General features: G+C 52.9%; 1 long non-coding RNA gene across 1 annotated transcript; it reads right to left on the reverse strand.

Annotated features, from left to right (window-relative positions):
* Nucleotides 1-14,996: 14,996 nt before the first annotated feature.
* Nucleotides 14,997-60,383, reverse strand: LOC101732803. The gene is made up of 3 exons (XR_004223295.1): nt 60,283-60,383; nt 54,170-54,336; nt 14,997-15,302 (listed from the first exon to the last, which is right to left on the reverse strand). It is a non-coding gene; the product is annotated as an uncharacterized LOC101732803 (long non-coding RNA).
* Nucleotides 60,384-72,089: the final 11,706 nt, after the last annotated feature.

Below are 72,089 nucleotides of genomic sequence, written 5' to 3' on the forward strand. Positions count from 1 at the left end.
TACAGGTCTGGAACCAGTCACATGCAGACAGGCCCCAACCTGTGATGCCCCAAACCCTGGTTTATAAGAGCCCTGCCATGGGGGAGAGTAAAGGGTAACTTGGAGTTTAAACTAAAACATAACCCCAATGAGGGTTCCCATCCTACACCCCATAGCTGTTATGCCGACAATATAAAACACTGGGGATCCATTTATTACAATATTACCTGTCAAACGAGTCCAGTATAATATAATTTCTCTATTGTGTTCCCATAAGGAGTTAAAGGGAAACTAAACCCTGCTGCACAGCGCGGCTCAACCAAACGTTAGCTGTTCTCAATATAAGTAAAAGTCCTGCAGTAGCCTTCAGTGTTATCTGTAGGTACCCCCCAACAGGTTACAACTCTGAGGGTGACACCAACTTCTGCAATAAGTTATTAAACCTGTCACAGAATGAACTGAACTTTCTCTTACACAGAGGCAAGCAGATTCCCCAAGGCAGCAACACGAGAGGAAGATTGGCCCGCCGGGACACCGTACAGAGCAGTGGCAATCGGACTCCCCATAGCAGCAACACGAGAGGAAGATTGGCCCGCCGGGACACCGTACAGAGCAGTGGCAGTCGGACTCCCCAAGGCAGCAACACGAGAGGAAGATTGGCCCGCCGGGACACCATACAGAGCAGTGGCAATCGGACTCCCCAAGGCAGCAACACGAGAGGAAGATTGGCCCGCCGGGACACCGTACAGAGCAGTGGCAATCGGACTCCCCAAGGCAGCAACACGAGAGGAAGATTGGCCCGCCGGGACACCGTACAGAGCAGTGGCAATCGGACTCCCCAAGGCAGCAACACGAGAGGAAGATTGGCCCGCCGGGACACCGTACAGAGCAGTGGCAGTCGGACTCCCCATAGCAGCAACACGAGAGGAAGATTGGCCCGCCGGGACACCGTACAGAGCAGTGGCAATCGGACTCCCCAAGGCAGCAACACGAGAGGAAGATTGGCCCGCCGGGACACCGTACAGAGCAGTGGCAATCGGACTCCCCAAGGCAGCAACACGAGAGGAAGATTGGCCCGCCGGGACACCGTACAGAGCAGTGGCAATCGGACTCCCCAAGGCAGCAACACGAGAGGAAGATTGGCCCGCCGGGACACCGTACAGAGCAGTGGCAGTCGGACTCCCCATAGCAGCAACACGAGAGGAAGATTGGCCCGCCGGGACACCGTACAGAGCAGTGGCAATCGGACTCCCCATAGCAGCAACACGAGAGGAAGATTGGCCCGCCGGGACACCGTACAGAGCAGAGACTGCACCACGTGGGATGCACCAGAAGAAACACAGCGAGACCTCCTATCAGCAGCGATTCAGACACCGTACAGAGCGAGTGCGAGTACTCGAATCCCCAGCATAGGCAGCGGTTTTTCAGCCGGGATTGAGGCCAGTGGGCCGGAGGGGGGCACAGAGACCCAGGAGGAAGGTGCAGCAGGAGGCACAAACGAAGGAGCAGCCACAGAGCGGAATCAAACCGGACGCCTATACAGACAGTTTTACAGACCGTGACTGAGTCTGGGGTAACTGATGGAACACCTGTTTCACCAATAAAGGGTAAATCCAGGCTAGTATTTAGTAGAGCATGTGTTACATGCGATCCCCCTTTCCCAGGATGGGCCTCCGCTAAGTGGGAGATGGCCTATAGGAGCTATTTTGGGGCTGAGGATGTTGTTGAACTACAACTCATTGATGCTGTATGGTGTAGAGCAGTGCTGTCCAACTGGCGGCCCGCGGGCCGCATGCGGCCCGCGACCCCCCTCTGTGTGGCCCCCCACCTGTCTGGCTGCTTTGATAGTTTACTCTTGTGTAAGCTTTAAATGGTATCAGTACTGTGATTAACTGCCCCCCCTGCATGGTTCTCACCTCAGATTCAGGCTGTAATCAGGCTGTATTGTTTAAATATGTAATCCCCTGTGTTGTTCACACCTTTTAATCTCTGCATTGTTCACCCCCTGCAGTGTTCACACCTCAGGCTCAGGCTGTAATCACCCCCATTGTTCCCCTGTTCCCACCTCAGGAGCAGTAGAAACCCACAACTAATCCCTGCACACTACAAAAAGAACATATACTGACATAGACATACTGAGGTAGTCCTTAAATAAATTTTTTTTTAATATATAGTTATTGTGCAGACTGTAGGAGCCATGCCAGCATTGTGTCACTGTAGGCTGCCTGTGTGCTATACACACAGGCATCATAGGGCAAGCAGAGTATGGCACACACAGGCAGGGTAGGGAAGGCAGAGTATGGCACACACAGGCCAAGTATGGCACAAACCAGCCAAGAATGGCAAACACAGTGAAAGTATGGCACACGCAGGCAGGGTAGGGAAGGCAGAGTATGGCACACACAGGCCAAGTATGGCACAAACCAGCCAAGAATGGCAAACACAGGGAAAGTATGGCACACAGGCAGGGTAGGGAAGGCAGAGTATGGCACACACAGGCAGGGCAGGGAAGGCAGAGTATGGCACACACAGGCAGGGTAGGGAAGGCAGAGTATGGCAGGTTTTTGCTGTACTACAACCATTAATATGGGTATGGTCATGTGATAACATGGGTGTGGTTTTAAGTGGGTGTGGTTTCAAAAATGGGAGTGGTCAAAACTGGCTTCCATTATCGGCCCTCCACCACGTAGGTCGGAAAAATTGCGGCCCTCGGTACAACAGAAGTTGGACAGCACTGGTGTAGAGGTAGTAATTAGGACGCCAGAAGGTTCTTTGCTGAATAACTGTAGAATGTTTATTGTCACAGACAAGGTTGAAGCAGTACTTGAGGTAGATAACACAGCAGTTAGTAGCAGTTGTAGTTATGCAAGGCAGAGTAGCACCACAGTGGAGGTAGATAAGGAGCTAGCAGCAGTCCTAAGGATGATCACCCTTTACTGGACTGGATCCCTACAGCCAACGGTGGATCAGGGGTAGATACTGCCTGATACCTGTGTCTGAACTGCGGTCCCTACAGCAAGGCAAACAGAGCCGGGGTATTGCTAAACCCTTAACTTTCTCCTATGGTGGAGCGAATACTGCTCTTGCTAGATAGCCCTGACTATCTCACACTGTCTAGAGCGTGCTATTACAGGATCTATCCTACCACTAACTTCTCCTCATTCACGGGGCCCTGTCCCCGACTTTCACTAGAGCACCAAGGGGCTACTCTAGGGCAGGTGGCTTTACTGGGGCCTATTCTGATCCCAGGCTCAATGGAGATGTTCCCTGAGAGTCAGAAGGCAGCCAAAGAGGAAGCCACCCCTCCTTGCTAGCCACTTTATCAGTCTGCAAGGGGAGTGGTCATCCTAACTAAACCAATAAGGCATAAGGTATACTGAACTAGATACATGGGACTTTGCCCAGTAACAGTGATAGAAATAGGCAGTAGGGAATTAAAGCCATAGGAACTCTAATACCTATGGGTCCCTACACTGACTTATGCATTAATCTATCTGATTATACTCTAACTCTGAGCCCAATATCATTCATAGGGGCTTGGGGTTTATTCCAACCCGTACTCCAAACTTCTTTTCTTGGAAAATAGACTTATTCTAATTCTTGTCTAGGCTAAAACTTATAATGTGTTACCCTGATGAAAAGAAACTGGCTACTAGCCAAGCCCTAAGTATTAAATTGAACCCCCAAAGTAGCTTTGTACCGGATGTTACACATGAAACTCTGTCTGTCTGTGTTGTTACACATGAGGCTGAGAATCTGTGGGGAAAGTTCAATCACAAAGGGTTAAACACAATCTCACAACTTGGAACGTTACAGACACTTACAGATCCCACGTGGGACATAAAGAGGAAAATTGATTTCTGTGTCAATTCTGCATTTGAATGAGGCACAATTAACAAAAAGACAATGGAATTTGTAACCGTTACCCACCCACGGGTACCTGTACCTTCTGCCCACCGGGCACCCGAGTGTGTCAGGGGTTGGCTCAATCCTGCAGCCACTCATATACCCCGATGCTTGTGTGACACCACTGACTTGGGACAAACCTCCCCGGATTGGCTCCTGTGTAGATGTACAGTTATTATATACATCAATGCCACATGATACTTAATACTAACACCTCACACCCTATGATATTCTTCCTCATGGAACTACTATTCTTTGTCCTAAATTACATCTACTCCCACTTTGGGAAGGGTTTCTCTGTACAGATACAGGGCACGGCTATGGGCAGGAACCTGGCACCCAGCTATGCCAATATCTTCATGGATTATCTGGAACGTAAACTCCAGAATCCAATGTATGGAGAACTCACCCACTGCTACTCCAGGTATGTGGCTGATATCTTCATAATCAGGCCAAGCAGAACCGCAGGAATTCCTCACACTTATTAACTCCAAGCACGGGTAAATGCCCTCCGTGCATGCCCCCAAACCAACTGCAGCGTAAATAGACCCCCCATACTTGTCTCACTAATGGCGGGGAACTCACCTAAACAGAAGAAGAGGGTTAAGAGCACCGCAGCGCCGAATTCTGGAGGAGAGAAAGCAGTACGCGCTGTGCAACAGAAATCCAAAATGGCCGACGAGACGTCACAAAGCCACGCGCAAGTAACAGAAAGCTTCTCTGATTAAAGTCACACACCATAAATTACAAACATATGGCTACAGAGGTAGCGAATTTAATAAACCCCACTATTGAAAATTCAATTGAATTGGCTGTTAAAAGGCTACAGTCAGAAATAAATAAAGTATCAGAGCAACTTTCCTCACAAAATGCTGCAATGTCAGAAATGGAGGAAAGGATTTCTTCTCTGGAAGCCAATTCTCCTTCAGTTAATTCAAAAATACAAGTCTTGGAAAAAAAATCTCTGACTTAGAAAATAAAACGGAAGACCTGGAGAATAGGCCCAGGAGGAATAATCTGCGCTGTGTAGGCATACCCGAGCATTATACACAGGATTCTCTCATTATATTAATATCACAATGGCTCCCTAAATCTCTGGGGCTACAGAATGGCATTATATCCCTACAAATAGAAAGAGCTCACAGAGTGGGGCCTGGGAAGGATTTGCCGCATCAGAAACCCAGAACAGTTCTGGTAAAATTCCTGGACTATTCGGATAAAACTCTAATAATCCAGACATATAAGAAATCCAGAAACCTTTTCTTAGAAAAAGATAAAATATTATTGTTTCAAGATTTCTCTGCTACTCTCTCAAAGAAGCGGCAAAACTGTACAAATGTCTGTCAAATGCTGTTTCACCATGAGGTAAAGTTGCATCGCTATTTCCCGCCATTTTAAAAATGTTCCTGGATGTGGGGGGGGGGGGGGGTGCATTCATTTGAGGGTTATAAAGAAGCTGAGAGATTTGTATATGATTTTACTTCACATTTGGGTAAATCCTCTTCTCATGGGACAAAGTCACAAAGTCACACCTCAGGAGCTCACTCCTCTCACTGCCAGAAAAGTCTCTCCATTTATAAAAAGGGACGGAAAGTTTCCTAATTCTCAACCCAGGTCCAGATCTCCTATTGGCACAAATATCGCCTCACTGGATCACCCATTGATGGAAACCTAACCTCTGCTAAGCTAGGAGACAACATTCATTTCCCTTACTGCATGTACTATACAGAGCTATTATATATACCCCTGGGGGGTACGGAGCAGGGTCTCACTGGTTAGATTCTTTATAAAGAGTTTATTTGGCTTCTAATCCCCTTAAGGAAAAAAGCGAAGTCGTGTGAATTAAGTTATTTACTTAAATTCTCATTCTTGGTTATTTACACTTCATTTGTTATATACTATGTAATGATGTCCTGTCATTATAGCTTTTTCCTAATGGTGTTATCTAATTTACTTTTCCTATTTAATTGTTTATGTTATTACAATCCTATTGTTATTACAGATTACCATCTATTTAAGGCTAGTCTAATGTGTCTTTGGTTATGTTTACTGCATTTCTTATCTATGGATAACATCAAAATTATTTCATGGAATGTGAATGGAATTAATTCACCAACTAAACGCAAAAGAATTTTACTCCAAGCACTAGTGATGGGCGAAAAGTTTCGCCAGGCATGGAATTTCCGCGTTTCGCCATTGGCGGATTGTTTTGCGAAACGGATGAAAAATTTCGCCGCGGGAAAATTCACCACACATCCAAAAATTGTCGCCGGCGTCAAAAAAGAATAGTCACGGGCGACAAAATAATAGCCGTGTGCGATGAAACAATAGCCGCGCGACAAAATAATAGCCGCGTGCGACGAAACAATAGCCGCGTGATGAAACAATAGCTGCGGGCGACAAAATAATAGCCGCGTGCGCCGAAACAATAGCCGTGCGACAAAACAATAGCCGCAGGCGATGAAACAATAGCCGCGCGCGACAATTTTTTTTGTCGCACGACATTTTCGCCGTTTCGCGAATTTTTCACCATTTTGCGGATCTTTTGAAAGATTCGCGAATTTTTCGGCGAAGCGAAACGGAACAGATTCGCTCATCACTACCAAGCACGACTCAATGAGATTTACAGCAGAACACAGTAAGGTTCCATACACTCGATGTGCCAGTGTTTAACAAGGAAGGCTGTATTGTGACTGACCCATTCTCTAACCCACAGAAAGGAATAATATCCTGAGGCCAGACAGCTTCCGCACCCCAAACACCATAAGGGGGTACCCAAGGTACTTACACAGCGCTAATAAACTTTATAAATGAATGGGGAAAGGTTATGATGATGTTGTTCAGACTGAGAGATGATGTGCAGAAAATTGACAGAAACAGCTTACAAAAAAACTGTTTGTTGGCCCAGTGGGACCAAGAATCCCCTTTGTCAGTCAATATGGCCCATTTACGACTGGAAAAATTGGTTTTACACCATTGGTCCATTTTACACAAGGATCCAACACTGGGCAGACTCTGTAAATCACCCCCATTGTTCTCCTATAAGAGGGGCAGTAACCTGGCAGGTACATTGGTTAAACCAGACCTACAGGGCACGGAAAAACTTGCTTCTTTGGCCCCCAAACACCTTCCCTGCTTAGGTTGTAGCAACTGCAACTCTATCATCAAGGCTGACTCCATAACGCACCCCTATAAGGGACAATAAATACCTATTGGGGGGTACCACTCATGTAATTGGGGATCAGTGGTATATGCATTCAAATGCCCATGTGGAAATGTACATTGGCCAGACTGTTCGGCCCGTTAAAACAAGGATACGGGAACATATTGCATCAAACATTTTTATTTACACAAACACAGGCCGGCCCCATTACGCTGACTGGTGTTAGAGGGTGTGAGTGTTCCCAAGAGAGGGGGAGACACAACACGCTGCTATTGCAATGCCAAGCAAAATGGGGCCATGTTCTTGGAACCTTAGAGCCAATGGGAATGAATGAAGCTCTGAGCTTTAAAGGAGAAGGAAAGCCAAAGTCACTTGGGGTGCCAAAATGTTAGGCACCCCCAAGTGACTTTAATCGCCTACCTTGTACCCCGGGCTGGGGCTGTTCTCTCTGAACAGGGGCACCAGCCCGGGGTAAAAGGTCGGCTATTGAATTCAAGTGACTTTGACTTTCCTTCTCCTTTAAATGTTTCCTGTAACCGTGCCTTTCCATTTGCACAATATAAAGCTATGGATACTGGCTTATTGGTAGTGATGGGCGAAAAGTTTCGCCAGGCATGGATTCGCGGCAAATTTCCGTGTTTCACCATTGGCGGATTGTTTCGCGAAACGGATGAAAAATTTCGCCGCGGGAAAATTCGCCGCACGTCCAAAAATTGTTGCCGGCGTCAAAAAAGAATAGCCGCGTGACGAAACAATAGCCGTGCGACAAAATAATAGCTGCGTGCGACGAAACAATAGCCGCGTGCGACGAAACAATAGCCGCGGGCGACGAAACAATAGCCGCGTGCAATGAAACAATAACCATGCAACAAAATAATAGCCGCGTGCGACGAAACAATAGCCGCGTGCGACGAAACAATAGCCGCGTGCAATGAAACAATAGCCGCGTGCGACGAAACAATAGCCGCGGGCGACGGAACAATAGCCGCGTGCAATGAAACAATAGCCGTGCGACAAAATAATAGCCGTGCGACAAAATAATAGCCGCGTGCGACGAAACAATAGCCGCGTGCGACGAAACAATAGCCGCGGGCGACGAAACAATAGCCGCGTGCAATGAAACAATAGCCATGCGACAAAATAATAGCCGCGTGCAACGAAACAATAGCTGCGGGCGACGAAACAATAGCCGCGTGCAATGAAACAATAGCCATGCGACAAAATAATAGCCGCGTGCGACGAAACAATAGCCGCGGGCGACGAAACAATAGCCGCGTGCAATGAAACAATAGCCATGCGACAAAATAATAGCCGCGTGCGACGAAACAATAGCCGCGGGCGACGAAACAATAGCCGCGGGCGACGAAACAATAGCCGCGTGCAATGAAACAATAGCCGTGCGACAAAATAATAGCCGCGTGCGACGAAACAATAGCCGCGGGCGACGAAACAATAGCCGCGGGCGACGAAACAATAGCCGCGTGCAATGAAACAATAGCCGTGCGACAAAATAATAGCCGCGTGCGACGAAACAATAGCCGCGGGCAACGAAACAATAGCCGCGTGACAAAACAATAGCCGCGGGCGACAATTTTTTTTTGTCGCACGACATTTTCGCCGTTTCGAGAATTTTTCGCCGTTTCGCGGATCTTTTGAAAGATTCGCGAATTTTTCGGCGAAGCGAAACGGAACAGCTCATCACTACTTATTGGAACAACTGTCCCATATTATTGTCTGGTAGGAAATGATTTTCCTGATGTATTATACTTATAATGAACTACTGATTTAAACCAATAAAATTCAATGGATGAAATCTGATTGGCTTTTAGTGGCCCAACCCACTTTTCCTAAGTTTGGGGACTGTCGATTGTGGGACTGACAGCATTTTACACTTCACCATTGAAAGTAAATAGGTGAAATGTGATTGGCTGTTGGTGGCTCCGCCCACTTTTTCTAACCTTCAATACATAGTTACCCATTGACTGAGCAAAGTCAGCATCGACTGCAAAGTTTGGGAACCCTGAGATAAATAGGGTGAGAAAGGCAGCATTTTAACTTTCCCCATTAAAATCAATAAAATAAATCTGATTGGCTGTCTGTGGCTCCACCCACTTTTTTCAAACCTTGAATTGTTGTCACCCAGTGACTGACTCTGGAAAGTTTGGGGACCCTGGCATAAATAGTATAAGGGTGGCAGCATTTTAAATAAAAAAAATCAATTGATATAATCTGATTGGCTGTTGTGGATGCACCCACTTTTTCAAACCTAAAACTGCTGCCCCCTAGTGACCAACTGTGAAGAGTTTGGGGCCCCTGGGGTTAATACTGTGAGACTGGCAGCAGGTTGGATTCCCCTATTATCAGGTTGAATCTCATTGGCTGTTCGTACCTCCACCAACTTTTGGGCATCCAACAAATATCATATTTTCATTCGAGGTGACCCCATGATTATGTTATTATAGTTTGGGGGTGTAGCCTCAAAGCTGTAAGATTGTCAGCAGTTTGATAATCTTCCCTGTCAAAGTCAATGGGAAAATTGGGGGGTTCGGCACCACAAAAGACGGAGGGCGGGATCCCTCCCACAGGCACAGGCACCCTGCTCTGCTATAGGGCGAGGAAGTGTGGGGAGTCTGGGTGCTGTACCCCTAAACCTGTAGGGGGAGGAGTGTTTAGATACACACAGGCACCCAGCTCCACTTTAGGGCGAGGAAGTGTGGGGAGTCTGGGTGTTATACCCCTAAACCTGTAGGGGGAGGAGCGTTTAGATACACACAGGCACCCTGCTCCGCTATAGGGCGAGGAAGTGTGGGGAGTCTGGGTGTTGTACCCCTAAACCTGTAGGGGGAGGAGCGTTTAGATACACACAGGCACCCTGCTCCGCTATAGGGCGAGGAAGTGTGGGGAGTCTGGGTGTTGTACCCCTAAACCTGTAGGGGGAGGAGCGTTTAGATACACACAGGCACCCTGCTCCGCTATAGGGCGAGGAAGTGTGGGGAGTCTGGGTGTTGTACCCCTAAACCTGTAGGGGGAGGAGCGTTTAGATACACACAGGCACCCTGCTCCGCTATAGGGCGAGGAAGTGTGGGGAGTCTGGGTGTTGTACCCCTAAACCTGTAGGGGGAGGAGCATTTAGATACACATGGGCACCCTGCTCCGCTATAGGGCGAGGAAGTGTGGGGAGTCTGAGTGTTGTACCCCTAAACCTGTAGGGGGAGGAGCATTTAGATACACATGGGCACCCTGCTCCGCTATAGGGAGAGGAAGTGTGGGGAGTCTGAGTGTTGTACCCCTAAACCTGTAGGGGGAGGAGCATTTAGATACACATGGGCACCCTGCTCCGCTATAGGGCGAGGAAGTGTGGGGAGTCTGAGTGTTGTACCCCTAAACCTGTAGGGGGAGGAGCATTTAGATACACATGGGCACCCTGCTCCGCTATAGGGTGAGGAAGTGTGGGGAGTCTGGGTGTTGTACCCCTAAACCTGTAGGGGGAGGAGCATTTAGATACACACAGGCACCCTGCTCCGCTATAGGGCGAGGAAGTGTGGGGAGTCTGGGTGTTGTACCCCTAAACCTGTAGGGGGAGGAGCATTTAGATACACACAGGCACCCTGCTCCGCTATAGGGCGAGGAAGTGTGGGGAGTCTGGGTGTTGTACCCCTAAACCTGTAGGGGGAGGAGCGTTTAGATACACACAGGCACTCTGCTCCGCTATAGGGTGAGGAAGTGTGGAAGTCTGAGTGTTGTACCCCTAAACCTGTAGGGGGAGGAGCGTTTAGATACACACAGGCACCCTGCTCCGCTATAGGGTGAGGAAGTGTGGGGAGTCTGGGTGTTGTACCCCTAAACCTGTAGGGGGAGGAGCATTTAGATACACACAGGCACCCTGCTCCGCTATAGGGCGAGGAAGTGTGGGGAGTCTGGGTGTTGTACCCCTAAACCTGTAGGGGGAGGAGCATTTAGATACACACAGGCACCCTGCTCCGCTATAGGGCGAGGAAGTGTGGGGAGTCTGGGTGTTGTACCCCTAAACCTGTAGGGGGAGGAGCGTTTAGATACACACAGGCACCCTGCTCCGCTATAGGGCGAGGAAGTGTGGGGAGTCTGGGTGCTGTACCCCTAAACCTGTAGGGGGAGGAGCGTTTAGATACACACAGCATCCTGCTCCGCTATAGGGCGAGGAAGTGTGGGGAGTTTGGGTGCTGTACCCCTAAACCTGTAGGGGGAGGAGCATTTAGATACACATGGGCACCCAGCTCCGCTATAGGGCGAGGAAGTGTGGGGAGTCTGGGTGCTGTACCCCTAAACCTGTAGGGGGAGGAGTGTTTAGATACACACAGGCACCCTGCTCTGCTATAGGGCGAGGAAGTGTGGGGAGTCTGGGTGTTGTACCCCTAAACCTGTAGGGGGATCCCTTAGATACACACAGGCACCCTGCTCCGCTATAGGGCGAGGAAGTGTGGGGAGTCTGGGTGCTGTACCCCTAAACCTGTAGGGGGAGCGTTTAGATACACACAGGCACCCTGCTCCGCTATAGGGCGAGGAAGTGTGGGGAGTCTGGGTGTTGTACCCCTAAACCTGTAGGGGGAGGAGCATTTAGATACACACAGGCACCCTGCTCCGCTATAGGGCGAGGAAGTGTGGGGAGTCTGGGTGTTGTACCCCTAAACCTGTAGGGGGAGGAGCTTTTAGACAATGGGGGGCACTAAGAATAAGGAGAATCGGAAGAATCAGCTGAAGTGGAGGAACTGGGGGGTCAAACCAACATAATATAAAGTGACAATAACAAATAATTCAAAACCAATAACAAATAAAAAGCAAGACCAACTGAAAGGTGCTAAGAAGGGGAAAAGCTGTAACTTACTGACAGTTAGGGGCCCATTTACTAAAATCTGATTATTGGGGGAATAAAACACGATATGGTAAAAATTCAGAGTAACAGCGATAATTCCTAATGTTCTAAAATGTCACGAAAATCCTTTAATCCTTTTAAGAAAATATCGCAATTGTGTCCCGAAAGCCACAATATTTTCGTGCCGAAAAGTTCGTTATTCCATGAAAACCTTTCAGGCTTTGATTCCTCCCATAGGCCCCAATGGGACTCGCCGGATCCGCCGAAAAGATATTCCCGAGGGAAGTGCAACCAAAGGGTTAACCAATTATTTGTGTTTGGGGGAAACATATAAACACCAACCGTATGTGAATAAATACGCACTGTGCTACGTTTATAAATGGCCCCCACTGTGTCATGTTTGTTCTTTTATTATTTATTTCCACTTATAGGGGCTCATTCACCCAAATAACAAAAATATGTCAGATACAAAGGCCATTTCTCTTTATTTCCCCCAGATATGTTACTTGCTTCTGATTCTCACCCAGGCACCCCTCCCTACCCTGAATGCAGCATGAAGGGGCTCAGTGAAGGAGGCAGTGAAGGTGTGTAAGCGCCTGATTGGCTCACTCAGCTCATAAAAGGACAGGCGTCCGGCCTCATAGTCCAATGAGATCCTGATTCTCCTGCAGGAAGGGACGTGGGGTAAATATGTCCATTTCCTGTCATGTATCACTGAATATCTGTTATTATTCCCTCTGTACAAACACCAGGACTTGTTATTATTCCCAATATCAGACTGCCCCCCTCCCCTCTCTATACTGGGATAGGCCGCCCCTACCCCCCACCTCCCTGATTCACTGCCCTCCACTTCCCAGTAATGTCGTCCTGAGGGGAAACTCCTGCTGCTTAAAGCCTGAGTCGCCCACTGAAATCTCTCTGGGGATTGTGGGTAATGTAGTTCTGTTAGAGAGCGGGAAGCAGATTTCCTGTCCCCTGATACAGATACAAGATTATGAGCCGTGTTTATATCCAGTACCAGGTCTGTAGCCTCCTGCCCATAGATCAGTCTCCTTATACCCAGCACAGTGTCAGCCAATCCAGGGGCCATTATCCCATCTGCCTCTCTGCCCTCATTATCTGCCCCCTCAGCCCCACACAGTGCAGCTCCATCTGATCCCTGTGCCAGTAAGGAACCCAATGTACCAGCCAAGTTGCACAGCTCCTCCATCTGCCCGGCCAACTCTTCCCTCTCTGTCTCCCCCTTGTGGATTATATGAGACACAGCAGCCTCCTCCTGCATCCGGGTCTCTGGGTCCAACTTCTCTCTGCCTGGGGTCAGATCCTCACTGTCTCTTATCTGTCTGTCTGTCTCTCTCTCTAGTGTCAGAACTTGAGCTCCCTTTTCTCTCTCTCTAATGATTCTCACCCAGGCACCCTCCCACCGTACCCAGAATGCAGCATGAAGGGGCTCAGTGAAGGAGGCAGTGAAGGTGTGTAAGCGCCTGATTGGCTCACTCAGCTCATAAAAGGACAGGCGTCCGGCCTCATAGTCCAATGAGATCCTGATTCTCCTGCAGGAAGGGACGTGGGGTAAATCTGTCCATTCACTGTCATGTCTCACTGAATATCTGTTATTATCCCATCTGTCCAAACACCAGGACTTGTTATTCTCCCCAATACCAGACTGATTCCCTCCCCTCTCTATACTGGGATAGGCCGCCCCTACCCCCCAGTTCCCTGATTCATTGACCTCCACTTCCCAGTAATGTCGCCCTGAGGGGAAACTCCTGCTGCTTAAAGCCTGAGCATAATGCTGAAATCTCTCTGGGGATTGTGGGTAATGTAGTTCTGTTAGAGAGCGGGAAGCAGATTTCCTGTCCCCTGATACAGATACACGATTATTAGCTGTGTTTATATCCAGTACCAGGTCTGTAGCCTCCTGCCCATAGATCAGTCTCCTTATACCCAGCACAGTATCAGCCAATCCAGGGGCCATTATCCCATCTGCCTCTCTGCCCTCATTATCTGCCCCCTCAGCCCCACACAGTGCAGCTCCATCTGATCCCTGTGCCAGTAAGGAACCCAATGTACCAGCCAAGTTGCACAGCTCCTCCATGTCAGAGATCTGCCCGGCCAACTCTTCCCTCTCTGTCTCCCCCTTGTGGATTATATGAGACACAGCAGCCTCCTCCTGCATCCGGGTCTCTGGGTCCAACTTCTCTCTGCCTGGGGTCAGATCCTCACTGTCTCTTATCTGTCTGTCTGTCTCTCTCTCTAGTGTCAGTACTTCAGCTCCCTTTTCTCTCTCTCTAATGATTCTCACCCAGGCACCCTCCCACCCTACCCAGAATGCAGCATGAAGGGGCTCAGTGAAGGAGGCAGTGAAGGTGTGTAAGCGCCTGATTGGCTCACTCAGCTCATAAAAGGACAGGCGTCCGGCCTCATAGTCCAATGAGATCCTGATTCTCCTGCAGGAAGGGGCGTGGGGTAACTCTGTCCATTTACTGTCATGTTCCACTATATATCTGTTATTATTCCCTCTGTACAAACCCCAGGACTTGTTATTCTCCCCAATACCAGACTGCCCCCCTCCCCTCTCTATACTGGGATAGGCCGCCCCTACCCCCCAGTTCCCTGATTCACTGACCTCCACTTCCCAGTAATGTCGCCCTGAGGGGAAACTCCTGCTGCTTAAAGCCTGGGGATAAAGCTGAAATCTCACTGGGGATTGTGGGTAATGTAGTTCTGTTAGTGAGTAGGAAGCAGATTTCCTGTCCCCTGATACAGATACACGATTATGAGCCGTGTTTATATCCAGTACCAGGTCTGTAGCCTCCTGCCCATAGATCAGTCTCCTTATACCCAGCACAGTATCAGCCAATCCAGGGGCCATTATCCCATCTGCCTCTCTGCCCTCATTATCTGCCCCCTCAGCCCCACACAGTGCAGCTCCATCTGATCCCTGTGCCAGTAAGGAACCCAATGTACCAGCCAAGTTGCACAGCTCCTCCATGTCAGGGATCCTCAGACCCAGTTGGACCCTTTCCCACAGCTGCTGGATCTGATCTTGTGGATCTTCTCTCCTTCCCTCCTTCTCCCTCTGGGCTTCTCTGTCCATCTTCCCTTTCAGGTGCAGCTCCTCAGTCTCTGTGTTTGGGTCGGTTCTGCTTCTGGATCAGTTTCTGGCCCCACTCCCCCCTGTATAACTCCCTATAGTTTAGGTGGGACAGTCCAAGTCCTTGGCCAAACAGGGGTGGAGTTACCTAGAAGTGGGTGGGGGCCCATGTATGGGTGTGGGGTTAGGGGGGCCTTTAATCCTGTGTTTGTGGCCCATTCCCTCTGTGCCTCTGGGACGGGTCAGTACAGAACATTTCTCTGCTTTTCTCCTCCCCAGGCTCCTCATTCAGCAGTTCCACGTGGCACCTACAGGGGGAGTTACAAACACATGAGAATTGACACCATATTTGCTGATGGAATAGAACCAACCCCACAGATTTAGGTAGGTGCCCCTGTTGCACAATTTATTTATGAAGAAGCAGAATAAAATTTACAGTTAAAGGTCCCACCAATATAAAATGCATTTCCCTGATTTTACAGTTTTCCGGATATTACAATATTTTTAATGGGTGCCACCTGTCCCAGGGTATTTATTAGCAATAATAACCCCCAATCCCTGCAGCCATTTCTGTGCCCAATCATTTCTGGGCATGAGGGTTGCTAGGGTTACGCCCAGTACTGCTCATTTATAGCAGCTTTAGCTGAGTATTTCCCAGGAATAATCCCTATATTTAATGTCTGTCCCTGAGATATTGGTGTAATCTCTATTTAGGCTCAATAACTGCCTTCCCAGACTGGTACCAGTAGAATATGGGTCACACTGGATTCTCTCACCCAGAATGGGCCTTTGCTAAGTGGAAGGGGAAGGTGAGGGGGTTGTGCAACTACATCTCTCTTGCTGCTGTACAGAAAAATAAAGACAGAGGGCGCCAGAGGTCCTTCAAACAATACAACAAAAAGAGTTTATTGAACCCCCACAGGGTTACTTACAGCACAGATCTCAGAGGCAACATCACATGTAGGGGGCAATACAGATTGGCACCCCCCTGAGGGCAGACTTGGCAGGAATCTCACTCTGTGACACCCATAGTGGCCTGGATCCCCTCAAGGAACTCTCTATCCCTGCCCACTGGGATCCCTACACTACAGGCAATATGGCCTGGGGGAGATACCTCCAATCTGCCCTCCTATGTTGGAGCTCAGAACTGCTCTTTCTATCCCAACCCTAACTGCCTTACACCCCTAGAGTAGTATTGGTACGGGGGCCCAAACCTACCTGCCTTACACCCCTAGAGTGGTACTGGTACGGGGGCCCAACCCTAACTGTCTTGCCCCCCTAGAGTGGTACTGGTACGGGGGCCCAACCCTAACTGCCTTACACCCCTAGAGTGGTACTGGTACGGGGGCCCAACCCTAACTGTCTTACACCCCTAGAGTGGTACAGGTATAGGGGCCCAACCCTAACTGCCTTACACCCCTAGAGTGGTATTGGTACGGGGGCCCAACCCTAACTGCCTTACACCCCTAGAGTGGTACTGGTACGGGGGCCCAACCCTAACTGCCTTACACCCCTAGAGTGGTACTGGTACGGGGGCCCAACCCTAACTGCCTTACACCCCTAGAGTGGTACTGGTACAGGGGCCCAACCCTAACTGCCTTACACCCCTAGAATGGTACTTGTACGGGGGCCCAACCCTAACTGCCTTACACCCCTAGAGTGGTACTGGTACAGGGGCCCAACCCTAACTGCCTTACAACCCTAGAGTGGTACTGGTACGGGGGCCCAACCCTAACTGCCTTACACCTCTAGAGTGGTACTGGTACAGGGGCCCAACCCTAACTGCCTTACACCCCTAGAATGGTACTGGTACGGGGGCCCAACCCTAACTGCCTTACAACCCTAGAGTGGTACTGGTACGGGGGCCCATCCCTAACTGCCTTACACCCCTAGAGTGGTACTGGTACGGGGGCCCAACCCTAACTGCCTTACATCCCTAGAGCGGTACTGGTACGGGGGCCCAACCCTAACTGCCTTACATCCCTAGAGCGGTACTGGTACGGGGGCCCAACCCTAACTGCCTTACATCCCTAGAGTGGTACTGGTACGGGGGCCCAACCCTAACTGCCTTACACCCCTAGAGCGGTACTGGTACGGGGGCCCAACCCTAACTGCCTTACACCCCTAGAGTGGTACTGGTACGGGGGCCCAAACCTAACTGCCTTACACCCCTAGAGTGGTACTGGTACGGGGGTCTGACCCTAACTGCCTTACACCCCTACAGTGGTACTGGTACGGGGGTCCGACCCTAACTGCCTTACACCCCTAGAGTGGTACTGGTACGGGGGTCTGACCCTAACTGCCTTACACCCCTAGAGTGGTACTGGTACAGGGCCCAACCCTAACTGCCTTACACCCCTAGAGTGGTACTGGTACGGGGGTCTGACCCTAACTGCCTTACACCCCTACAGTGGTACTGGTACGGGGGTCCGACCCTAACTGCCTTACACCCCTAGAGTGGTACTGGTACGGGGGTCTGACCCTAACTGACTTACACTCCTAGAGTGGTACTGGTACGGGGGTCCGACCCTAACTGCCTTACACCCCTAGAGTGGTACTGGTACGGGGGTCCGACCCTAACTGCCTTACACCCCTAGAGTGGTACTGGTACGGGGGCCAAACCCTAACTGCCTTACACCCCTAGAGCGGTACTGGTACGGGGGCCCAACCCTAACTGCCTTACACCCCTAGAGCGGTACTGGTACGGGGCTCAACCCTAACTGCCTTACACCCCTAGAGCGGTACTGGTACGGGGGCTCAACCCTAACTGCCTTACACCCCTAGAGTGGTACTGGTACGGGGACCCAACCCTAACTGCCTTACACCCCTAGAGCGGTACTGGTACGGGGGCCCAACCCTAACTGCCTTACACCCCTAGAGCGGTACTGGTACGGGGGCTAGGCCCTAACTGCCTTACACCCCTAGAGCGGTACTGGTACGGGGGCCCAACCCTAACTGCCTTACACCCCTAGAGTGGTACTGGTACGGGGGCCCAACCCTAACTGCCTTACACCCCTAGAGTGGTACTGGTACGGGGGCCCAACCCTAACTGCCTTACACCCCTACAGTGGTACTGGTACGGGGGCCCAACCCTAACTGCCTTATACCCATAGAGTGGTACTGGTACGGGGGCCCAACCCTAACTGCCTTATACCCCTAGAGTGGTACTGGTACAGGGGCCCAACCCTAACTGCCTTACACCCCTAGAGTGGTACTGGTACGGGGGCCCAACCCTAACTGACTTACACCCCTAGAGTGGTACTGGTACAGGGGCCCAACCCTAACTGCCTTACACCCCTAGAGTGGTACTGGTACGGGGGCCCAACCCTAACTGCCTTACACCCCTAGAGTGGTACTGGTACGGGGGCCCAACCCTAACTGACTTACACCCCTAGAGTGGTACTGGTACGGGGGCCCAACCCTAACTGTCTTGCACCCCTAGAGCGGTACTGGTACAGGCCCAACCCTAACTGCCTTACACCCCTAGAGTGGTACTGGTACAGGCCCAACCCTAACTGCCTTACACCCCTAGAGTGGTACTGGTACGGGGGCCCAACCCTAACTGCCTTACATCCCTAGAGTGGTACTGGTACAGGGCCAAACCCTAACTGCCTTGCACCCCTAGAGTGGTACTGGTACGGGAGTCTGACCCTTACTGCCTTACACCCCTAGAGTGGTACTGGTATGGGGGCCCAACCCTAACTGCCTTACACCCCTAGAGTGGTACTGGTACGGGGCCCAACCCTAACTGCCTTACACCCCTAGAGTGGTACTGGTACGGGGGCCCAATCCTAACTGCCTTAGACCCCTAGAGTGGTACTGGTACGGGGGCCCAACCCTAACTGCCTTACACCCCTAGAGTGGTACTGGTACGGGGGCCCAACCCTAACTGCCTTACACCCCTAGAGTGGTACTGGTATGGGGGCCCAACCCTAACTGCCTTAGACCCCTAGAGTGGTACTGGTACGGGGGCCCAATCCTAACTGCCTTATACCCCTAGAGTGGTACTGGTACAGGGGCCCAACCCTAACTGCCTTCTGCCCCTAGAGTGGTACTGGTACAGGGGCCCAACCCTAACTGTCTTACACCCCTAGAGCGGTACTGGTACGGGGACCCAACCCTAACTGCCTTACACCCCTAGAGTGGTACTGGTACGGGGGCCCAACCCTAACTGCCTTACACCCCTAGAGTGGTACTGGTACGGGGGCCCAACCCTAACTGTCTTACACCCCTAGAGTGGTACTGGTACAGGGCCCAACCCTAACTGCCTTACACCCCTAGAGCGGTACTGGTAAGGGGGCCGAACCCTAACTGCCTTACACCCCTAGAGTGGTACTGGTACGGGGGCCCAACCCTAACTGCCTTACACCCCTAGAGCGGTACTGGTACGGGGCCCAACCCTAACTGCCTTACACCCCTAGAGTGGTACTGGTACGGGGGCCCAACCCTAACTGCCTTACACCCCTAGAGCGGTACTGGTACGGGGACCCAACCCTAACTGCCTTACACCCCTAGAGCGGTACTGGTACGGGGGCCCAACCCTAACTGCCTTACACCCCTAGAGTGGTACTGGTACGGGGGCCCAACCCTAACTGCCTTCTGCCCCTAGAGTGGTACTGGTACGGGGGCCCAACCCTAACTGCCTTACACCCCTAGAGTGGTACTGGTACGGGGGCCCAACCCTAACTGCCTTACACCCCTAGAGTTGTACTGGTACGGGGGCCCAACCCTAACTGCCTTACACCCCTAGAGTGGTACTGGTACAGGGGCCCAACCCTAACTGCCTTACACCCCTAGGAGGCGGTACTGGTACGGGGGCCCAACCCTAACTGCCTTACACCCCTAGAGTGGTACTGGTACGGGGGCCCAACCCTAACTGCCTTCTGCCCCTAGAGTGGTACTGGTACGGGGGCCCAACCCTAACTGCCTTACACCCCTAGAGTGGTACTGGTACGGGGGCCCAACCCCTAACTGCCTTACACCCCTAGAGTGGTACTGGTACGGGGGCCCAACCCTAACTGCCTTACACCCCTAGAGTGGTACTGGTACGGGGGCCCAACCCTAACTGCCTTACACCCCTAGAGCGGTACTGGTACGGGGGCCCAACCCTAACTGCTACACCCCTAGAGTGGTACTGGTACGGGGGCCAACCCTAACTGCCTACACCCCTAGAGTGGTACTGGTACGGGGGCCCAACCCTAACTGCCTTACACCCCTAGAGCGGTACTGGTACGGGGGCCCAACCCTAACTGCCTTACACCCTGGTACGGGGGCCCAACCCTAACTGCCTTACACCCCTAGAGTGGTACTGGTACGGGGCCCAACCCTTACTGCCTTACACCCCTAGAGCAGTACTGGTACGGGGGCCCAACCCTAACTGCCTTACACCCCTAGAGCGGTACTGGTACAGGGCCCAACCCTAACTGCCTTACACCCCTAGAGTGGTACTGGGGCCCAACCCTAACTGCCTTACACCCCTAGAGTGGTACTGGGGCCCAACCCTAACTGCCTTACACCCTAGAGCGGTACTGGTACAGGGCCCAACCCTAACTGCCTTACACCCCTAGAGTGGGTACTGGTACGGGGGCCCAACCCTAACTGCCTTACACCCCTAGAGCGGTACTGGTACAGGCCCAACCCTAACTGCCTTACACCCCTAGAGTGGTACTGGTACGGGGGCCCGACCCTAACTGCCTTACACCCCTAGAGCGGTACTGGTACAGGCCCAACCCTAACTGCCTTACACCCCTAGAGTGGTACTGGTACAGGCCCAACCCTAACTGCCTTACACCCCTAGAGTGGTACTGGTACGGGGGCCCGACCCTAACTGCCTTACACCCCTAGAGTGGTACTGGTACGGGGGCCCAACCCTAACTGCCTTACACCCCTAGAGCGGTACTGGTACAGGCCCAACCCTAACTGCCTTACACCCCTAGAGTGGTACTGGTACGGGGGCCCGACCCTAACTGCCTTACACCCCTAGAGCGGTACTGGTACAGGCCCAACCCTAACTGCCTTACACCCCTAGAGTGGTACTGGTACAGGCCCAACCCTAACTGCCTTACACCCCTAGAGTGGTACTGGTACGGGGGCCCGACCCTAACTGCCTTACACCCCTAGAGTGGTATTGGTACGGGGGCCCAACCCTAACTGCCTTACACCCCTAGAGTGGTACTGGTACGGGGGCCCAACCCTAACTGCCTTACATCCCTAGAGTGGTACTGGTACAGGGCCAAACCCTAACTGCCTTGCACCCCTAGAGTGGTACTGGTACGGGAGTCTGACCCTTACTGCCTTACACCCCTAGAGTGGTACTGGTATGGGGGCCCAACCCTAACTGCCTTAGACCCCTAGAGCGGTACTGGTACGGGGCCCAATCCTAACTGCCTTAGACCCCTAGAGTGGTACTGGTACGGGGGCCCAACCCTAACTGCCTTACACCCCTAGAGTGGTACTGGTACGGGGGCCCAACCCTAACTGCCTTAAACCCCTAGAGTGGTACTGGTACAGGGGCCCAACCCTAACTGCCTTCTGCCCCTAGAGTGGTACTGGTACGGGGGCCAAACCCTAACTGCCTTACACCCCTAGAGTGGTACTGGTACGGGGGCCCAACCCTAACTGCCTTACACCCCTAGAGTGGTACTGGTATGGGGGCCCAACCCTAACTGCCTTAGACCCCTAGAGCGGTACTGGTACGGGGGCCCAATCCTAACTGCCTTATACCCCTAGAGTGGTACTGGTACAGGGCCCCAACCCTAACTGCCTTCTGCCCCTAGAGTGGTACTGGTACAGGGGCCCAACCCTAACTGTCTTACACCCCTAGAGCGGTACTGGTACGGGGACCCAACCCTAACTGCCTTACACCCCTAGAGTGGTACTGGTACGGGGGCCCAACCCTAACTGCCTTACACCCCTAGAGTGGTACTGGTACGGGGGCCCAACCCTAACTGTCTTACACCCCTAGAGTGGTACTGGTACAGGGCCCAACCCTAACTGCCTTACACCCCTAGAGCGGTACTGGTAAGGGGGCCGAACCCTAACTGCCTTACACCCCTAGAGTGGTACTGGTACGGGGGCCCAACCCTAACTGCCTTACACCCCTAGAGCGGTACTGGTACGGGGCCCAACCCTAACTGCCTTACACCCCTAGAGTGGTACTGGTACGGGGGCCCAACCCTAACTGCCTTACACCCTAGAGCGGTACTGGTACGGGGACCCAACCCTAACTGCCTTACACCCCTAGAGCGGTACTGGTACGGGGGCCCAACCCTAACTGCCTTACACCCCTAGAGTGGTACTGGTACGGGGGCCCAACCCTAACTGCCTTCTGCCCCTAGAGTGGTACTGGTACGGGGGCCCAACCCTAACTGCCTTACACCCCTAGAGTGGTACTGGTACGGGGGCCCAACCCTAACTGCCTTACACCCCTAGAGTTGTACTGGTACGGGGGCCCAACCCTAACTGCCTTACACCCCTAGAGTGGTACTGGTACAGGGGCCCAACCCTAACTGCCTTACACCCCTAGAGCGGTACTGGTACGGGGGCCCAACCCTAACTGCCTTACACCCCTAGAGTGGTACTGGTACGGGGGCCCAACCCTAACTGCCTTCTGCCCCTAGAGTGGTACTGGTACGGGGGCCCAACCCTAACTGCCTTACACCCCTAGAGTGGTACTGGTACGGGGGCCCAACCCTAACTGCCTTACACCCCTAGAGTGGTACTGGTACGGGGGCCCAACCCTAACTGCCTTACACCCCTAGAGTGGTACTGGTACGGGGGCCCACCCTAACTGCCTTACACCCCTAGAGCGGTACTGGTACGGGGGCCCAACCTAACTGCCTTACACCCTAGAGTGGTACTGGTACGGGGGCCCAACCCTAACTGCCTTACACCCCTAGAGTGGTACTGGTACGGGGGCCCAACCCTAACTGCCTTACACCCCTAGAGCGGTACTGGTACGGGGGCCCAACCCTAACTGCCTTACACCCCTAGAGCGGTACTGGTACGGGGGCCCAACCCTAACTGCTTACACCCTAGAGTGGTACTGGTACGGGGGCCCAACCCTTACTGCCTTACACCCCTAGAGCAGTACTGGTACGGGGGCCCAACCCTAACTGCCTTACACCCCTAGAGCGGTACTGGTACAGGGCCCAACCCTAACTGCCTTACACCCCTAGAGTGGTACTGGGGCCCAACCCTAACTGCCTTACACCCCTAGAGTGGTACTGGGGCCCAACCCTAACTGCCTTACACCCCTAGAGCGGTACTGGTACGGGGGCCCAACCCTAACTGCCTTACACCCCTAGAGCGGTACTGGTACAGGGCCCAACCCTAACTGCCTTACACCCCTAGAGTGGTACTGGTACGGGGGCCCAACCCTAACTGCCTTAAACCCCTAGAGTGGTACTGGTACGGGGGCCCAACCCTAACTGCCTTACACCCCTAGAGTGGTACTGGTATGGGGGCCCAACCCTAACTGCCTTACACCCCTAGAGTGGTACTGGTACGGGGGCCCAACCCTAACTGCCTTACACCCCTAGAGCGGTACTGGTACGGGGGCCCAACCCTAACTGCCTTACACCCCTAGAGCGGTACTGGTACGGGGGCCCAACCCTAACTGCCTTATACCCTAGAGTGGTACTGGTACGGGGGCCCAACCCTAACTGCCTTACACCCCTAGAGTGGTACTGGTACGGGGGCCCAACCCTAACTGCCTTATACCCCTAGAGTGGTACTGGTACAGGGGCCCAACCCTAACTGCCTTACACCCCTAGAGTGGTACTGGTACGGGGGCTAGGCCCTAACTGCCTTACACCCCTAGAGTGGTACTGGTACGGGGGCTAGGCCCTAACTGTCTTACACCCCTAGAGCGGTACTGGTACGGGGGCCCAACCCTAACTGCCTTACACCCCTAGAGTGGTACTGGTACGGGGGCCCAACCCTAACTGCCTTATACCCCTAGAGTGGTACTGGTATGGGGGGTCCGACCCTAACTGCCTTACACCCCTAGAGTGGTACTGGTACGGGGGCCCAACCCTAACTGCCTTACACCCCTAGAGTTGTACTGGTACGGGGGCCCAACCCTAACTGCCTTACACCCCTAGAGTGGTACTGGTACAGGGGCCCAACCCTAACTGCCTTACACCCCTACAGCGGTACTGGTACGGGGGCCCAACCCTAACTGCCTTACACCCCTAGAGTGGTACTGGTACGGGGGCCCAACCCTAACTGCCTTCTGCCCCTAGAGTGGTACTGGTATGGGGGCCCAACCCTAACTGCCTTACACCCCTAGAGTGGTACTGGTACGGGGGCCCAACCCTAACTGCCTTACACCCCTAGAGTGGTACTGGTACGGGGGCCCAACCCTAACTGCCTTACACCCCTAGAGTGGTACTGGTACGGGGGCCCAACCCTAACTGCCTTACACCCCTAGAGCGGTACTGGTACGGGGGCCAAACCCTAACTGCCTTACACCCCTAGAGTGGTACTGGTACGGGGGCCCAACCCTAACTGCCTTACACCCCTAGAGCAGTACTGGTACGGGGGCCCAACCCTAACTGCCTTACACCCTAGAGTGGTACTGGTACGGGGGCCCAACCCTAACTGCCTTACACCCTAGAGTGGTACTGGTACGGGGGCCCAACCCTAACTGCCTTACACCCCTAGAGTGGTACTGGTACGGGGGCCAAACCCTAACTGCCTTACACCCCTAGAGTGGTACTGGTACGGGGGCCCAACCCTAACTGCCTTACACCCCTAGAGTGGTACTGGTACGGGGGCCCAACCCTAACTGCCTTACACCCCTAGAGTGGTACTGGTATGGGGGCCCAACCCTAACTGCCTTACACCCCTAGAGTGGTACTGGTACGGGGGCCCAACCCTAACTGCCTTACACCCCTAGAGTGGTACTGGTACGGGGGCCCAACCCTAACTGCCTTACACCCCTAGAGTGGTACTGGTACGGGGGCCCAACCCTAACTGCCTTACACCCCTAGAGTGGTACTGGTACGGGGGCCCAACCCTAACTGCCTTATACCCCTAGAGTGGTACTGGTACGGGGGCCCATCCCTAACTGCCTTATACCCCTAGAGTGGTACTGGTACAGGGGCCCAACCCTAACTGCCTTACACCCCTAGAGTGGTACTGGTACGGGGGCTAGGCCCTAACTGCCTTACACCCCTAGAGTGGTACTGGTACGGGGGCTAGGCCCTAACTGTCTTACACCCCTAGAGCGGTACTGGTATGGGGGCCCAACCCTAACTGCCTTACACCCCTAGAGTGGTACTGGTACGGGGGCCCAACCCTAACTGCCTTACACCCCTAGAGTGGTACTGGTACGGGGGCCCAACCCAAACTGCCTTACACCCCTAGAGTGGTACTGGTACGGGGGTCTGACCCTAACTGCCTTACACCCCTACAGTGGTACTGGTACGGGGGTCCGACCCTAACTGCCTTACACCCCTAGAGTGGTACTGGTACGGGGGTCTGACCCTAACTGCCTTACACCCCTAGAGTGGTACTGGTACAGGGCCCAACCCTAACTGCCTTACACCCCTAGAGTGGTACTGGTACGGGGGGTCTGACCCTAACTGCCTTACACCCCTACAGTGGTACTGGTACGGGGGTCCGACCCTAACTGCCTTACACCCCTAGAGTGGTACTGGTACGGGGGTCTGACCCTAACTGACTTACACTCCTAGAGTGGTACTGGTACGGGGGTCCGACCCTAACTGCCTTACACCCCTAGAGTGGTACTGGTACGGGGGCCCAACCCTAACTGCCTTACACCCCTAGAGCGGTACTGGTACGGGGGCCCAACCCTAACTGCCTTACACCCCTACAGTGGTACTGGTACGGGGGTCCGACCCTAACTGCCTTACACCCCTAGAGTGGTACTGGTACGGGGGTCTGACCCTAACTGACTTACACTCCTAGAGTGGTACTGGTACGGGGGTCCGACCCTAACTGCCTTACACCCCTAGAGTGGTACTGGTACGGGGGCCCAACCCTAACTGCCTTACACCCCTAGAGCGGTACTGGTACGGGGGCCCAACCCTAACTGCCTTACACCCCTAGAGCGGTACTGGTACGGGGGTCCGACCCTAACTGCCTTACACCCCTAGAGTGGTAATGGTACGGGGGCCAAACCCTAACTGCCTTACACCCCTAGAACGGTACTGGTACGGGGGCCCAACCCTAACTGCCTTACACCCAAAGAGCGGTACTGGTACGGGGGCTCAACCCTAACTGCTTACACCCCTAGAGTGGTACTTGGTACGGGGGCCCAACCCTAACTGCCTTACACCCCTAGAGCGGTACTGGTACGGGGGCTAGGCCCTAACTGCCTTACACCCTAGAGCGGTACTGGTACGGGGCCCAACCCTAACTGCCTTACACCCCTAGAGTGGTACTGGTACGGGGCCCACCCTAACTGCCTTACACCCCTAGAGTGGGTACTGGTACGGGGGCCCAACCCTAACTGCCTTACACCCCTAGAGTGGTACTGGTACGGGGGCCCAACCCTAACTGCCTTACACCCCTAGAGTGGTACTGGTACGGGGGCCCAACCCTAACTGCCTTACACCCCTAGAGTGGTACTGGTACGGGGGCCCAACCCTAACTGCCTTACACCCCTAGAGTGGTACTGGTACGGGGCCCAACCCTAACTGCCTTACACCCCTAGAGTGGTACTGGTACGGGGGCCCAACCCTAACTGCCTTACACCCCTAGAGTGGTACTGGTACGGGGCCCAACCCTAACTGCCTTACACCCCTAGAGTGGTACTGGTACGGGGGCCCAAACCTAACTGCCTTACACCCCTAGAGTGGTACTGGTACGGGGGCCCAACCCTAACTGCCTTACACCCCTAGAGTGGTACTGGTACGGGGGCCCAACCCTAACTGCCTTACACCCCTAGAGTGGTACTGGTACGGGGGCCCAACCCCTAACTGCCTTACATCCCTAGAGTGGTACTGGTACAGGGCCAAACCCTAACTGCCTTGCACCCCTAGAGTGGTACTGGTACGGGAGTCTGACCCTTACTGCCTTACACCCCTAGAGTGGTACTGGTATGGGGGCCCAACCCTAACTGCCTTACATCCCTAGAGTGGTACTGGTACGGGGGCCCAACCCTAACTGCCTTACATCCCTAGAGTGGTACTGTACAGGGCCAAACCCTAACTGCCTTGCACCCCTAGAGTGGTACTGTACGGGGGCCCAACCTAACTGCCTTACGCCCCTAGAGTGGTAGTGGTACGGGGGCCCAACCCTAACTGCCTTACACCCCTAGAGTGGTACTGGTACAGGGGCCCAAACCTAACTGCCTTAGACCCCTAGAGCGGTACTGGTACGGGGGCCCAATCCTAACTGCCTTAGACCCCTAGAGTGGTACTGGTACGGGGGCCCAACCCTAACTGCCTTACACCCCTAGAGTGGTACTGGTACGGGGGCCCAACCCTAACTGCCTTAGACCCCTAGAGTGGTACTGGTACAGGGGCCCAACCCTAACTGCCTTCTGCCCCTAGAGTGGTACTGGTACGGGGGCCAAACCCTAACTGCCTTACACCCCTAGAGTGGTACTGGTACGGGGGCCCAACCCTAACTGCCTTACACCCCTAGAGTGGTACTGGTATGGGGGCCCAACCCTAACTGCCTTAGACCCCTAGAGTGGTACTGGTACGGGGGCCCAATCCTAACTGCCTTATACCCCTAGAGTGGTACTGGTACAGGGGCCCAACCCTAACTGCCTTCTGCCCCTAGAGTGGTACTGGTACAGGGGCCCAACCCTAACTGTCTTACACCCCTAGAGCGGTACTGGTACGGGGACCCAACCCTAACTGCCTTACACCCCTAGAGTGGTACTGGTACGGGGGCCCAACCCTAACTGCCTTACACCCCTAGAGTGGTACTGGTACGGGGGCCCAACCCTAACTGTCTTACACCCCTAGAGTGGTACTGGTACGGGGGCCCAACCCTAACTGCCTTACACCCCTAGAGTGGTACTGGTACGGGGGCCCAACCCTAACTGCCTTACACCCCTAGAGTGGTACTGGTACAGGGCCCAACCCTAACTGACTTACACCCCTAGAGCGGTACTGGTACGGGGGCCCAACCCTAACTGCCTTACACCCCTAGAGCGGTACTGGTACGGGGGCCGAACCCTAACTGCCTTACACCCCTAGAGTTGTACTGGTACGGGGGCCCAACCCTAACTGCCTTACACCCCTAGAGTGGTACTGGTACGGGGGCCCAACCCTAACTGCCTTACACCCCTAGAGTGGTACTGGTACAGGGGCCCAACCCTAACTGCCTTACACCCCTAGAGTGGTACTGGTACGGGGGCCCAACCCTAACTGCCTTACACCCCTAGAGCGGTACTGGTACGGGGCCCAACCCTAACTGCCTTACACCCCTAGAGTGGTACTGGTACGGGGGCCCAACCCTAACTGCCTTACACCCCTAGAGCGGTACTGGTACGGGGACCCAACCCTAACTGCCTTACACCCCTAGAGCGGTACTGGTACGGGGGCCCAACCCTAACTGCCTTACACCCCTAGAGTGGTACTTGTATGGGGGCCCAACCCTAACTGCCTTCTGCCCCTAGAGTGGTACTGGTACGGGGGCCCAACCCTAACTGCCTTACACCCCTAGAGTGGTACTGGTACGGGGGCCCAACCCTAACTGCCTTACACCCCTAGAGTTGTACTGGTACGGGGGCCCAACCCTAACTGCCTTACACCCCTAGAGTGGTACTGGTACAGGGGCCCAACCCTAACTGCCTTACACCCCTAGAGCGGTACTGGTACGGGGGCCCAACCCTAACTGCCTTACACCCCTAGAGTGGTACTGGTACGGGGGCCCAACCCTAACTGCCTTCTGCCCCTAGAGTGGTACTGGTACGGGGGCCCAACCCTAACTGCCTTACACCCCTAGAGTGGTACTGGTACGGGGGCCCAACCCTAACTGCCTTACACCCCTAGAGTGGTACTGGTACGGGGGCCCAACCCTAACTGCCTTACACCCCTAGAGTGGTACTGGTACGGGGGCCCAACCCTAACTGCCTTACACCCCTAGAGCGGTACTGGTACGGGGGCCCAACCCTAACTGCCTTACACCCCTAGAGTGGTACTGGTACGGGGGCCCAACCCTAACTGCCTTACACCCCTAGAGTGGTACTGGTACGGGGGCCCAACCCTAACTGCCTTACACCCCTAGAGCGGTACTGGTACGGGGGCCCAACCCTAACTGCCTTACACCCCTAGAGTGGTACTGGTACGGGGGCCCAACCCTTACTGCCTTACACCCCTAGAGCAGTACTGGTACGGGGGCCCAACCCTAACTGCCTTACACCCCTAGAGCGGTACTGGTACAGGGCCCAACCCTAACTGCCTTACACCCCTAGAGTGGTACTGGGGCCCAACCCTAACTGCCTTACACCCCTAGAGTGGTACTGGTACGGGGGCCCAACCCTAACTGCCTTACACCCCTAGAGCGGTACTGGTACGGGGGCCCAACCCTAACTGCCTTACACCCCTAGAGTGGTACTGGTATGGGGGCCCAACCCTAACTGCCTTACACCCCTAGAGCAGTACTGGTACGGGGGCCCAACCCTAACTGCCTTACACCCCTAGAGCGGTACTGGTACAGGGCCCAACCCTAACTGCCTTACACCCCTAGAGTGGGTACTGGTACGGGGGCCCAACCCTAACTGCCTTACACCCCTAGAGTGGTACTGGTACGGGGGCCCAACCCTAACTGCCTTACACCCCTAGAGTGGTACTGGTACGGGGGCCCAACCCTAACTGCCTTACACCCCTAGAGTGGTACTGGTACGGGGGCCCAACCCTAACTGCCTTATACCCCTAGAGTGGTACTGGTACGGGGGCCCAACCCTAACTGCCTTACACCCCTAGAGTGGTACTGGTACGGGGGCCCAACCCTAACTGCCTTATACCCCTAGAGTGGTACTGGTACAGGGGCCCAACCCTAACTGCCTTACACCCCTAGAGTGGTACTGGTACGGGGGCTAGGCCCTAACTGCCTTACACCCCTAGAGTGGTACTGGTATGGGGGCTAGGCCCTAACTGTCTTACACCCCTAGAGCGGTACTGGTACGGGGGCCCAACCCTAACTGTCTTGCACCCCTAGAGTGGTACTGGTACGGGGGCCCAACCCTAACTGCCTTATACCCCTAGAGTGGTACTGGTATGGGGGGTCCGACCCTAACTGCCTTACACCCCTAGAGTGGTACTGGTACGGGGGCCCAACCCTAACTGCCTTACACCCCTAGAGTTGTACTGGTACGGGGGCCCAACCCTAACTGCCTTACACCCCTAGAGTGGTACTGGTACAGGGGCCCAACCCTAACTGCCTTACACCCCTACAGCGGTACTGGTACGGGGGCCCAACCCTAACTGCCTTACACCCCTAGAGTGGTACTGGTACGGGGGCCCAACCCTAACTGCCTTCTGCCCCTAGAGTGGTACTGGTACGGGGGCCCAACCCTAACTGCCTTACACCCCTAGAGTGGTACTGGTACAGGGCCCAACCCTAACTGCCTTACACCCCTAGAGCAGTACTGGTACGGGGGCCCAACCCTAACTGCCTTACACCCCTAGAGCGTTACTGGTACAGGGCCCAACCCTAACTGCCTTACACCCCTAGAGCGGTACTGGTACGGGAGCCCAACCCTAACTGCCTTACACCCCTAGAGCGGTACTGGTACGGGGGCCCAACCCTAACTGCCTTACACCCCTAGAGTGGTACTGGTACGGGGGCCCAACCCTAACTGCCTTACACCCCTAGAGTGGTACTGGTACGGGGGCCCAACCTAACTGCCTTACAGCCCTAGAGTGGTACTGGTACGGGGGCCCAACCCTAACTGCCTTACACCCCTAGAGTGGTACTGGTACTGGGGCCCAACCCTAACTGCCTTACACCCCTAGAGTGGTACTGGTACGGGGGCCAAACCCTAACTGCCTTACACCCCTAGAGTGGTACTGGTACGGGGGCCCAACCCTAACTGCCTTACACCCCTAGAGTGGTACTGGTACGGGGGCCCAACCCTAACTGCCTTACACCCCTAGAGTGGTACTGGTACGGGGGCCCAACCCTAACTGCCTTATACCCCTAGAGTGGTACTGGTACGGGGGCCCACCCTAACTGCCTTATACCCCTAGAGTGGTACTGGTACAGGGGCCCAACCCTAACTGCCTTACACCCCTAGAGTGGTACTGGTACGGGGGCCCAACCCTAACTGCCTTATACCCCTAGAGTGGTACTGGTACGGGGGCCCAACCCTAACTGCCTTATACCCCTAGAGTGGTACTGGTACAGGGGCCCAACCCTAACTGCCTTACACCCCTAGAGCGGTACTGGTACGGGGGCTAGGCCCTAACTGCCTTACACCCCTAGAGTGGTACTGGTACGGGGGCTAGGCCCTAACTGTCTTACACCCCTAGAGCGGTTCTGGTACGGGGGCCCAACCCTAACTGCCTTACACCCCTAGAGTGGTACTGGTACGGGGGCGCAACCCTAACTGCCTTACAACCCTAGAGTGGTACTGGTACGGGGGCCCATCCCTAACTGCCTTACACCCCTAGAGTGGTACTGGTACGGCGGCGCAACCCTAACTGCCTTACATCCCTAGAGTGGTACTGGTACGGGGGCCCAACCCTAACTGCCTTACACCCCTAGAGCGGTACTGGTACGGGGCCCAACCCTAACTGCCTTACACCCCTAGAGTGGTACTGGTACGGGGGCCCAACCCTAACTGCCTTACACCCCTAGAGTGGTACTGGTACGGGGGTCTGACCCTAACTGCCTTACACCCCTACAGTGGTACTGGTACGGGGGTCCGACCCTAACTGCCTTACACCCCTAGAGTGGTACTGGTACGGGGGTCTGACACTAACTGACTTACACTCCTAGAGTGGTACTGGTACGGGGGTCCGACCCTAACTGCCTTACACCCCTAGAGTGGTACTGGTACGGGGGTCCGACCCTAACTGCCTTACACCCCTAGAGTGGTACTGGTACGGGGGCCAAACCCTAACTGACTTACACCCCTAGAGCGGTACTGGTACGGGGGCCCAACCCTAACTGCCTTACACCCCTAGAGCGGTACTGGTACGGGGGCTCAACCCTAACTGCCTTACACCCCTAGAGCGGTACTGGTACGGGGGCTAGGCCCTAACTGCCTTACACCCCTAGAGCGGTACTGGTACGGGGGCCCAACCCTAACTGCCTTATACCCCTAGAGTGGTACTGGTACAGGGGCCCAACCCTAACTGCCTTACACCCCTAGAGTGGTACTGGTACGGGGGCCCAACCCTAACTGCCTTACACCCCTAGAGTGGTACTGGTACGGGGGCCCAACCCTAACTGCCTTACACCCCTAGAGTGGTACTGGTACGGGGGCCCAACCCTAACTGCCTTACACCCCTACAGTGGTACTGGTACGGGGGCCCAACCCTAACTGCCTTATACCCATAGAGTGGTACTGGTCCGGGGGCCCAACCCTAACTGCCTTATACCCCTAGAGTGGTACTGGTACGGGGGCCCAACCCTAACTGCCTTACACCCCTAGAGTGGTACTGGTACAGGGGCCCAACCCTAACTGACTTACACCCCTAGAGTGGTACTGGTACGGGGGCCCAACCCTAACTGACTTACACCCCTACAGTGGTACTGGTACGGGGGCCCAACCCTAACTGCCTTATACCCATAGAGTGGTACTGGTCCGGGGGCCCAACCCTAACTGCCTTATACCCCTAGAGTGGTACTGGTACAGGGGCCCAACCCTAACTGCCTTACACCCTAGAGTGGTACTGGTACGGGGGCCCACCCTAACTGCCTTATACCCAATAGAGTGGTACTGGTACAGGGGCCCAACCCTAACTGCCTTACACCCCTAGAGTGGTACTGGTACGGGGGCCCAACCCTAACTGACTTACACCCTAGAGTGGTACTGGTACGGGGGCCCAACCCTAACTGACTTACACCCCTAGAGTGGTACTGGTACGGGGGCCCAACCCTAACTGTCTTGCACCCCTAGAGCGGTACTGGTACAGGCCCAACCCTAACTGCCTTACACCCCTAGAGTGGTACTGGTACGGGGGCCAACCCTAACTGCCTTACACCCCTAGAGTGGTACTGGTACGGGGGCCCAACCCTAACTGCCTTACACCCCTAGAGTGGTACTGGTACGGGGGCCCAACCCTAACTGCCTTACACCCCTAGAGTGGTACTGGTACGGGGGCCCAACCCTAACTGCCTTACACCCTAGAGTGGTATTGGTACGGGGGCCCAACCCTAAACTGCCTTACATCCCTAGAGTGGTACTGGTACGGGGGCCCAACCCTAACTGCCTTACACCCCTAGAGTGGTACTGGTACGGGGGCCCAAACCCTAACTGCCTTACACCCCTAGAGTGGTACTGGTACGGGGGTCTGACCCTTACTGCCTTACACCCCTAGAGTGGTACTGGTATGGGGCCCAACCCTAACTGCCTTAGACCCCTAGAGCGGTACTGGTACGGGGGCCCAATCCTAACTGCCTTAGACCCCTAGAGTGGTACTGGTACGGGGGCCCCAACCCTAACTGCCTTACACCCCTAGAGTGGTACTGGTACGGGGGCCCAACCCTAACTGCCTTAAACCCCTAGAGTGGTACTGGTACAGGGGCCCAACCCTAACTGCCTTCTGCCCCTAGAGTGGTACTGGTACGGGGGCCAAACCCTAACTGCCTTACACCCCTAGAGTGGTACTGGTACGGGGGCCCAACCCTAACTGCCTTACACCCCTAGAGTGGTACTGGTATGGGGGCCCAACCCTAACTGCCTTAGACCCCTAGAGCGGTACTGGTACGGGGGCCCAATCCTAACTGCCTTATACCCCTAGAGTGGTACTGGTACAGGGGCCCAACCCTAACTGCCTTCTGCCCCTAGAGTGGTACTGGTACAGGGGCCCAACCCTAACTGTCTTACACCCCTAGAGCGGTACTGGTACGGGGACCCCAACCCTAACTGCCTTACACCCCTAGAGTGGTACTGGTACGGGGGCCCAACCCTAACTGCCTTACACCCCTAGAGTGGTACTGGTACGGGGGATCAACCCTAACTGTCTTACACCCCTAGAGCGGTACTGGTACGGGGACCCAACCCTAACTGCCTTACACCCCTAGAGCGGTAACTGGTACGGGGGCCCAATCCTAACTGCCTTACACCCTAGAGCGGTACTGGTACAGGGCCCAACCCTAACTGCCTTACACCCCTAGAGTGGTACTGGTACGGGGGCCCAACCCTAACTGCCTTACACCCCTAGAGTTGTACTGGTACGGGGCCCAACCCTAACTGCCTTACACCCCTAGAGTGGTACTGGTATGGGGGCCCAACCCTAACTGCCTTACACCCCTAGAGTGGTACTGGTACGGGGGCCCAACCTAACTGCCTTACACCCCTAGAGTGGTACTGGTACGGGGGCCCAACCCTAACTGCCTTACACCCCTAGAGTGGTACTGGTACGGGGGCCCAACCCTAACTGCCTTACACCCCTAGAGTGGTACTGGTACGGGGGCCCAACCCTAACTGCCTTACACCCCTAGGGTGGTACTGGTACGGGGGCCCAACCCTAACTGCCTTATACCCCTAGAGTGGTACTGGTACGGGGGCCAACCCTAACTGCCTTACACCCCTAGAGTGGTACTGGTACGGGGGCCCAACCCTAACTGCCTTATACCCCTAGAGTGGTACTGGTACAGGGGCCCAACCCTAACTGCCTTACACCCCTAGAGTGGTACTGGTACGGGGGCTAGGCCCTAACTGCCTTACACCCCTAGAGCGGTACTGGTACGGGGGCCCAACCCTAACTGTCTTGCACCCTAGAGTGGTACTGGTATGGGGGCCCAACCCTAACTGTCTTGCACCCCTAGAGTGGTACTGGTACGGGGGCCCAACCCTAACTGCCTTATACCCCTAGAGTGGTACTGGTATGGGGGGTCCGACCCTAACTGCCTTACACCCCTAGAGTGGTACTGGTACGGGGGCCCAACCCTAACTGCCTTACACCCCTAGAGTTGTACTGGTACGGGGGCCCAACCCTAACTGCCTACACCCCTAGAGTGGTACTGGTACAGGGGCCCAACCGTAACTGCCTTACACCCCCTACAGCGGTACTGGTACGGGGGCCCAACCCTAACTGCCTTACACCCCTAGAGTGGTACTGGTACGGGGGCCCAACCCTAACTGCCTTCTGCCCCTAGAGTGGTACTGGTACGGGGGCCCAACCCTAACTGCCTTACACCCCTAGAGTGGTACTGGTACGGGGGCCCAACCTAACTGCCTTACACCCCTAGAGTGGTACTGGTACGGGGGCCCAACCCTAACTGCCTTACACCCCTAGAGTGGTACTGGTACGGGGCCCAACCCTAACTGCCTTACACCCCTAGAGCGGTACTGGTACGGGGGCCAAACCCTAACTGCCTTACACCCCTAGAGTGGTACTGGTACGGGGGCCCAACCCTAACTGCCTTACACCCCTAGAGCAGTACTGGTACGGGGGCCCAACCCTAACTGCCTTACACCCCTAGAGCGGTACTGGTACAGGGCCCAACCCTAACTGCCTTACACCCTAGAGCGGTACTGGTACGGGAGCCCAACCCTAACTGCCTTACACCCCTAGAGCGGTACTGGTACGGGGGCCCAACCCTAACTGCCTTACACCCCTAGAGTGGTACTGGTACGGGGGCCAACCCTAACTGCCTTACACCCTAGAGTGGTACTGGTAACGGGGGGCCCAACCCTAATGCCTTACACCCTAGAGTGGTACTGGTACGGGGGCCAAACCCCTAACTGCCTTACAACCCTAGAGTGGTACTGGTACGGGGGCCCACCCCTAACTGCCTTACAACCCCTAGAGTGGTACTGGTACGGGGGCCCAACCCTAACTGCCTTACACCTAGAGTGGTACTGGTATGGGGGCCCAACCCTAACTGCCTTACACCCCTAGAGTGGTACTGGTACGGGGGCCCAACCCTAACTGCCTTACACCCTAGAGTGGTACTGGTACGGGGGCCCAACCCTAACTGCCTTACACCCCTAGAGTGGTACTGGTACGGGGCCCAACCCTAACTGCCTTACACCCCTAGAGTGGTACTGGTACGGGGGCCCAACCCTAACTGCCTTACACCCCTAGAGTGGTACTGGTACGGGGGCCCAACCTAACTGCCTTATACCCCTAGAGTGGTACTGGTACGGGGGCCCAACCCTAACTGCCTTATACCCTAGAGTGGTACTGGTACAGGGGCCCAACCCTAACTGCCTTACACCCCTAGAGTGGTACTGGTACGGGGGCTAGGCCCTAACTGCCCTACACCCCTAGAGTGGTACTGGTACGGGGGCTAGGCCCTAACTGTCTTACACCCCTAGAGCGGTACTGGTACGGGGGCCACCCTAACTGCTTACACCCCTAGAGGGTACTGGTACGGGGGCCCACCCTACGCCTTACCCAGAGTGGTACTGGTACGGGGGCCCAACCCTAAACTGCCTTAAACCCTAGAGTGGTACTGGTACGGGGGCCCAACCTAACTGCCTTACACCCCTAGAGTGGTACTGGTATGGGGGCCCAACCCTAACTGCCTTACACCCCTAGAGTGGTACTGGTACGGGGGCCCAACCCTAACTGCCTTACACCCCTAGAGTGGTACTGGTACGGGGGCCCAACCCTAACTGCCTTACACCCCTAGAGTGGTACTGGTACGGGGGCCCAACCCTAACTGCCTTATACCCCTAGAGTGGTACTGGTACGGGGGGCCCAACCCTAACTGCCTTACACCCCTAGAGTGGTACTGGTACGGGGGCCCAACCCTAACTGCCTTATACCCGCTAGAGTGGTACTGGTACAGGGGCCCAACCCTAACTGCCTTACACCCCTAGAGTGGTACTGGTACGGGGGCTAGGCCCTAACTGGCTTACACCCCTAGAGTGGTACTGGTACGGGGGCTAGGCCCTAACTGTCTTACACCCCTAGAGCGGTACTGGTACGGGGGCCCAACCTAACTGTCTTTGCACCCCTAGAGTGGTACTGGTACGGGGGCCCAACCCTAACTGCCTTATACCCCTAGAGTGGTACTGGTATGGGGGGTCCGACCCTAACTGCCTTACACCCTAGAGTGGTACTGGTACGGGGGGCCCCAACCCCTAACTGCCTTACACCCCTAGAGTTGTACTGGTACGGGGGCCCAACCCTAACTGCCTTACACCCCTACAAGCGGTAACTGGTACGGGGGCCCAACCCTAACTGCCTTACACCCCTACAGCGGTACTGGTACGGGGGCCCAACCCTAACTGCCTTACAACCGCTAGAGTGGGTACTGGTACGGGGGCCCAACCCTAACTGCCTTCTGCCCCTAGAGTGGTACTGGTACGGGGCCCAACCCTAACTGCCTTACACCCCTAGAGTGGTACTGGTACGGGGGCCCACCCTAACTGCCTTACAACCCCTAGAGTGGTACTGGTACGGGGGCCCACCCTAACTGCCTTACACCCCTAGAGCGGTACTGGTACAGGGCCCAACCCCTAACTGCCTTACACCCCTAGAGCGGTACTGGTACGGGAGCCCAACCCTAACTGCCTTACACCCCTAGAGCGGTACTGGTACGGGGGCCACCCTAACTGCTTACACCCCTAGAGTGGTACTGGTTACGGGGGACCCAACCCTAACTGCCTTACACCCTAGAGTGGTTACTGGTACGGGGGCCCAACCCTAACTGCCTTACACCCTAGAGTGGTACTGGTACGGGGCCAAACCCTAACTGCCTTACACCCCTAGAGTGGTACTGGTACGGGGGCCCAACCCTAACTGCCTTACACCCCTAGAGTGGTACTGGTACGGGGGCCCAACCCTAACTGCCTTACACCCCTAGAGTGGTACTGGTATGGGGGCCCAACCCTAACTGCCTTACAACCCCTAGAGTGGTACTGGTACGGGGGCCCAACCCTAACTGCCTTACACCCCTAGAGTGGTACTGGTACGGGGGCCCAACCCTAACTGCCTTACACCCCTAGAGTGGTACTGGTACGGGGGCCCAACCCTAACTGCCTTACACCCCTAGAGTGGTACTGGTACGGGGGCCCAACCCTAACTGCCTTACACCCCTAGAGTGGTACTGGTACGGGGGCCCAACCCTAACTGCCTATACCCCTAGAGTGGTACTGGTACGGGGGCCCAACCCTAACTGCCTTATACCCTAGAGTGGTACTGGTACAGGGCCCAACCCTAACTGCCTTACACCCCCTAGAGTGGTACTGGTACGGGGGCTAGGCCCTAACTGCCTTACACCCCTAGAGTGGTACTGGTACGGGGGCTAAGGCCCTAACTGTCTTACACCCCTAGAGCGGTACTGGTACGGGGGCCCAACCCTAACTGCCTTACCCCCTAGAGTGGTACTGGTACGGGGGCCCAACCCTAACTGCCTTATACCCCTAGAGTGGTACTGGTATGGGGGTCCGACCCTACTGCCATTATACCCCTAGAGTGGTACTGGTAACGGGGCCCACCCTAACTGCCTTATACCGCTAGAGTGGTACTGGTACGGGGGCCCAACCCTAACTGTTTTTGCACCCCTAGAGTGGTACTGGTACGGGGGCCAACCCTAACGCCTTATACCCCTAGAGTGGTACTGTATGGGGGTCCGACCTATGCCTTACTCCCTAGAGTGGTACTGGTACGGGGGCCCACCCTAACTGCCCTTACACCCTAGAGTGGTACTGGTACAGGGCCCAACCCTAACTCCTACACCCTAGAGTGGTACTGGTACAGGGGCCCAACCTAACTGCCTTACACCCCTAGAGTGGTACTGTACAGGGGCCCAACCCTACTGCTACCCGCTAGAGCGGTACTGGTACGGGGGCCCCAACCCTAACTGCCTTACAACCCCCTAGAGCAGTACTGGTACGGGGCCCACCCTACTGCCTTACACCCCCTAGAGTGGTACTGGTACGGGGGCCCAACCCTAACTGCCTTACACCCTTAGAGCGGTACTGGTACGGGGGCCCAACCTAACTGCCTTACACCCCTAGAGTGGTACTGGTACGGGGGCCAACCCTAACTGCCTTACAACCTTAGAGGCGGTAACTGGTACGGGGGCCCAACCCTAACTGCTTACACCCTAGAGTGGTAGCTGGTGACGGGGGCCCAACCCTAACTGCTTACACCCCTAGAGTGGTATTGGTACGGGGGCCCAACCCTAACTGTCTTGCACCCGTTAGAGCGGTACTGGTACAGGCCCAACCCTAACTGCCTTAGACCCCTAGAGTGGTACTGGTACGGGGGCCCAACCCTAACTGCCTTACACCCTAGAGTGGTACTGGTACGGGGGCCCAACCCTAACTGCCTTACATCCCTAGAGTGGTACTGGTACGGGGGGCCAAACCCTAACTACCTTACACCCTAGAGCGGTACTGGTACGGGGGCCCAACCCTAACTGCCTTACATCCCTAGAGTGGTACTGGTACGGGGGCCAAACCCTAACTACCTTACACCCCTAGAGTGGTACTGGTACGGGAGTCTGACCCTTACTGCCTTACACCCCTAGAGTGGTACTGGTATGGGGGCCCAACCCTAACTGCCTTAGACCCCTAGAGGCGGTACTGGTACGGGGGCCCAACCCTAACTGCCTTAGACCCCTAGAGTGGTACTGGTACGGGGGCCCAACCCTAACTGCCTTACACCCCTAGAGTGGTACTGGTACGGGGGCCCAACCCTAACTGCTTAAACCCCTAGAGTGGTAATGTACAGGGGCCACCCTAACTGCCTTCTGCCCCTAGAGTGGTACTGTTACAGGGGCCCAACCCTAACTGCCTTACCCCCTAGAGTGGTACTGGTACAGGGGCCCAACCCTAACTGCCTTCTGCCCCTAGAGTGGTACTGGTACGGGGGCCAAACCCTAACTGCCTTACACCCCTAGAGTGGTACTGGTATGGGGGTCTGACCCTAACTGCCTTACACCCCTAGAGTGGTACTGGTATGGGGGCCCAACCCTAACTGCCTTAGACCCCTAGAGCGGTACTGGTACGGGGGCCCAATCCTAACTGCCTTATACCCTAGAGTGGTACTGGTACGGGGGCCCAACCCTAACTGCCTTAAACCCCTAGAGTGGTACTGGTACAGGGGCCCAACCCTAACTGCCCTTCCTGCCCCTAGAGTGGTACTGGTACAGGGGCCCAACCCTAACTGTCTTACGCCCCTAGAGCGGTACTGGTACGGGGACCCAACCCTAACTGCCTTACACCCCTAGAGTGGTACTGGTACGGGGGCCCAACCCTAACTGCCTTACACCCCTAGAGCGGTACTGGTACGGGGGCCCAACCCTAACTGCCTTACACCCCTAGAGTTGTACTGGTACGGGGGCCCAACCCTAACTGCCTTACACCCCTAGAGTGGTACTGGTACAGGGGCCCACCTAACTGCCTTACACCCCTAGAGTTGTACTGGTACAGGGGCCCAACCCTAACTGCCTTACACCCCTAGAGTGGTACTGGTACAGGGGCCCAACCCTAACTGGCCTTACACCCCTAGAGTGGTACTGGTACGGGGGGCCCAACCCTAACTGCCTTACACCCCTAGAGTGGTACTGGTATGGGGGCCCAACCCTAACTGCCTTACACCCCTAGAGTGGTACTGGTATGGGGGCCCAACCCTAACTGCCTTACACCCTAGAGTGGTACTGGTACGGGGGCCCAACCCTAACTGTCTTACACCCCTAGAGCGGTACTGGTACGGGGACCCAACCCTAACTGCCTTACACCCCTAGAGCGTACTGGTACGGGGGCCCAACCCTAACTGTCTTACACCCCTAGAGCGGTACTGGTACAGGGCCCAACCCTAACTGCCTTACACCCCTAGAGTGGTACTGGTACTGGGGCCCAACCCTAACTGCCTTACACCCCTAGAGTGGTACTGGTACGGGGGCCCAACCCTAACTGCCTTACACCCCTAGAGCGGTATTGGTACGGGGGCCCAACCCTAACTGCCTTACACCCCTAGAGTGGTACTGGTACAGGGCCAAACCCTAACTGCCTTACACCCCTAGAGTGGTACTGGTACGGGGGCCCAACCCTAACTGCCTTACACCCCTAGAGCAGTACTGGTACGGGGGCCCAACCCTAACTGCCTTACACCCCTAGAGCAGTACTGGTACGGGGGCCCAACCCTAACTGCCTTACACCCCTAGAGCAGTACTGGTACGGGGGCCCAACCCTAACTGCCTTACACCCCTAGAGTGGTACTGGTACGGGGGCCCAACCCTAACTGCCTTACACCCCTAGAGTGGTACTGGTACGGGGGCCCAACCCTAACTGCCTTACACCCCTAGAGTGGTACTGGTACGGGGCCCAACCCTAACTGCCTTACACCCCTAGAGCGGTACTGGTACAGGGCCCAACCCTAACTGCCTTACACCCCTAGAGCGGTACTGGTACGGAGGTCCGACCCTAACTGCCTTACACCCCTAGAGCGGTACTGGTACGGGGGCCCAACCCTAACTGCCTTACACCCCTAGAGCAGTACTGGTACGGGGGCCCAACCCTAACTGCCTTACACCCCTAGAGTGGTACTGGTACGGGGGCCCAACCCTAACTGCCTTACACCCCTAGAGTGGTACTGGTACGGGGGCCCAACCCTAACTGTCTTGCACCCTTAGAGCAGTACTGGTACAGGCCCAACCCTAACTGCCTTACACCCCTAGAGTGGTACTGGTACGGGGGCCCAACCCTAACTGCCTTACACCCCTAGAGTGGTATTGGTACGGGGGCCCAACCCTAACTGCCTTACATCCCTAGAGTGGTACTGGTACGGGGGCCAAACCCTAACTGCCTTGCACCCCTAGAGTGGTACTGGTACGGGAGTCTGACCCTTACTGCCTTACACCCCTAGAGTGGTACTGGTACGGGGGCCCAACCCTAACTGCCTTAGACCCCTAGAGCGGTACTGGTACGGGGGCCCAATCCTAACTGCCTTAGACCCCTAGAGTGGTACTGGTACGGGGGCCCAACCCTAACTGCCTTACACCCCTAGAGTGGTACTGGTACGGGGGCCCAACCCTAACTGCCTTAAACCCCTAGAGTGGTACTGGTACAGGGGCCCAACCCTAACTGCCTTCTGCCCCTAGAGTGGTACTGGTACAGGGGCCCAACCCTAACTGCCTTACACCCCTAGAGTGGTACTGGTACAGGGGCCCAACCCTAACTGCCTTCTGCCCCTAGAGTGGTACTGGTACGGGGGCCCAACCCTAACTGCCTTAGACCCCTAGAGCGGTACTGGTACGGGGGCCCAATCCTAACTGCCTTACACCCCTAGAGTGGTACTGGTACGGGGGCCAAACCCTAACTGCCTTACACCCCTAGAGTGGTACTGGTACGGGGGCCCAACCCTAACTGCCTTAGACCCCTAGAGCGGTACTGGTACGGGGGCCCAATCCTAACTGCCTTACACCCCTAGAGTGGTACTGGTACGGGGGCCCAACCCTAACTGCCTTATACCCCTAGAGTGGTACTGGTACGGGGGCCCAACCCTAACTGCCTTAAACCCCTAGAGTGGTACTGGTACAGGGGCCCAACCCTAACTGCCTTCTGCCCCTAGAGTGGTACTGGTACAGGGGCCCAACCCTAACTGTCTTACACCCCTAGAGCGGTACTGGTACGGGGACCCAACCCTAACTGCCTTACACCCCTAGAGTGGTACTGGTACGGGGGCCCAAACCTAACTGACTTACACCCCTAGAGCGGTACTGGTACGGGGGCCCAACCCTAACTGCCTTACACCCCTAGAGCGGTACTGGTACGGGGGCCCAACCCTAACTGCCTTACACCCCTAGAGTTGTACTGGTACGGGGGCCCAACCCTAACTGCCTTACACCCCTAGAGTGGTACTGGTACAGGGGCCCAACCCTAACTGCCTTACACCCCTAGAGTGGTACTGGTATGGGGGCCCAACCCTAACTGCCTTACACCCCTAGAGTGGTACTGGTACGGGGGCCCAACCCTAACTGTCTTACACCCCTAGAGCGGTACTGGTACGGGGACCCAACCCTAACTGCCTTACACCCCTAGAGCGGTACTGGTACGGGGGCCCAACCCTAACTGTCTTACACCCCTAGAGCGGTACTGGGTACAGGGCCCAACCCTAACTGCCTTACACCCCTAGAGTGGTACTGGTACTGGGGCCCAACCCTAACTGCCTTACACCCCTAGAGTGGTACTGGTACGGGGGCCCAACCCTAAGTGCCTTACACCCCTAGAGCGGTACTGGTACGGGGGCCCAACCCTAACTGCCTTACACCCCTAGAGCAGTACTGGTACGGGGGCCCAACCCTAACTGCCTTACACCCCTAGAGCAGTACTGGTACGGGGGCCCAACCCTAACTGCCTTACACCCCTAGAGCGGTACTGGTACAGGGCCCAACCCTAACTGCCTTACACCCCTAGAGCGGTACTGGTACGGAGGTCCGACCCTAACTGCCTTACACCCCTAGAGCGGTACTGGTACGGGGGCCCAACCCTAACTGCCTTACACCCCTAGAGTGGTATTGGTACGGGGGCCCAACCCTAACTGCCTTACACCCCTAGAGTGGTACTGGTACGGAGGTCCGACCCTAACTGCCTTACACCCCTAGAGCGGTACTGGTACGGGGGCCCAACCCTAACTGCCTTCTGCCCCTAGAGTGGTACTGGTACGGGGGCCCAACCCTAACTGCCTTACACCCCTAGAGTGGTACTGGTACGGGGGCCCAACCCTAACTGCCTTACACCCCTAGAGCGATACTGGTACGGGGGCCAAACCCTAACTGCCTTACACCCCTAGAGTGGTACTGGTACGGGGGCCCAACCCTAACTGCCTTACACCCCTAGAGCAGTACTGGTACGGGGGCCCAACCCTAACTGCCTTACACCCCTAGAGCGGTACTGGTACAGGGCCCAACCCTAACTGCCTTACACCCCTAGAGTGGTACTGGTACGGGGGCCCAACCCTAACTGCCTTACACCCCTAGAGTGGTACTGGTACGGGGGCCCAACCCTAACTGCCTTACACCCTAGAGTGGTACTGGTACGGGGGCCCAACCCTAACTGCCTTACACCCCTAGAGTGGTACTGGTACGGGGGTCCGACCCTAACTGCCTTACACCCCTAGAGTGGTACTGGTACAGGGGCCCAACCCTAACTGCCTTACACCCCTAGAGTGGTACTGGTACAGGGGCCCAACCCTAACTGCCTTACACCCCTAGAGTGGTACTGGTACAGGGGCCCAACCCTAACTGCCTTACACCCCTAGAGCGGTACTGGTTCAGGGGCCCAACCCTAACTGCCTTACACCCCTAGAGTTGTACTGGTACGGGGGCCCAACCCTAACTGCCTTACACCCCTAGAGTGGTACTGGTACGGGGACCCAACCCTAACTGCCTTACACCCCTAGAGCGGTACTGGTACGGGGGCCCAACCCTAACTGCCTTACACCCCTAGAGCGGTACTGGTACAGGGCCCAACCCTAACTGCCTTACACCCCTAGAGTGGTACTGGTACTGGGGCCCAACCCTAACTGCCTTACACCCCTAGAGTGGTACTGGTACGGGGGCCCAACCCTAACTGCCTTACACCCCTAGAGCGGTACTGGTACGGGGGCCCAACCCTAACTGCCTTACACCCCTAGAGCAGTACTGGTACGGGGGCCCAACCCTAACTGCCTTACACCAATAGAGCAGTACTGGTACGGGGGCCCAACCCTAACTGCCTTACACCCCTAGAGTGGTACTGGTACGGGGCCCAACCCTAACTGCCTTACACCCCTAGAGCGGTACTGGTACAGGGCCCAACCCTAACTGCCTTACACCCCTAGAGTGGTACTGGTACGGGGGTCCGACCCTAACTGCCTTACACCCCTAGAGTGGTACTGGTACAGGGGCCCAACCCTAACTGCCTTACACCCCTAGAGTGGTACTGGTACAGGGGCCCAACCCTAACTGCCTTACACCCCTAGAGTGGTACTGGTACAGGGGCCCAACCCTAACTGCCTTACACCCCTAGAGCGGTACTGGTTCAGGGGCCCAACCCTAACTGCCCTACACCCCTAGAGTTGTACTGGTACGGGGGCCCAACCCTAACTGCCTTACACCCCTAGAGTGGTACTGGTACGGGGACCCAACCCTAACTGCCTTACACCCCTAGAGCGGTACTGGTACGGGGGCCCAACCCTAACTGCCTTACACTCCTAGAGCGGTACTGGTACAGGGCCCAACCCTAACTGCCTTACACCCCTAGAGTGGTACTGGTACTGGGGCCCAACCCTAACTGCCTTACACCCCTAGAGTGGTACTGGTACAGGGGCCCAACCCTAACTGCCTTACACCCCTAGAGCGGTACTGGTACGGGGGCCCAACCCTAACTGCCTTACACCCCTAGAGTGGTACTGGTACGGGGGCCCAACCCTAACTGCCTTACACCCCTAGAGTGGTACTGGTACGGGGGCCCAACCCTAACTGCCTTACACCCCTAGAGCAGTACTGGTACGGGGGCCCAACCCTAACTGCCTTACACCCCTAGAGCAGTACTGGTACGGAGGTCCGACCCTAACTGCCTTACACCCCTAGAGCGGTACTGGTACGGGGGCCCAACCCTAACTGCCTTACACCCCTAGAGCGGTACTGGTACGGGGGCCCAACCCTAACTGCCTTACACCCCTAGAGCAGTACTGGTACGGGGGCCCAACCCTAACTGCCTTACACCCCTAGAGTGGTACTGGTACGGGGCCCAACCCTAACTGCCTTACACCCTAGAGCGGTACTGGTACAGGGCCCAACCCTAACTGCCTTACACCCCTAGAGCGGTACTGGTACGGAGGTCCGACCCTAACTGCCTTACACCCCTAGAGCGGTACTGGTACGGGGGCCCAACCCTAACTGCCTTACACCCCTAGAGTGGTACTGGTACGGGGGCCCAACCCTAACTGCCTTCTGCCCCTAGAGTGGTACTGGTACGGGGGCCCAACCCTAACTGCCTTACACCCCTAGAGTGGTACTGGTACGGGGGCCCAACCCTAACTGCCTTACACCCCTAGAGCGGTACTGGTACGGGGGCCCAACCCTAACTGCCTTACACCCCTAGAGCGGTACTGGTACGGAGGCCCAACCCTAACTGCCTTACACCCCTAGAGTGGTACTGGTACGGGGGCCCAACCCTAACTGCCTTACACCCCTAGAGCGGTACTGGTACGGGGGCCCAACCCTAACTGCCTTACACCCCTAGAGTGGTACTGGTACGGGGGCCCAACCCTAACTGCCTTACACCCCTAGAGCGGTACTGGTACGGGGGCCCAACCCTAACTGCCTTACACCCCTAGAGCGGTACTGGTACGGGGGCCAAACCCTAACTGCCTTACACCCCTAGAGTGGTACTGGTACGGGGGCCCAACCCTAACTGCCTTACACCCCTAGAGCAGTACTGGTACGGGGGCCCAACCCTAACTGCCTTACACCCCTAGAGCGGTACTGGTACAGGGCCCAACCCTAACTGCCTTACACCCCTAGAGTGGTACTGGTACGGGGGCCCAACCCTAACTGCCTTACACCCCTAGAGTGGTACTGGTATGGGGGACCCAACCCTAACTGCCTTACACCCCTAGAGTGGTACTGGTACAGGGGCCCAACCCTAACTGCCTTACACCCCTAGAGTGGTACTGGTACGGGGGCCCAACCCTAACTGCCTTACACCCCTAGAGCGGTACTGGTACGGGGGCCCAAACCTAACTGCCTTACACCCCTAGAGTGGTACTGGTACGGGGGCCCAACCCTAACTGCCTTACACCCCTAGAGCGGTACTGGTACGGGGGCCCAACCCTAACTGCCTTACACCCCTAGAGTGGTACTGGTATGGGGGCCCAACCCTAACTGCCTTACACCCCTAGAGTGGTACTGGTACAGAGGGCTGATTTATTGAAATTTAACCCCTAACCCCGCCCATTTGTGCCACTTCCTGCTTCCTCCTTTCCCAGGCTGTGCCGGGGGGGCAGGGGCACTGTAGGATAGGAACCAATCAGCAGCTAGACTGACCTGATAGGGAACTGAAGCCTGTCTGTGCTTGTGTGACTGCAGGGCTGTGATTGGCTCTCCCCCTCCTACTGTGCTTCTGGCAGGAACCGTTAAGACACGCCCACCCCTTATTTGAAACCCAGACAGGGACCTGAGAGGATCTATAGGGAGCCCCAATAAAGGGGCCATTGTTACAGATAGGGTTAATGTTTAGATATTGGATCATATTTAATTTATCCAGTATGTTTCTTGTACCTTAGCCCTGGGGGGGGGGGGGTGTAAGGGGCAGATACAGTCACTGTGTTACATACAGAGAAGTTATTGGGCTGATGGGCACTAAAGTGAATAATATTCTGTACCTTAGCCCTGGGGGGGGGGTGTAAGGGGCAGATACACTCACTGTGTTACATACAGAGAAGTTATTGGGCTGATGGGCACTAAAGTGAATAACATTCTGTACCTTAGCCCTGGGGGGGGGAGTGTAAGGGGCAGATACAGTCACTGTGTTACATACAGAGAAGTTATTGGGCTGATGGGCACTAAAGTGAATAATATTCTGTACCTTAGCCCTGGGGGGGGGGGAGTGTAAGGGGCAGATACACTCACTGTGTTACATACAGAGAAGTTATTGGGCTGATGGGCACTAAAGTGAATAATATTCTGTACCTTAGCCCTGGGGGGGGGGGGTGTAAGGGGCAGATACACTCACTGTGTTACATACAGAGAAGTTATTGGGCTGATGGGCACTAAAGTGAATAATATTCTGTACCTTAGCCCTGGGGGGGGGAGTGTAAGGGGCAGATACAGTCACTGTGTTACATACAGAGAAGTTATTGGGCTGATGGGCACTAAAGTGAATAATATTCTGTACCTTAGCCCTGGGGGGGGGAGTTGTAAGGGGCAGATACAGTCACTGTGTTACATACAGAGAAGTTATTGGGCTGATGGGCACTAAAGTGAATAATATTCTGTACCTTAGCCCTGGGGGGGGGAGTGTAAGGGGCAGATACAGTCACTGTGTTACATACAGAGAAGTTATTGGGCTGATGGGCACTAAAGTGAATAATATTCTGTACCTTAGCCCTGGGGGGGGGGAGTGTAAGGGGCAGATACAGTCACTGTGTTACATACAGAGAAGTTATTGGGCTGATGGGCACTAAAGTGAATAATATTCTGTACCTTAGCCCTGGGGGGGGGAGTGTAAGGGGCAGATACAGTCACTGTGTTACATACAGAGAAGTTATTGGGCTGATGGGCACTAAAGTGAATAATATTCTGTACCTTAGCCCTGGGGGGGGGGAGTGTAAGGGGCAGATACAGTCACTGTGTTACATACAGAGAAGTTATTGGGCTGATGGGCACTAAAGTGAATAATATTCTGTACCTTAGCCCTGGGGGGGGGAGTGTAAGGGGCAGATACACTCACTGTGTTACATACAGAGAAGTTATTGGGCTGATGGGCACTAAAGTGAATAATATTCTGTACCTTAGCCCTGGGGGGGGGGAGTGTAAGGGGCAGATACAGTCACTGTGTTACATACAGAGAAGTTATTGGGCTGATGGGCACTAAAGTGAATAATATTCTGTACCTTAGCCCTGGGGGGGGAGTGTAAGGGGCAGATACACTCACTGTGTTACATACAGAGAAGTTATTGGGCTGATGGGCACTAAAGTGAATAATATTCTGTACCTTAGCCCTGGGGGGGGGGAGTGTAAGGGGCAGATACAGTCACTGTGTTACATACAGAGAAGTTATTGGGCTGATGGGCACTAAAGTGAATAATATTCTGTACCTTAGCCCTGGGGGGGGGGAGTGTAAGGGGCAGATACAGTCACTGTGTTACATACAGAGAAGTTATTGGGCTGATGGGCACTAAAGTGAATAATATTCTGTACCTTAGCCCTGGGGGGGGGAGTGTAAGGGGCAGATACAGTCACTGTGTTACATACAGAGAAGTTATTGGGCTGATGGGCACTAAAGTGAGTAATATTCTGTACCTTAGCCCTGGGGGGGGGTGTAAGGGGCAGATACGCTCACTGTGTTACATACAGAGAAGTTATTGGGCTGATGGGCACTAAAGTGAATAATATTCTGTACCTTAGCCCTGGGGGGGGAGTGTAAGGGGCAGATACACTCACTGTGTTACATACAGAGAAGTTATTGGGCTGATGGGCACTAAAGTGAATAATATTCTGTACCTTAGCCCTGGGGGGGGGGGGAGTGTAAGGGGCAGATACAGTCACTGTGTTACATACAGAGAAGTTATTGGGCTGATGGGCACTAAAGTGAATAATATTCTGTACCTTAGCCCTGGGGGGGAGTGTAAGGGGCAGATACACTCACTGTGTTACATACAGAGAAGTTATTGGGCTGATGGGCACTAAAGTGAATAATATTCTGTACCTTAGCCCTGGGGGGGGGGGGGTGTAAGGGGCAGATACAGTCACTGTGTTACATACAGAGAAGTTATTGGGCTGATGGGCACTAAAGTGAATAATATTCTGTACCTTAGCCCTGGGGGGGGAGTGTAAGGGGCAGATACAGTCACTGTGTTACATACAGAGAAGTTATTGGGCTGATGGGCACTAAAGTGAATAATATTCTGTACCTTAGCCCTGGGGGGGGTGTAAGGGGCAGATACAGTCACTGTGTTACATACAGAGAAGTTATTGGGCTGATGGGCACTAAAGTGAGTAATATTCTGTACCTTAGCCCTGGGGGGGGGTGTAAGGGGCAGATACGCTCACTGTGTTACATACAGAGAAGTTATTGGGCTGATGGGCACTAAAGTGAATAATATTCTGTACCTTAGCCCTGGGGGGGGGGGGGGGGTGTAAGGGGCAGATACAGTCACTGTGTTACATACAGAGAAGTTATTGGGCTGATGGGCACTAAAGTGAATAATATTCTGTACCTTAGCCCTGGGGGGGAGTGTAAGGGGCAGATACAGTCACTGTGTTACATACAGAGAAGTTATTGGGCTGATGGGCACTAAAGTGAGTAATATTCTGTACCTTAGCCCTGGGGGGGGGGTGTAAGGGGCAGATACGCTCACTGTGTTACATACAGAGAAGTTATTGGGCTGATGGGCACTAAAGTGAATAATATTCTGTACCTTAGCCCTGGGGGGGGGGAGTGTAAGGGGCAGATACACTCACTGTGTTACATACAGAGAAGTTATTGGGCTGATGGGCACTAAAGTGAATAATATTCTGTACCTTAGCCCTGGGGGGGGGGGGGGGTGTAAGGGGCAATACAGTCACTGTGTTACATACAGAGAAGTTATTGGGCTGATGGGCACTAAAGTGAATAATATTCTGTACCTTAGCCCTGGGGGGGGGAGTGTAAGGGGCAGATACACTCACTGTGTTACATACAGAGAAGTTATTGGGCTGATGGGCACTAAAGTGAGTAATATTCTGTACCTTAGCCCTGGGGGGGGGAGTGTAAGGGGCAGATACAGTCACTGTGTTACATACAGAGAAGTTATTGGGCTGATGGGCACTAAAGTGAATAATATTCTGTACCTTAGCCCTGGGGGGGGGGAGTGTAAGGGGCAGATACAGTCACTGTGTTACATACAGAGAAGTTATTGGGCTGATGGGCACTAAAGTGAGTAATATTCTGTACCTTAGCCCTGGGGGGGGGGGTGTAAGGGGCAGATACGCTCACTGTGTTACATACAGAGAAGTTATTGGGCTGATGGGCACTAAAGTGAATAATATTCTGTACCTTAGCCCTGGGGGGGGGTGTAAGGGGCAGATACAGTCACTGTGTTACATACAGAGAAGTTATTGGGCTGATGGGCACTAAAGTGAATAATATTCTGTACCTTAGCCCTGGGGGGGGGGGGGGGGGTGTAAGGGGCAGATACACTCACTGTGTTACATACAGAGAAGTTATTGGGCTGATGGGCACTAAAGTGAATAATATTCTGTACCTTAGCCCTGGGGGGGGGTGTAAGGGGCAGATACACTCACTGTGTTACATACAGAGAAGTTATTGGGCTGATGGGCACTAAAGTGAGTAATATTCTGTACCTTAGCCCTGGGGGGGGGAGTGTAAGGGGCAGATACAGTCACTGTGTTACATACAGAGAAGTTATTGGGCTGATGGGCACTAAAGTGAATAATATTCTGTACCTTAGCCCTGGGGGGGGTGTAAGGGGCAGATACAGTCACTGTGTTACATACAGAGAAGTTATTGGGCTGATGGGCACTAAAGTGAATAATATTCTGTACCTTAGCCCTGGGGGGGAGTGTAAGGGGCAGATACAGTCACTGTGTTACATACAGAGAAGTTATTGGGCTGATGGGCACTAAAGTGAATAATATTCTGTACCTTAGCCCTGGGGGGGGGGTGTAAGGGGCAGATACACTCACTGTGTTACATACAGAGAAGTTATTGGGCTGATGGGCACTAAAGTGAGTAATATTCTGTACCTTAGCCCTGGGGGGGAGTGTAAGGGGCAGATACACTCACTGTGGTTACATACAGAGAAGTTATTGGGCTGATGGGCACTAAAGTGAATAATATTCTGTACCTTAGCCCTGGGGGGGCGGGGTGTAAGGGGCAGATACACTCACTGTGTTACATACAGAGAAGTTATTGGGCTGATGGGCACTAAAGTGAATAATATTCTGTACCTTAGCCCTGGGGGGGGGGGAGTGTAAGGGGCAGATACAGTCACTGTGTTACATACAGAGAAGTTATTGGGCTGATGGGCACTAAAGTGAATAATATTCTGTACCTTAGCCCTGGGGGGGGGGAGTGTAAGGGGCAGATACAGTCACTGTGTTACATACAGAGAAGTTATTGGGCTGATGGGCACTAAAGTGAATAATATTCTGTACCTTAGCCCTGGGGGGGGGTGTAAGGGGCAGATACAGTCACTGTGTTACATACAGAGAAGTTATTGGGCTGATGGGCACTAAAGTGAATAATATTCTGTACCTTAGCCCTGGGGGGGGGTGTAAGGGGCAGATACACTCACTGTGTTACATACAGAGAAGTTATTGGGCTGATGGGCACTAAAGTGAGTAATATTCTGTACCTTAGCCCTGGGGGGGGGGAGTGTAAGGGGCAGATACACTCACTGTGTTACATACAGAGAAGTTATTGGGCTGATGGGCACTAAAGTGAATAATATTCTGTACCTTAGCCCTGGGGGGGGGAGTGTAAGGGGCAGATACAGTCACTGTGTTACATACAGAGAAGTTATTGGGCTGATGGGCACTAAAGTGAATAATATTCTGTACCTTAGCCCTGGGGGGGGGGGGGTGTAAGGGGCAGATACACTCACTGTGTTACATACAGAGAAGTTATTGGGCTGATGGGCACTAAAGTGAATAATATTCTGTACCTTAGCCCTGGGGGGGGGGGGTGTAAGGGGCAGATACACTCACTGTGTTACATACAGAGAAGTTATTGGGCTGATGGGCACTAAAGTGAATAATATTCTGTACCTTAGCCCTGGGGGGGGGGGGTGTAAGGGGCAGATACACTCACTGTGTTACATACAGAGAAGTTATTGGGCTGATGGGCACTAAAGTGAGTAATATTCTGTACCTTAGCCCTGGGGGGGGGGAGTGTAAGGGGCAGATACACTCACTGTGTTACATACAGAGAAGTTATTGGGCTGATGGGCACTAAAGTGAATAATATTCTGTACCTTAGCCCTGGGGGGGGGGGTGTAAGGGGCAGATACACTCACTGTGTTACATACAGAGAAGTTATTGGGCTGATGGGCACTAAAGTGAATAATATTCTGTACCTTAGCCCTGGGGGGGGGGGGTGTAAGGGGCAGATACAGTCACTGTGTTACATACAGAGAAGTTATTGGGCTGATGGGCACTAAAGTGAATAATATTCTGTACCTTAGCCCTGGGGGGGGGGAGTGTAAGGGGCAGATACAGTCACTATGTTACATACAGAGAAGCCTTTACACTGGGGCAGTTTATTCCCAGAGGGGCTGTTTGTAACAGCAAAGTGACTAAAGCTTTTGTCTCAGCTTCTGCCTCTGTTTCCAACCTTTGTAACGTATATTTGTTACACAGCTCAGTATTTGGGATCATTACAAGGGGGAAAGTCAGCCAATAAGGATTCAGCTAAAGTCTCTCCCCAAGCTCAAAGTGCCAGGAAGGACTGTGATTGGTTGGCCTGTATGCATGTAGGGAACAGGCAGAGACTAGAGCAAGCAGGCAGGGGAAAGAAGAATATTGTGAGTCGCTCCCTAAGCTCAGTGACATCAGCCAAGAGCAGACTGAGCATGTGCAGTAGTTGGGCAAAAGATGGAGAGCTACTGGGGGCATCTTCAGGGGCATGGGGCTTTATTTCTATAGAGCTTTGGGGGCTTTGGGCTGGTACAGGGGCTCAGAACTCACAGCTAAACATTTCTAGCCATATTCTTTTTTAGGCTTTAGTTGTCCTTTAAATTCTCTAAATACAATCTTTCTAACATGATTGCTATGGGTGAAACTGCAGTGTTTATGGGCCAATCATCTCAAACAACAATTGAACAGCGGGGTGCCTCCTCAGTGTCCATTCCCCCCACTGCTTACGAAGGTGCCCGCGTTACCTGTATATCGGCAATTCCTCTGGATGGCACTAAACTCCCCCCTCTAATCATTTCTAAGGGCAAGAAGGAAAAGATTGAACGTGTTTTGGGAATTTTTGTTCTTGGGTGGGTTTAATGCTGCCGCTGGGTATGTGGGGGGGCCGGAGAGGGCTGCTAGTCGGGGTGCAGCCAGTGTATTAGGTATAAAGTCATTTCTTCATGAAAGGAAAATAGACCAAGTAATGATTCCCGCAGGAATGGCGGCCTGTCCCCACACTCTTTATATTGCAATAAACAAGCCACAAGGACTATTTGCGCAGGGAAATGAATGACTACATTGAGAATAGAATGGAGAGAAATCAGCGCGGAAACTTAAGCCTAAACTGCAAGAGATTGTGACTTGGGGGAAGAACTGATGGGAGGGAATGGCTGACAGTTGCACTACAGGCCGGCTGCCTGGATAAGAAGGGCTCATAGGGCAGTGCTATGGCTAAACATGATTGGGCCCACTGGTTCTGAAAGAAATGGAGTCACAAGTAACTGACCTGGAACTTCTGGGTGGGGATTGTTATGAGGAGGTTCCAGAAGAACTTGATTGTCACTGAATAAATGTGTAAATGTACCGTAGTTTGTTGTACATGGAAACAATGGCAGCAAGAAATCCGTTCCAGTTTGTCTGGTTCAACTATAAATCTGCACTGGATTCTTCTTCCTGGAGAAATAACCCATCCCCTGAAAATAAGGCCTTGTGTATATTCTGCAGCTTAAAAACATATAATACGGTGTCTTATTTTGGGGGAAACAGGGTAGTGGGGCCCCCGTAGGTGCACTCCCGGATCCCACTAGGTGGCGCTGCGCTAATAAGTACCTGGTACCCAGTCTCTCCCAATACCACTACATACCCTCAGGTAAGTGCCACTCGGGGAGTGTAACCCTGTCAGTGCCCTCAGGTAAGCGCCACTCGGGGAGTGTAACCCTGTCAGTGCCCTCAGGTAAGTGCCACTCGGGGAGTGTAACCCTGTCAGTGCCCTCAGGTAAGTGCCACTCGGGGAGTGTAACACTGTCAGTGCCATCAGGTAAGTGCCACTCGGGGAGTGTAACCCTGTCAGTGCCCTCAGGTAAGTGCCACTCGGGGAGCGTAACCCTGTCAGTGCCATCAGGTAAGTGCCACTCGGGGAGTGTAACCCTGTCAGTGCCCTCAGGTAAGTGCCACTCGGGGAGTGTAACCCTGTCAGTGCCCTCAGGTAAGTGCCACTCGGGGAGTGTAACCCTGTCAGTGCCCTCAGGTAAGTGCCACTCGGGGAGTGTAACCCTGTCAGTGTCCTCAGGTAAGTGCCACTCGGGGAGTGTGACACTGTCAGTGCCCTCAGGTAAGTGCCACTCGGGGAGTGTAACCCTGTCAGTGCCCTCAGGTAAGTGCCACTCGGGGAGTGTAACCCTGTCAGTGCCATCAGGTAAGTGCCACTCGGGGAGTGTAACACTGTCAGTGCCCTCAGGTAAGTGCCACTCGGGGAGTGTAACACTGTCAGTGCCATCAGGTAAGTGCCACTCGGGGAGTGTAACCCTGTCAGTGCCCTCAGGTAAGCGCCACTCGGGGAGTGTAACCCTGTCAGTGCCCTCAGGTAAGTGCCACTCGGGGAGTGTAACCCTGTCAGTGCCCTCAGGTAAGTGCCACTCGGGGAGTGTAACACTGTCAGTGCCCTCAGGTAAGTGCCACTCGGGGAGTGTAACCCTGTCAGTGCCCTCAGGTAAGTGCCACTCGGGAAGTGTAACCCTGTCAGTGCCAGGAGCGGTGAGGATAGGGTTACACTCACATGAGTAACTGAGTGGGAGTGAAGGAATGTTGGGTAGGTGGCAGTGGGTTAGGGGGCTGGTAGTGGAGAAGGGGGGGCCAGGGAGCAGGAGCAGTGGGGTGGGCAGTCACTGTCTAGCGAAACATTTGGGATATAAGTATTTAGGATTGGGGGTTAAATAGTAGGTTTGTAAATATGCTAAATGACAACTTTTTATTTCAGGCAGTTCAAGAACCCACTAGGAATGACTCTATTTTGGACCTGGTGATTTCTAATAATAATGAACTTATCTCTAACATTTGTGTGGGGGGGGGCATTTGGGGAACAGTGATCCCAACATGGTCTCCTTTGGGATAATGCTGCAGAGACAGCTCTATAAGGGAGTAACTAAACGCTCAGACGTGCAGACTTTGCCAGTATAAGGGCATCTCTGCAATGTGGCAGCTGGGAAAGGCTTTTCATGGGGTTAGGCACAGAAGGAAAATGGAACATCTTTATAACATTGCTTTGTAGGTATACACAACAGTATATTCCCCTAGTAAGCAAGGAGAGGCATCGCAAAGCAAAACCTTTATGGCTGAATAAAAGTGTTATTGTCGAGGTTGGTAAGAAAAAACATGCTTTTAAAGCATTCAAGTTAGCTGGGGCAGCTGGGGCTTTCATCAGGTACAGGGGGGCAAATAAAGCAGCAAAAAAGCTATCAGGCAGCTAAAATAGAAATGGAAAGGGATATTGCAGCTAGGAGTAAAAAGAATCCTAAATTATTTTTTAATTATGTGAATAGTAAAAAAATGAAGCAAGAAGGGGTGGGAACTTTATTATCACGGGGGGGTACATTGGTTGATGAGAACGGGGAAAAAGCTGAAATTTTGAACTCTTATTTCCCATCTGTCTATACATCTGAGGAGCCAGATAATGAAGGCTTCCCTTGTAATATGCCCAGTTCTAGTAATTTAGCTACTGACGCATGGGGCACTCGGGAGGGAATTCAAAAGAGACTTGAACATGTAAAGGTAAACAAAGGTCCAGGGCCGGATGGGATTCATCCCAGGGTATTAAATGAGCTGAGCGCTGTGATTGCCAAACCTCTTCACTTAATTTCCCAGGATTCATTGAGGCCTGGCATGGTGCCGAGAGACTGGCGGATTGCTAATGTGGTGCCGTTATTTAAACAGGGATCCCGCTCTCAGCCTGAAAACTATAGGCCTGTTAGTCTGACATCAGTAGTAGGAAAACTTTTGGAAGGGGTAATAAGGGATAGGGTAGTTGAATACATTGCAGTTCACAATACTATTAGTTTGTGCCACAGGGGTTTATGGGTAACAGATCTTGCCAGACTAATTTAGTCGCCTTTTATGAGGAGGTGAGCAGGAACCTTGATGCTGGAATGGCAGTGGATGGGATCTACTTGGACTTTGCTAAAGCGTTTGATACAGTACCTCACAGAGGGTTAATGATCAAATTAAGGAATATTGGCCTAGAACATAATATTTGTAATTGGATAGAGAACTGGCTGAAGGATAGAGTACAAAGAGTGGGGGGAAATGGAACATTTTCTAATTGGACCAGTGTGGTTAGTGGGTACCGCAGGGGTCAGTCCTTGGTCCTTTGCTTTTTAACTTGTTTATTAATGCCCTGGGGGGGGGCATAGACAGTACTGTTTCTATTTTTGCTGATGATACTAAATTGGGCAAAACTATATGTTCCATGCAGGATGTGCCGCTTTGCAGAGCGATTTGACTGGGAAACTGGGCAGCAAACTGGGAAATGAGGTTCAATGTTGATAAGTGCAAAGTTCTGCCCTTTGGTAGGAATAATATAAACGCAAACTATCTACTGAATGGGAGTGAGTTGGGGGGATCCTTAATGGAGAAGGATCTGGGGGTTTTTGTTGATCACAAGTTGTCTAATTCCAGGCAGTGTCATTCTGTGGCTACTAAAGCAAATAAAGTGCTGTCTTGTATAAAAAAAGGGCATTGACTCAAGGGATGAGAACATAATTTTGCCCCTTTATAGGTCCCTGGTAAGGCCTCACCTTGAGTATGGGGGGCAGTAACAGTGAGTATGGGGGCAGTAACAGTGAGTATGGGGGGCAGTAACAGTGAGTATGGGGGGCAGTAACAGTGAGTATGGGGGGCAGTAACAGTGAGTATGGGGGGGCAGTAACAGTGAGTATGGGGGGCAGTAACAGTGAGTATGGGGGCAGTAACAGTGAGTATGGGGGGCAGTAACAGTGAGTATGGGGGGCAGTAACAGTGAGTATGGGGGGCAGTAACAGTGAGTATGGGGGGCAGTGACAGTGAGTATGGGGGGGGCAGTAACAGTGAGTATGGGGGGCAGTAACAGTGAGTATGGGGGGCAGTAACAGTGAGTATGGGGGGGCAGTAACAGTGAGTATGGGGGGCAGTAACAGTGAGTATGGGGGACAGTTACAGTGAGTATGGGGGGGCAGTAACAGTGAGTATGGGGGGCAGTAACAGTGAGTATGGGGGGCAGTAACAGTGAGTATGGGGGGGCAGTAACAGTGAGTATGGGGGGCAGTAACAGTGAGTATGGGGGGGCAGTAACAGTGAGTATGGGGGGGGCAGTAACAGTGAGTATGGGGGGGCAGTAACAGTGAGTATGGGGGGCAGTAACAGTGAGTATGGGGGGCAGTAACAGTGAGTATGCAGTGCAGTTTTGGGCTCCAGTCCTTAAGAAGGATATTAATGAGCTGGAGAGAGTGCAGAGACTGCAACTAAACTGGTAAAGGGGATGGAAGGGTTAAACTATGAGGTTAGACTGTCGAGGTTGGGGTTGTTTTCTCTGGAAAAGAGGCGCTTGCGAGGGGACATGATTACTCTGTACAAGTACATTAGGGGGGATTATAGGCAGTTGGGGGATGTTCTTTTTTCCCATAAAAACAATCAGCGCACCAGAGGCCCCCCCTATAGATTAGAGGAACAGAGCTTCCATTTGAAGCAGCGTAGGGGGTTCCTCACGGTGAGGGCAGTGAGGGGGTTGGGGAATGCCCTGCCGGGGGATGTTGGGTAGGGGGTTCCTCACGGTGGGGGCAGTGAGGGGGTTGGGGAACGCCCTGCCGGGGGATGTTGGGTAGGGGGTTCCTCACGGTGAGGGCAGTGAGGGGGTTGGGGAATGTCCTGCCGGGGGATGTTGGGGAGGGGGTTCCTCACGGTGAGGGCAGTGAGGGGGTTGGGGAATGCCCTGCCGGGGGATGTTGGGTAGGGGGTTCCTCACGGTGAGGGCAGTGAGGGGGTTGGGGAATGCCCTGCCGGGGGATGTTGGGTAGGGGGTTCCTCACGGTGAGGGCAGTGAGGGGGTTGGGGAATGCCCTGCCGGGGGATGTTGGGTAGGGGGTTCCTCACGGTGAGGGCAGTGAGGGGGTTGGGGAATACCCTGCCGGGGGATGTTGGGTAGGGGGTTCCTCACGGTGAGGGCAGTGAGGGGGTTGGGGAATACCCTGCCGGGGGATGTTGGGTAGGGGGTTCCTCACGGTGAGGGCAGTGAGGGGGTTGGGGAATGCCCTGCCGGGGGATGTTGGGTAGGGGGTTCCTCACGGTGAGGGCAGTGAGGGGGTTGGGGAATGCCCTGCCGGGGGATGTTGGGTAGGGGGTTCCTCACGGTGAGGGCAGTGAGGGGGTTGGGGAATGCCCTGCCGGGGGATGTTGGGTAGGGGGTTCCTCACGGTGAGGGCAGTGAGGGGGTTGGGGAATGCCCTGCCGGGGGATGTTGGGTAGGGGGTTCCTCACGGTGAGGGCAGTGAGGGGGTTGGGGAATGCCCTGCCGGGGGGTGTTGGGTAGGGGGTTCCTCACGGTGAGGGCAGTGAGGGGGTTGGGGAATGCCCTGCCGGGGGGGGGTTGGGTAGGGGGTTCCTCACGGTGAGGGCAGTGAGGGGGTTGGGGAATGCCCTGCCGGGGGATGTTGGGTAGGGGGTTCCTCACGGTGAGGGCAGTGAGGGGGTTGGGGAATGCCCTGCCGGGGGATGTTGGGTAGGGGGTTCCTCACGGTGAGGGCAGTGAGGGGGTTGGGGAATGCCCCTAGTGATGGGGTAATGGCAGATTCTGTTAATGCCTTTAAGAGGGGCCTGGATGAGTTCTTGAACAAGCAGAATACCCAAGGCTATTGTGATACTAATACCTACAGTTAGTACTAGTGGTTGTATTTATAGTTTATGTATGTGAGTGTATAGATTGGTAGGTGTGGGTTAGGTGTGCTGGGTTTACTTGGATGGGTTGAACTTGATGGACACTGGTCTTTTTTCAACCCTATGTAACTATGTAACTATGTAACTGCCCCAGGGGCAGAGAGAGGGATAAATGAACTGTATGTGCCCCACAAGAAGGGAACCAGGAGGGAGAATAGAAAGGGATGTGATTGAGGCCTCAGTGAGAAGAGAGGAGATGCCTATTGCCCCAGTGGGGTGTGAGGGGCATGGGGGGCACAGGGGGCACTGACAGAGAGAGAAGCCACCATGGCACAGTCAGTCTGGGAGAGACAGGGGCACTAACAGTGATGGGAGGAACAGATTTAGATGAATAGAGTGTAAGTGGGTTAGAGAGCGGCACTGAGACGGGCACAACAGGAGGGGGGGAAGGGAGAGGGGAGGGGGGATTCTGAATAAAGTTAGATGGGGTACAGGTATGAAAGGGTTACATTAAAGGGGAGTGAGTCTGAGAGTGAAATCACATGGGTGAGTGATAGTGAGTGGGATTTGGGGGCATATCTATAGAGGGGCTATAGTGTTAGGGGCAGGAATGGGAGGGGGAAGCAGGGGCAGTTGGGGGCCCTGATGGGTCACACAGGTTCTATACACAGGTAAGTACCATTCCCTGTAATAGGCAAGGCTTGGATTTACCCCACTTACCAAACATGCCCCTTCCCGGCCCCCTGGGAGCAGATGTGATGGTGCCGAGAGCGAAAGCAGCTTCTCATGCAACGGAAATCTACTTCCTGTTAGATACTGGGGGAACCTGTTCTACCTGCACCGGGGGGGGGGGGGGGGGGGGGGGGGAAATTCCGAAATATTTAGGGAATGTGCTCAGTATAGGGGAGGGGTAGGGCAGATTGGAATATACCAACAGCTAAACAACCAGGGAGAGTTAATCAGATCTTATGGGAATCACTAAGGGAAATGTTGTGCTATTAAGAAAGAGAAAGGGGCACAGGGCAAACTGGGACTGATTAAAGGCAACACTAACCTATTATCTGAGCTGAACTACCAAGTCTCTCCCTCTGATAATCTCCCTGAACTTCTGATTGGGCCAGAGGTTTAACCCCCAAATGCCCAAATGGTGCCTGAGAGGCTCAGTAGGGAGAAGCTGGGGGGCCGCAGAGTTTTATTGGGTCACATTCTAATTATTATACAACCCCCCCCTCAGTTTGTATCATGTTCAGATGGAAGATTCCAACCTTCACTTCTCAGGGGATTCAGGGAGTTACAGATCATCAACAGATGTTGAACATTAAATACAATCTATTAAACTTCTTACACTACTTAATCTTGAAAAGAAAATGCAGCAGAAGTCATTTTCCTTCCAGCGTGTTTATCAGCTTCTGCTTCCGCTACATTGTCTCAGGAATCAGTTGTATCAGGAGTCAGAACCAGCAGTGCAGGGAAGGGAAAGGGACAGACACAGTGACAGTTACACATAACTATAAACCCAGTGAGAATGAGGAATGAATGGATATTGGGGAGTTGTATCAGGAGTCAGAACCAGCAGTGCAGGGAAGGGAAAGGGACAGACACAGTGACAGTTACACATAACTATAAACCCAGTGAGAATGAGGAATGAATGGGTATTGGGGAGTTGTATCAGGAGTCAGAACCAGCAGTGCAGGGAAGGGAAAGGGACAGACACAGTGACAGTTACACATAACTATAAACCCAGTGAGAATGAGGAATGAATGGATATTGGGGAGTTGTATCAGGAGTCAGAACCAGCAGTGCAGGGACGGGAAAGGGACAGTGACAGTTACACATAACTATAAACCCAGTGAGAATGAGGAATGAATGGATATTGGGGAGTTGTATCAGGAGTCAGAACCAGCAGTGCAGGGAAGGGAAAGGGACAGACACAGTGACAGTTACACATAACTATAAACCCAGTGAGAATGAGGAATGAATGGATATTGGGGAGTTGTATCAGGAGTCAGAACCAGCAGTGCAGGGACGGGAAAGGGACAGTGACAGTGACAGTTACACATAACTATAAACCCAGTGAGAATGAGGGATGAATGGGTATTGGGGAGTTGTATCAGGAGTCAGAACCAGCAGTGCAGGGAAGGGAAAGGGACAGACACAGTGACAGTTACACATAACTATAAACCCAGTGAGAATGAGGAATGAATGGGTATTGGGGAGTTGTATCAGGAGTCAGAACCAGCAGTGCAGGGAAGGGAAAGGGACAGACACAGTGACAGTTACACATAACTATAAACCCAGTGAGAATGAGGAATGAATGGATATTGGGGAGTTGTATCAGGAGTCAGAACCAGCAGTGCAGGGAAGGGAAAGGGACAGACACAGTGACAGTTACACATAACTATAAACCCAGTGAGAATGAGGAATGAATGGATATTGGGGAGTTGTATCAGGAGTCAGAACCAGCAGTGCAGGGAAGGGAAAGGGACAGACAGACACAGTGACAGTTACACATAACTATAAACCCAGTGAGAATGAGGGATGAATGGATATTGGGGAGTTGTATCAGGAGTCAGAACCAGCAGTGCAGGGAAGGGAAAGGGACAGACACAGTGACAGTTACACATAACTATAAACCCAGTGAGAATGAGGAATGAATGGATATTGGGGAGTTGTATCAGGAGTCAGAACCAGCAGTGCAGGGAAGGGAAAGGGACAGACACAGTGACAGTTACACATAACTATAAACCCAGTGAGAATGAGGAATGAATGGATATTGGGGAGTTGTATCAGGAGTCAGAACCAGCAGTGCAGGGAAGGGAAAGGGACAGGCACAGTGACAGTTACACATAACTATAAACCCAGTGAGAATGAGGGATGAATGGATATTGGGGAGTTGTATCAGGAGTCAGAACCAGCAGTGCAGGGAAGGGAAAGGGACAGACATAGTGACAGTTACACATAACTATAAACCCAGTGAGAATGAGGAATGAATGGATATTGGGGAGTTGTATCAGGAGTCAGAACCAGCAGTGCAGGGAAGGGAAAGGGACAGACACAGTGACAGTTACACATAACTATAAACCCAGTGAGAATGAGGGATGAATGGATATTGGGGAGTTGTATCAGGAGTCAGAACCAGCAGTGCAGGGAAGGGAAAGGGACAGACACAGTGACAGTTACACATAACTATAAACCCAGTGAGAATGAGGAATGAATGGATATTGGGGAGTTGTATCAGGAGTCAGAACCAGCAGTGCAGGGAAGGGAAAGGGACAGACACAGTGACAGTTACACATAACTATAAACCCAGTGAGAATGAGGGATGAATGGATATTGGGGAGTTGTATCAGGAGTCAGAACCAGCAGTGCAGGGAAGGGAAAGGGACAGACACAGTGACAGTTACACATAACTATAAACCCAGTGAGAATGAGGAATGAATGGATATTGGGGAGTTGTATCAGGAGTCAGAACCAGCAGTGCAGGGAAGGGAAAGGGACAGTGACAGTTACACATAACTATAAACCCAGTGAGAATGAGGGATGAATGGGTATTGGGGAGTTGTATCAGGAGTCAGAACCAGCAGTGCAGGGAAGGGAAAGGGACAGACACAGTGACAGTTACACATAACTATAAACCCAGTGAGAATGAGGAATGAATGGGTATTGGGGAGTTGTATCAGGAGTCAGAACCAGCAGTGCAGGGAAGGGAAAGGGACAGACACAGTGACAGTTACACATAACTATAAACCCAGTGAGAATGAGGAATGAATGGGTATTGGGGAGTTGTATCAGGAGTCAGAACCAGCAGTGCAGGGAAGGGAAAGGGACAGACACAGTGACAGTTACACATAACTATAAACCCAGTGAGAATGAGGAATGAATGGATATTGGGGAGTTGTATCAGGAGTCAGAACCAGCAGTGCAGGGAAGGGAAAGGGACAGACACAGTGACAGTTACACATAACTATAAACCCAGTGAGAATGAGGGATGAATGGGTATTGGGGAGTTGTATCAGGAGTCAGAACCAGCAGTGCAGGGAAGGGAAAGGGACAGACACAGTGACAGTTTCACATAACTATAAACCCAGTGAGAATGAGGAATGAATGGATATTGGGGAGTTGTATCAGGAGTCAGAACCAGCAGTGCAGGGAAGGGAAAGGGACAGACACAGTGACAGTTACACATAACTATAAACCCAGTGAGAATGAGGAATGAATGGATATTGGGGAGTTGTATCAGGAGTCAGAACCAGCAGTGCAGGGAAGGGAAAGGGACAGACACAGTGACAGTTACACATAACTATAAACCCAGTGAGAATGAGGAATGAATGGATATTGGGGAGTTGTATCAGGAGTCAGAACCAGCAGTGCAGGGAAGGGAAAGGGACAGACACAGTGACAGTTACACATAACTATAAACCCAGTGAGAATGAGGGATGAATGGGTATTGGGGAGTTGTATCAGGAGTCAGAACCAGCAGTGCAGGGAAGGGAAAGGGACAGACACAGTGACAGTTTCACATAACTATAAACCCAGTGAGAATGAGGAATGAATGGATATTGGGGAGTTGTATCAGGAGTCAGAACCAGCAGTGCAGGGAAGGGAAAGGGACAGGCACAGTGACAGTTACACATAACTATAAACCCAGTGAGAATGAGGGATGAATGGGTATTGGGGAGTTGTATCAGGAGTCAGAACCAGCAGTGCAGGGAAGGGAAAGGGACAGACACAGTGACAGTTACACATAACTATAAACCCAGTGAGAATGAGGGATGAATGGATATTGGGGAGTTGTATCAGGAGTCAGAACCAGCAGTGCAGGGAAGGGAAAGGGACAGACACAGTGACAGTTACACATAACTATAAACCCAGTGAGAATGAGGAATGAATGGGTATTGGGGAGTTGTATCAGGAGTCAGAACCAGCAGTGCAGGGAAGGGAAAGGGACAGACACAGTGACAGTTACATATAACTATAAACCCAGTGAGAATGAGGGATGAATGGATATTGGGGAGTTGTATCAGGAGTCAGAACCAGCAGTGCAGGGAAGGGACAGGCACAGTGACAGTTACACATAACTATATATGAATGGGTAGCTGCTGATTGGTGGAGGCCGAACCCGTTAGAGAGAGTCTGGAACCTTTCCCAGCTTTATGGGCACCAACATCTTTCACTCACACCTGTCATCCCATTGGCTGAAACACTAGACTCCGCCTTCAAATTGAGAATCCTAAGGAGTCACTTACATTTGCCCCGCCCCACAGATATGCTATTGGGTCATTTCTGTGCAATAAATATAGGGGCCAATAGAATCACTTCTGTTCCATTTGGGTCACTGGGTTTCGGCCCCTACTCTCAGGGCTTGTTTGGGGGTTCAGGTCACATTTATATAAAGATATAGAACATATTAAGGGGCTCACATACATTCTGTATGGGAAGAAGGAGCGACATAATGTTGCAGTCACTTGGCCTTTACCTGAGAAATAGGAAACATTTTCCCATGAATACCGTACAAATCCCTCCTACACTTGTAAGGAAGCTCCGCCCTCCCCACTCATTGAGTTGCACAGGGGCCAAACAGAGCCCAGAGGAGGTAAGAGTGCCCCCTAGTTCTGCCCCCGGTACATACCCATAAATACAAATAATACCCTGGGAAACCCAATAGGAAAATAAAAGTGAGGAAGAGGCTTCAAGTCATTTGTAGTTTGGCCAGTAGGTGGCAGCAACCCCTGTGGCCTTAGGGTCACGCTCCCCATTCTCCTTGGCACAACCCTATGGGACATGATTAGACAGAGCGAGACTGCCTGTAAGGCTGTTAGATAATGTCTGGCTGTCACTGCAGGGCAAATTATATGTAAGGGGAGGGCCCAATGCGCAGATGGGGGAGGTACGTCCCTCAGTAACCCTGCAGGTAAAACAGCTTTTCCCATAGTCCCTTTCCAGCACAAATGAGACAACAGGGTACATTACCCACCCCCACTGGGGCTACGTAGGGGGCAACCAGTTTACCCCAAGGGGTCTGGCAAACTCCCTCCCTCTACTAAAACAAAGTGCTAGGGGCAGGTTCAGACTGGGACACTGGAAAACAAACCCAAACCCTGGTTTATAAGAGCCCTGCCATGGGGGGAGTAAAGGGTAACTTGGAGTTTAAACTAAAACATAACCCCAATGAGGGTTCCCATCCTACACCCCATACCTGTTATGCCGACAATATAAAACACTGGGGATCCATTTATTACAATATTACCTGTCAAACGAGTCCAAACATGATGGAATTAGTTACTGGGTTTATCAGATGGAATGGGGCAGTCACACAGCAGTGTTTGGTGAGTACAGAACCAGTAGGAAAAACTATGATCAACCAGTATAATATCATTTCTCTATTGTGTTCCCATAAGGAGTTAAAGGGGATATAAACCCTGCGGCACAGCGCGGCTCAACCAAACGTTACTCAGCTGTTGCCGGACTACAAATCCCAGATTAATGTAACATATAATGAAGGGTGAGGCATGCTGGGAGCTGTAGTCCAGCAACATCAGGGTTGGATTCTTAAAGCAATATTGCACAATAAAACTTTCCCCCATTAAAATGCAAAAGAATCCCCCAATGAGAATCCCAGCTGATGTGAGTAAATCCGGCTCCCTGTTCTCTGTTCCTGCAATTGGAGTTGGGAGCAATAAGCACAGTTTCCCAGCACTGAACAAGTCTGTCCCTTTATCCCCATGTCTGATTCCTGTGCCATATAATGACGGGAAAATGCCATCATTATCTCTATATGTAAGGTACCAGCAAGGGGCCTGACACAGGGAATCAGCATTCTCATTGGTCACTTCTCTTGCATCTATAATTAAATAGAATTCTCATTGGTTAATTGGTTTCCATGTGTAATTATGTTTTTCATCAACTTCTATAGAGAACTGGGGGGCGCAGTGGGGCAGCTTGGGTTTAGTTTCCCTTTACAGCCATAACATTAAATATTTTGTATATAAAAACCTATTGACTCCTTTACGCCCTTAAACATAAATATTCTTTTGAGTCTCTCCATCTATGAGCAGGGCTGCACTGAATCCCAGATTTGGGCCGAATCCCGGCTCCTATTGAAGGGTTCAGCTGGATCCATGGCCTGTTGGATGTGCTAGTTAGACTTCAGAAAGGGTTAAACGTCAGGGGAAAGAAACCCCTTCTAGTCATATTTAGCATATGTTGCCGAATCCTTCTGGGTGGGTTTGGGGGTTCAGTGCATCCCTAGTTTTGACCCCCAAGTTTGCCCTAATAATGTGAATTATAAACAGCAACCATGGAAGGGGGGGGGGGTCAGTGCTTTATACAGTAACACTGCTAATAACACCATTTTAATCAATTAACTCTTTCCCTCCCTGGCCAATGGGCGCACAGTCCAAGTAACGACTTTATTATTTATTCTTTCGGTTAAAATGTCCCATGATTCATATTTTTTAGTATTAAAAGACAATTTCTACAGACTCTTTGCTCTCTATTGGACAGTCTGTAAATGATGCCCCACCCCCAGTCTCTAACATTCTGCTCTTGTTTAGTTTCAAACCAGATAAAACTGCAATATGGTCCCTGTACCCCATTATTTTGCTTGCAGCCCCCCCTCCCCCCCAGTACAGGGGCACCACCAATAAACTTTCTGATGGGACAAATAGAAAGGGGATAAGGGACATCCTTGTTTCAATTAAAACCATTCATTAAACCTGAGTGATCATTAAAGGCCTTTAGAGACAACAAGGAACCCTCGGAATTTCCACGTTACGTAAAACATTAATAAACATGAGATCCATGAGAACTGCCAATCACTATCTTGTACCAAATACGATCTCTTCTCCGATTGGTAATGGGGTGAATCCCGCGCCCAGGGGTCCCGCACATGTGACCCAAGCCAGTCATGTGACCTATAACCGCCTCCAGCCTATATGCAAGTAATTTAGGGAGAATTTTATAATCAGTATATAAAAGACTTACAGATCTCCAGTTTTCTCTCCTTTGGAAGAAGAACGGCTGCTCCTTTTTCCCACAATGCTTTGCACATTTGTTAAAAAGACACGAAAGACCAATTTTTAAAACTTTCCAAAACCGCAAATAAAACTCAATGGGTTTCCCATCCAGACCAGGTGCCTTATTGCTCTTTTCACTCAAATCCTCATGCAGAAATTCAGCATCTCTTGGATTCATAGTAATATTCCGCCATAAAATCTAACCCTTTCCGAATGCTTATTAGCATACGCTTATTTATGCTAATTAGGAGTCGGATTCGGTTTGGCCGGGACCATGGACTTGCCCGAAACCGAATCCATCAAAAAAAGTCCGGATTCCGCCCGAATCCCCAACACATTTCTGGGGGGTTTGTTTTATGCGTTATTACAGTTTTGCTAATGAAGGTGAAGTTGCCCTTTAAGCTGCGAGTGTCAATTCCCCCAAGAGACCTGTTTAGCTGATTAGTTACACTTGTATCTCAGTGCTGGGGGGGATTTGTACCTGCCTAAAGCCCCCAATTGCAGGAACAGAGAACAGGGAGCCGGATTTACTCACATCAGCTGGGATTCTCATTGGAGGATTCTTTTGCATAGTTATGGTGCCAATGTGGCCCTGGCATCTCCGCTCACTGTGGGCACCAGGGTCAGATCGCTTACAAAATAGTTCATTATTTCTTCTTCTTCTGGACAGAGTCACGGGTTCTAGATCCTGCAGCCGCATGGCATTATGGTTTATATAAAATAGAGAGCCATTAAACTGCCCCTTATTAAACGGAACCCCAACATAGCGCCCCCCAGCTTTATATGAAGCCTTATTCCTTGTACTCTACCCTGCCCCTTATGGAACCAATACCCCAGCAACTCTACATTTATTTCTTCTTTTCTTTAGGGTGTTCCCTGACTCCCAGGCCAAAAGGCACTAAAGGGAAAGGGCCATTGGGCTCACCTTCACCTGAAGGGTAGGGAGACCCCCCTTTATCCCTGACCCCCAGGCCAAAAGGCACTAAAGGGAAAGGGTCATTGGGCTCACCTTCACCTGAAGGGTAGGGAGACCCCCCTTTATCCCCGACCCCCAGGCCAAAAGGCACTAAGGGAAAGGGCCATTGGGCTCACCTTCACCTAAATGGTAGGGAGACCCCCCTTTATCCCCGACCCCCCTTTATCCCCGACCCCCCTTTATCCCCGACCCCCCTTTATCCCCGACCCCCAGGCCAAAAGGCACTAAAGAGATCATTGGTAGTGATGGGTGAAAAGTTTCGCCAGGCATGGATTCGCGATGAATTTCCGCGTTTCGCCATTGGCGGATTGTTTCGCGAAAGAAGATGAAAAATTTGCCGCCCATGCAAAAATTGTCGCCGGCGTCAAAAAAGAATAGCCGCATGCGACGAAACAATAGGGGCAGATACAGTCACTGTGTTACATACAGAGAAGTTATTGGGCTGATGGGCACTAAAGTGAATAATATTCTGTACCTTAGCCCTGGGGGGGGGGGGGGGGGAGTGTAAGGGGCAGATACACTCACTGTGTTACATACAGAGAAGTTATTGGGCTGATGGGCACTAAAGTGAATAATATTCTGTACCTTAGCCCTGGGGGGGGGGAGTGTAAGGGGCAGATACACTCACTGTGTTACATACAGAGAAGTTATTGGGCTGATGGGCACTAAAGTGAGTAATATTCTGTACCTTAGCCCTGGGGGGGGGTGTAAGGGGCAGATACAGTCACTGTGTTACATACAGAGAAGTTATTGGGCTGATGGGCACTAAAGTGAATAATATTCTGTACCTTAGCCCTGGGGGGGGGGAGTGTAAGGGGCAGATACACTCACTGTGTTACATACAGAGAAGTTATTGGGCTGATGGGCACTAAAGTGAATAATATTCTGTACCTTAGCCCTGGGGGGGGGTGTAAGGGGCAGATACAGTCACTGTGTTACATACAGAGAAGTTATTGGGCTGATGGGCACTAAAGTGAGTAATATTCTGTACCTTAGCCCTGGGGGGGGGGGGTGTAAGGGGCAGATACACTCACTGTGTTACATACAGAGAAGTTATTGGGCTGATGGGCACTAAAGTGAATAATATTCTGTACCTTAGCCCTGGGGGGGGGGGGTGTAAGGGGCAGATACACTCACTGTGTTACATACAGAGAAGTTATTGGGCTGATGGGCACTAAAGTGAATAATATTCTGTACCTTAGCCCTGGGGGGGGGGTGTAAGGGGCAGATACACTCACTGTGTTACATACAGAGAAGTTATTGGGCTGATGGGCACTAAAGTGAATAATATTCTGTACCTTAGCCCTGGGGGGGGGCGGTGTAAGGGGCAGATACAGTCACTGTGTTACATACAGAGAAGTTATTGGGCTGATGGGCACTAAAGTGAATAATATTCTGTACCTTAGCCCTGGGGGGGGGGGTGTAAGGGGCAGATACAGTCACTGTGTTACATACAGAGAAGTTATTGGGCTGATGGGCACTAAAGTGAGTAATATTCTGTACCTTAGCCCTGGGGGGGGGGGGGGGGTGTAAGGGGCAGATACACTCACTGTGTTACATACAGAGAAGTTATTGGGCTGATGGGCACTAAAGTGAATAATATTCTGTACCTTAGCCCTGGGGGGGAGTGTAAGGGGCAGATACACTCACTGTGTTACATACAGAGAAGTTATTGGGCTGATGGGCACTAAAGTGAATAATATTCTGTACCTTAGCCCTGGGGGGGGGGGTGTAAGGGGCAGATACACTCACTGTGTTACATACAGAGAAGTTATTGGGCTGATGGGCACTAAAGTGAGTAATATTCTGTACCTTAGCCCTGGGGGGGGGGTGTAAGGGGCAGATACACTCACTGTGTTACATACAGAGAAGTTATTGGGCTGATGGGCACTAAAGTGAATAATATTCTGTACCTTAGCCCTGGGGGGGGGGGGAGTGTAAGGGGCAGATACAGTCACTGTGTTACATACAGAGAAGTTATTGGGCTGATGGGCACTAAAGTGAGTAATATTCTGTACCTTAGCCCTGGGGGGGGGGTGTAAGGGGCAGATACAGTCACTGTGTTACATACAGAGAAGTTATTGGGCTGATGGGCACTAAAGTGAATAATATTCTGTACCTTAGCCCTGGGGGGGGGGGGGGGGAGTGTAAGGGGCAGATACAGTCACTGTGTTACATACAGAGAAGTTATTGGGCTGATGGGCACTAAAGTGAGTAATATTCTGTACCTTAGCCCTGGGGGGGGGGGGGGGGAGTGTAAGGGGCAGATACACTCACTGTGTTACATACAGAGAAGTTATTGGGCTGATGGGCACTAAAGTGAGTAATATTCTGTACCTTAGCCCTGGGGGGGGGGGGAGTGTAAGGGGCAGATACAGTCACTGTGTTACATACAGAGAAGTTATTGGGCTGATGGGCACTAAAGTGAATAATATTCTGTACCTTAGCCCTGGGGGGGGGGAGTGTAAGGGGCAGATACACTCACTGTGTTACATACAGAGAAGTTATTGGGCTGATGGGCACTAAAGTGAATAATATTCTGTACCTTAGCCCTGGGGGGGAGTGTAAGGGGCAGATACAGTCACTGTGTTACATACAGAGAAGCCTTTACACTGGGGCAGTTTATTCCCAGAGGGGCTGTTTGTAACAGCAAAGTGACTAAAGCTTTTGTCTCAGCTTCTGCCTCTGTTTCCAACCTTTGTAACTTATATTTGTTACACAGCTCAGTATTTGGGATCATTACAAGGGGGAAAGTCACCCAATAAGGATTCAGCTAAAGTCTCTCCCCAAGCTCAAAGTGCCAGACAGGACTGTGATTGGTTGGCCTGTATGCATGTAGGGAACAGGCAGAGACTAGAGCAAGCAGGCAGGGGAAGAAGAATATTGGGAGTCGCTCCCTAAGCTCAGTGACATCAGCCAAGAGCAGACTGAGCATGTGCAGTAGTTGGCCAAAAGATGGAGAGCTACTGGGGGCATCTTCAGGGGCATGGGGCTTTATTTCTATAGAGCTTTGGGGGCTTTGGGCTGGTACAGGGGCTCAGAACTCACAGCTAAACATTTCTACCCATAGTCTTGTTTAGGCGTTAGTTTCCCTTTAAGCCTCTAAAAGAGGTAATGTTGCAAAGCCGAGCAAGGGGGGTACCCGAATCCAAGAAACAACCCAAAGGCTTCAAGCAACTCTCTGCAAACCGAAAATTCTCTCTGTATCCTCCTCAGGCCACAAGGCAAAGCCCTCCGCCTGGGGATCGCAACTCGTTACCCTCAGAAGCGCTTACCGGCCAATAGCAGCAAGGGATTTACTCTCCGAAGAGTCGATGTCCCAAGGCCGAGCGGTGAGGGAACCTGGATACCTTCTGGCCAATCTCTCCTGTGTTACTGCACTTAGCCAAAAGGCGGAGAAGTGATGAGTATGAGGCTAATAGGGTTTCAGTAACAAAGCAAACACAGCAGATAAACCACCACATTACTTTACAGCATCATACCAAACTGGTTTTTTTTTAAACTTTATTATATTTTTTTGTATTTTTTAATTTTAA

This window comes from Xenopus tropicalis, chromosome 6 (genome assembly GCF_000004195.4).
Source record: "Xenopus tropicalis strain Nigerian chromosome 6, UCB_Xtro_10.0, whole genome shotgun sequence".
NCBI lineage: Eukaryota > Metazoa > Chordata > Amphibia > Anura > Pipidae > Xenopus > Xenopus tropicalis.